This window comes from Zingiber officinale, chromosome 8B (genome assembly GCF_018446385.1).
Source record: "Zingiber officinale cultivar Zhangliang chromosome 8B, Zo_v1.1, whole genome shotgun sequence".
Lineage (NCBI taxonomy): Eukaryota > Viridiplantae > Streptophyta > Magnoliopsida > Zingiberales > Zingiberaceae > Zingiber > Zingiber officinale.
In genome coordinates, this window is record NC_056001.1 from 111873181 (window position 1) to 111945269 (window position 72089).

Here is a 72089-nt window from a genome sequence, read left to right on the forward strand (position 1 = left end):
AAGAGTGAATTAATATTTGCATATGAAAACAAGAAACTGAAGAAGATTACTTTTGACCTTTGATTTTTTTATTTTTTTTGGCTATGTTAGATTGATATTGACTATGCCACTTTTAGTCAGCTTGCCTGTGCTGCAATAATATATCCATGCCTACAAATTTACCCTATATTTCTTCTCCTTCAAGTTTCAGCAAAGCATTACGTCCTTATCATAATTATTGAATGAGTATTTATGATTCGATTTATTATTTCAGGCACTCATGACTAGCTTTGCGATTCCATGCATGACAACTTGCTCAACTCTACTCTTGAAGACACGACATTGAGAATGATTTCTAATTTGTCTATGCAAAAGAAACCACAACTTTTGCTAAGTCTATTTGTATTTACAATATCTTGTAGTATAAGATGGATAATTACTATTGTCACTTTTTATTAATGTGAGGTGCACTTTTTATGATGCTATTGTTGTTGTTGTTGAATTGATTTCAATATTTTTTTTGATGCAAGGTGTTTTAAATAAGATAATGATTTTAAAATGTTATGAAATCATTGTTTTTCAATTGAAAGCACAATGATTTTTTGTTGTTGTCAAACTATTGTCTACGTAAAACAAAAGACTATAATTTTTATTTGTTGTGAAATTATTATCTAAAGCATCCAAAGACAACAGTTTAAACACGTTGTCAAACTATTGTCTAAAGCACCCAAAGAAAACGATTTAAAACCATTATTAAACTGTTGTCGATCGAGTAAAAAGATAATAATTTTTCACTATTGTCGTTTGTCAACGACAATGATTTTTCACTGTTGTCTTTGAGCACCCCTTTAACATTACGACTTATAACAACAATTTTTTATAACCTACAACAACGATGAAAAACCATTGTTGAATCCCAAATTTCTTGTAGTAGGGAGCCAATAGGGTTGGCCCCTAAGTAACCTAAAAGGCGAAGGTATAACACCCCTACCGAGTGAAGGCTTGACAGGGAGCCTGAGAAACCAGACCACTTAAGGAGTCATCAAGATGAATTCAAGTGTTATAATAGATAATAATTCTAACTAGACATGAAAAATATATATCCAACGAAAATTCCTAGTAGTCAATTTCTTGAGAGCTTAGGACGAACCTATGATCGGATTTGGCCCGGAAGGAGTGGGATGCCCCACAACAATATCTTGGTCATCCGAAAAACGGTGATCAATTATGATGCAACTCAGGTTTTTGTCGATTTAGTTAGTTTTGTAAATGTACTCTGTTAAAAAGTTTTAAAATAGATGAGGATGAGGATGAGGATGAGGATGAAGAATCTACAACCGATGGTTATCCCCTTGTTTGATTTTTTTGAGCATACAGTTCAATTGTTATGCTAAATTAGGTTGTCTGTCTCACTAGGTGAGAAGCTAAGATGGAGGACCACCATAGTCATTTTCATAGTTGCGGGCACACCCTCCTGACTTTGGGTGGGTGTGCCTTCGAGGTTGTAGCCTCCTTTTATCACCAAAAGATCAAGTTTCTTATACGAAAGAAAATGGGGATATTAGGGGAGATTAGTAGGTCTCCCACAAGTGTTATAGATTATCTAAATGGATTAGAAGAGATTCCGGAAAAAGATAAACTGAGCTAGCACAAGGAGTAGGCGGGATGAAGTTCACTTAGTCCAAGGAGCAACGACCACTTTCACGATTGAAGAGGAGGTGGAAGTGATACCCCATTATTCTAGAGGAAGCAAAAAAAGGGTTAATTGAGTAGCTATGAGGTTGTTAGATCTTGAACAAAGAAAAGAGTTGATCAATTACTTTATCAGAAATTGTGATGTGTAATTGTGTGGTCACCTCAAAACTTAGTGGGGATATCGATGGAGGTTATGGAACACTATTTGCATATCTTGCTATTGTCCACTTGGTGAAGCAAAAGAGATAGCATTTCAAGTCACAGAAGGATCTAGTCATTCGAGAGGAGGCCTAAAAACTACTATGAGGCTAGACACATTTGCATGGTATACTTTACTACCCATACGAAAATTGTAGATGTGCATGGATTTTCGTAACTTAAATAAGATATACTTGAAAAAATATTATCCTCTATCCTACATTGATCAACTGGTAGATTCTACAATGAGATATGAATTTATATCTATGATAGACGCTTACTAAGAACACCATCAGATCCCCTTAGTTAGGATTGATTAGGAGAATGTTAGTTTTATTACAATGAATGAGAACGTCGAGTGATTGCCCATGTGTCCCACGTTTCCCCTTAGTCATGCCCTTTAGACTGAAAAACGTTAGGCTCATCTACCAAAGGTTAATGAATAAGATGTTTGCTCCTTAAGTTGGGTGAAAAGTAGAGGATTATGTTGATGACATCTTTGTCGAGTCAGCTTAGGCTACTAATTTGGTATCAAATTTGGAGATCTTTGCCATAGTATAAAAGTATTGTATGAGACTGAACTTAGAGTAGTGTATTTTTGGGGTCAAGAAGGATAAATTCCTAGGCTAAATGGTGACGAAGCGGGCAATAGAGACCAACCCTGAGAAAATAGAGGTCGTGTGAAATATACAGTCCCTCGAAATGTGTGAAAGCTTTAACATTTGATTAGTTGGGTAATTGGCTTCTCCTATTTCATCTCCCGATCAACAAATAAAAGCCTCCCTTTCTTCAAGATCATGAGGAAGGTTGCACAGTTCCAATGGGGCAATAAGTGTGCAATAGCTTTTTAGGAGCTCAAGGTTTATTTGGTGCAACTCTCTATTTTGTCCAAGTCAATTTTGGGGGAATGACTATGAGTATACTTAGCAACATCAGAGGCGATAATGAGTTCAGTGCTTGTTAGTTAAGAGGGGACCAACCCCATTTATTACATTAGTTTAGTTACTTGCTGAAGGGTCCAGAGCTCAGTTGACTTTGGTGCTTATATTGATGACCAATTGTTTGTGTCCATACTTCCTATTCCATCATATATCCATCCTGATGGATACTCTAATTGGGGGTGCTTTTTGACACATTCGAAGGTCATAGGGAGACTCATCAAATGAGACACAGAGTTAAACGAGTATGATATTAAATATCAACCATAGTAGAGTATCCGAGCGCGAGCATTAGTGGATTTCATAGTGAAAGTAGCTCATCCTAAAGAAATAGAGTTATAGTTGTGGATGAATATTTGAATAGTAAAAAGAAGTGGAGTCGAGTTGAAGTTGTTTCCTCCTGGGAGATGAGATGAAGTTGGCTGTGCAACTTCACTTTCGATCCTCTAATAATGAAGTTGAGTACAAGACCTTACTAATAGGGTTTTAAGTGATGAAGAATGTAAGGTCCACATGAGTCTTAGTCCACTTAGACTTGCAATTGGTAGCTCAACAAGTGAAGGAAGCATTTGAGATCAAGGATGAGAAGCTCCAAAGGCATTTAGAAGTGTATGAGCGGGCTAAGGAACACTTCCTAGAGGTGATGATGAAGTAGGTGGCAAGAGGACTGTAGTGTGGATGAATCGGCCAGGATGGCCAACTCCTTGGGAGACTAGAATGTTGGCATAAGTAGGCCGACAAGAGGGGAGAGGAGGTGAATTGGTTGTAAAATAAAAATACTCCTTTCTCGATCTTTCAACATAGATTAGTCGCACAATTATAATAAATTAATTTAACAACTAAAAATAAAAGAGACGAAAGAATAACTTGGTCACAACCTAGGTGGTTGCTAATCCAAGGTAAATGAAAACACTATAAAGTTTCCTTCATTGAAGGAGGAGGAGCCTCTTATACTCGTTGAATGTTTAGAAATGTGCTAGGAAATGAATACAAGAGTTGTTAAACTCCAAGGATCTTTTTATAGCCCTTGGAAAATATTATTCACAACTTGAAGGCGTCTTCAAAGTGGTCCAATGCGCCTTCTATCAGATAGATTTTATCCGCCAAGTATAAAACTTTATCCTCGGGTAACGGCTAGTGAAGGCGCCTTCCACAAGGCAGACCAAGCTGGTCTTCTTCGCGTGGCTGATGATTTGATTATCCGGAGTTAAACTCACCCAAACTGAACTAACCTTCTCCTCGAGTAGGCTTCCTTCCCGACTTCTCGTTCCTCAAACACCGCGCATGTCCTTCTCATCTATTAGTGTACTTTTCTATAGCACCTCGTCCCTCGGATACACGAGCTCGTCAGCTCCTTTTCCGTGTCATTCTTCTCACTAGATACGTCTTCCACTCGACTTTTTGTGTTCCTACGCTCCTGCACACTTAGACACAAAGATCAAATACACATGACCTAACTTAACTTGGTTGATCATATCAAAACTACCACAGGGTATTTACATAGAATGCTAGAGAGGTTATTGCCCAGATTAAGTTGCTCCCTCAGACAAAATGACCCCAAGAGGAAGCGTAGATAGATTAGAGAATAAAGTTCTCGGCAAACTTCCAAGAGGGCATACTCCCCATCAACCCCATTCGAGCTCAACAATTATGGCATAGGACAACTCGCTTCATAAAAGTGGTGGAAGCCCTAAATAAGAACTCCTTCATTAGACCTCTTCTATAGTGTTTAGGGCAGAAGGAGGGTTACGTACTTCAGAAGATACATGAAAAGTGTTGTAGTGGTCACTTGGGAGGAAGGGTCCTCACTCGAAAGACTCTATTAGTAGGCGACTTCTAGCTAACCATGGAGCAAAATGCACACCAAATGGTAAAGATTTGTCAAACATGCCAAAGGCATCATCCTTGGCAGACTTGCCCTATTGTATGAAGATGATGGTCGCGACTTGCTTGCCCTACTAGTAGGGTGTAAACATTGTAAGGTCTTCCCAAATTGAGTGGAACATAGAGTAACGATCCTACCCAGAAGAAGTTTCTGATCGTTATTATTAGCTATTTTTTCAAATAAATGAAAGCTAAGCCTCTTGCATGAATCACAAAGGAGGTAGTAATGAAGTTTTTGTGGCAAAATATAGTATATTGATTAGGAATCCTATGATGGCTGATTACCACTAACTGGTGATGGTTCTAGGGTAGGAGAATGCAAGTATGACGTTAAGAGTTAAAGATTCAATAAATCTGCACCTATGTAGTTAAACCTTAGAGTAACATGAAAGTTACAAATAGGGAACTAGCTGAAAATAAAACTAGAGCATGTCGGGGGACTTAGGTAGAGAAGTCACCTAACATATTTTGGTCCTTTCGAATGGCACCCTGTAGGACTACTAGCGTGACTCCGTTCAACTTGGTGTATAAAGATGAGGCAATTCTCCCCACTAAATTAAATAAGAGTTGAAACCCTTCGGGTCCTAGGTTACAATTTGACGAACAACAAGGAAATCACGCGGAGGATAAAATCATGAGTTGTACATTTCAGGCCAATCGACTAATGATTACATCTAATTTAATTGACATGATTAGTAAATTAGGGAGAGTGATAGGATAAAGCATCCCGATTTTTTTATTATTTTTATGAAACCGTAATAAGATAATGACTAAATAACTTTAAATCCCCTTATGTTTTCCTTCCAAAAGCAGTTTGCCCCCCTATGTTTAAAAAATGACACTTAGCTCCCCTATGTTTTAAAGAAAAAAGACAAAAAATAATAAATGACCAAAATAACCCTTACTTTGCTATTTAAATGTTAAATTATGGCTAAATAATTTTAAGTCCCTTTTATTTTTCATCCAAAAGTAGTTTCCTCCTGTATTTAAAAAATGACACTTAGCCCCCTATGTTTTAAAGAAAAAAAGAAAAAAAATAGTAAATGATCAAAATAACTCCTTTACTATTCTAAATGTTAAAATTATTCTAACTGAGACATCCTTATTCAAGATAACCTTAGATTTTTAGACAAAAATAAAAGTAAAAATAAAAAATCTCACATAATCGTTGAAAGCTTAATCTTAACCAAACCTAATTGATATATAGGTAAAAAATTTCACTTGTTTCTAAAAAAACTCTTACAAAATTTATACATGCACCAGTAAAAATAATAGATAAGTAGCAACTCTAAAAGAAATAACTATTCAAAAACTCATTTCACCATCCTTACCAAATAAAAAAAACTAAAATTTTAAATTGATGAACCAAAATCAAATAAAGATGGAATAAAGTTCATAATTAAAAATCTCTTTCTCATTATCAAATGTGACATACAATAAAGCAACAATGAAGTGTTGGTGTGACAAAATTGCACCAATACAAAAATAAGAGTAACCTCAAATTTCTAGAAACAAAAGAAATATAAAAATAAAAAATCTTACATGATCGTTGAAAGTTTAACCTTAACCTAAACATTTTGGAAGGTAAAGCTGTTGAAGTCTTATACTTCTTCTTATATTTCTTTCATCCACTAGAAGAACTCACATTTACTATTTTTCTGCATGCAAATATAGTTGATATCCATTATATGTTAATAATTTTGAGTTTATATGATATATTAAGATGTTTGAGTGCTAACCTTATAGTCACAATTGTTGGTGCAACCTTAGGTCAAGGTTGACCTAGTTGACCGACTCGAGGTGACTTGACTCGAGTTGTATTTTGATGTTTGACTTGGGAAGATTGTCGGTGCAACCTTAGGTCAAGGTTGACCTAGTTGAGTTGTATGTTGATGTTTGACACTCGTGAGAGAGTTCTATTCTTGATGTGAGACAAGAATAGATGGTTGGGAGTTTATTGGTCCAACCCTAGGTCAAGGATTGACCTGGTTGACCTGAAAAGTCCAAGTATGGAGACTTGGCACTGGGAAAGTCCAAGCAGGGAGCTTGGCACGCAAAAAGTCCAAGTATGGAGACTTAGCACTGGAAAAGTCCAAGCAGGGAGCTTGGCAAGTGGGAAAGTCCTAACTGGGATGTTAGGCAGTGTGGAAAGTCCTGGTGAGTGAAGCCAGGTGAAAATCCTAGTGAGTGAAGCTAGGTGAAAGGGGAAGTCCTGGTGAGTGAAGCCAGGCAGTGGGAAAGTCCTGGTGAGTGAAGCCAGACAGTTGGAAAGTCCTGCTGAGTGAAGCCAGGATTGAAAGTCCCGGTGAGTGAAGCCGCAGATTGGAAATCCTGGTGAAGCCGGTAAAACCCTAGTGAGTGAAGCTAGGTGAAAGTCCCGTGAGTGAAGCCGGCAGGAAAAATCCAGATGGATCAAGGGTGATCGGACATCCGGTGTTGAGAAGGTCAAGTAGGTCGAGGGAGTGACCGGATACTTGACACGAAGAGAAAAGTCCAAGTGGGTCAAAGGGATTGACCGGACACTTGGTAGGGAGTCTTAGCAGTCAAGAGAGTGACCGGATGCTAAGCATGAGATACCAATAGGTCAAGGTTGACCGGATATTGGTTCGAAGACTTGGAACTTGGTTTGGGCAAAACTCAAGCTCGGATCGATCGTGGATCGATCCGACATTGGTATCGATCGGTCCGTGACCGATCGATAACGATCGCTGGCTTATCGAGGTTCTTCGATCGCACCGATCGTAAAGCAACAAGGCAAAGAGAAAGGAGGATCGGTGCGTGGACCGATCCACGCACCTCGATCGGTCCACGATCGATCAGAGACGAAGCGAACTCTCTTCAGAGAGGTGCGATCGGCCGGTCAGAGACAGATCTGATCGGTCCCCAAGACCGATCGAGAGATTCGACCGATCAGCCACCGATCGGTCGCACTAGCCGCGTAGCAACGCTAGTTCTCCGCTTCTTCTTCGCAGTATAAAAGAAGGCTGGACTTCGTGAAAATACTCAAGCTATTTCTTCTTCCTTCCGAAGTTCTCCTCTCAAGCTTCGCTTCTTCTTCCCGCCGAGCTTTGTTGAGCTCGTTGGGTGCTAAAGCTTCGCGTGAGCTTCTTCCTGTTGCTGGTTTTCTAGCTAGGCTTGGATCCGAGAAGCTGCTGCTTCACCAGGGTTCCTGCTGACTTCAAGAAGGCAAGCAAGTGTTGTTTACATTTCTGTTCTTGTTTTCTTGTTCCTATTTGTACTCCTATTGCTGTTGCAAAGATTGTGGTGAGGTTTCTCCACCCACAAGGAGTATCTATTAGCCGGGTTTCCGGGGACTCATCCACCGACGGATTGGTAGGCTTCGTCCACCTTACGGACACGCCGAGGAGTAGGAGTTCATCTCCGAACCTCGTTATATGGTTTGTCTTTCTTCTCCTATTTTCTTTCTACGTTGTATTTCCGCTGCACTAACCTAATCGTAGGAAGAAACGAGAAAGATTGGGGTCGGCTATTCACACCCCCCCTCTCTAGCCATACGAAGGATCCTAACAACAATAACCTATAAACTTCCTTCTTGGATTTTGTAATGTCCTTGATGTGTGTATTGGTGTAATTTTGTCACACCAACACTTCATTGCTGCTTTATTGTATGTCACATTTGATAATGAGAAAGAGATTTTTAATTATGAACTTTATTCCATCTTTATTTGATTTTGGTTCATCAATTTAAAATTTTGATTTTTTTTATTTGGTAAGGGTGGTGAAATGAGTTTTTGAATAGTTATTTCTTTTAGAGTTGCTGCTTATCTATTTTTTTTACTGGTGCATGTATAAATTTTGTGAGAATTTTTTTATGAACAAGTGAAAATTTTGACCTATATATAAATCAAGTTTGATTAAGATTAAGCTTTTAATGATTATGTGAGATTTTTTATTTTTACTTTTCTTTTTTGTCTAAAAATCTAAGGTTACCTTGAATAAGGAATTTTAACATTTAAAATAGTAAAGAAGTTATTTTGGTCATTTATTATTATTTTGTTCTCTTTAAAACATAGGGGGCTAAGTGTCATTTTTTCAATACAGGAGGAAACTACTTTTAGATGAAAAATAAAAGGGGCTTAAAGTTATTTAGCCATAATTTTAACATTTAAATAAAAATAAGGGTTATTTTGATCATTTATTATTATTTTTTTCTTTAAAATATAAGAGAACTAAGTGTCATTTATTAAATATAAGAGGTAAATTAATTTTGAATGTAAAATACAGGGGTTGAAAGTTATTTAGCATAAGATAATTAAAAAGATTTTATATCGATTTATTGCCACTATGTGTCTCGCGCGGCCGCATAGCGCAAAGATACCGTGAGGGCAGAGAAGCTACCATGTTGCGGCGCTCTGCTCGCCTTCTCTTCTCTCCTCCCTTCCTCCCCCGTGCCACCCGAACCCTAAGCCCCATCGGAAACCCTAACTCCATCCTCTCTATCTCCTCCTCCTCCTCCCCCTCCCCCTCCCCCTCCCCCCCTTTCTCCTCTTCCTCCATCTCCGATGCTGAATTCCGCAAGTACGCCGGTTACTTCGTCCTTCTCCTTGGCTGCGGCGTCGCCACGTACTACTCTTTCCCCTTGCCGGAAGACGCCAAGCACAAAAAGGCGCAGCTCTTTCGCTATGCGCCTCTCCCGGAGGACCTCCACACCGTCTCCAACTGGAGCGGCACCCACGAGGTCCACACTCGCAACTTCCACCAGCCCGAGACTCTCGCCGACCTCGAGAACGTCGTTCGGGATTCCCACGAGAAACGGCATAGAATACGTCCTGTTGGCTCCGGCCTTTCGCCTAACGGGATCGGGCTTGCCAAGTCCGGTATGGTCAACTTGGCCCTGATGGACAAGGTGCTCGAGGTGGACCAAAAGGCGAAGCGGGTCAGGGTGCAGGCCGGGATCAGGGTGTCGCAGCTCGTGGATGCTCTCAAGGAGCATGGCCTCACGCTGCAGAATTTCGCCTCCATAAGAGAGCAGCAGATTGGGGGAATCATACAGGTTGGTCCATTTTTTGGTTCCTTTTATTTTTATTAAAGGAAAATTGAGAACCTTTTCTCACGCATTGGAGCGTCTCTTTCCACTTGAGTTTACTATTTCTTAGTCCATGACAGAAAAGGCTTCCTCCCTGATCATAATAACTGCTTTACGTTTGCCATATCCTGATCGATGATCTTTACTATCCTACGGAGCCATTCTCTGAATGGAATTCCTTGAACCTTATTCGTGTAGCAAGATGGGATTGACATAGAGATTCCCACATGTCTCATACTTTGAGTGATATAAGAAAGTGTTGTATAGTAGGAGGGACTGACGTAGGTTTCAGTGTGGGATTTAAATTTTGTTTCTATCCTAACATTCACTTAACCTTCAAAACTTTATCTAAATGACTAAGACTGCTGATGCTTGTGGTGGTTTAGGAAACTTATGAAGCTAGATTGGTGTCCTTATAATATGTCGATGCGTATGACTCTTCAAAGCTCAAATGCGGATTGTCACATTCAGCCCATCTTCTTCTTCTTCTTTTTTCAAATACCAACAATGACAATAATTTACAAGTGATCACATGTTTCATTCTAAATCAACATATTATCGTCTCTGCACAATTATATAAAATTTCAAAACAATCTTCCAAAAAGTGTACTAATTTGATCCTAAGTGGAGCAGATTCAATGCAAGGAGAGTGGTGAAGAAGGTTGATAATTGGAGGGAAGAGGAAGAATGCATTGCACCATTGATATATATATATATATATATATATATATATATATATATATATATATATAGGCTAAGTTATGCAAACTGAAACAAACTAAAGTACTAAACTACACCTAATAATCAACTAAGTCCTTGAGCAGGTTATTAATTCCCCAATAGTGAAAAACACTAACTAGTTGAATTGCCAATTTAAGAAGGCTTAGTTGTTAAGTGTCTCTCTACTAACCCTAATGAGTTCAGGTTGTTGTAGCAAGAGGGAGAAGCAATTTAGAAAAAGAGAAGAGAAGATGAGAAAATGAGGATTCCACTATTGGAAGAAGAAGATAGAAGAGTTATTGATTGATTAGGAGGCAGATATATGGGAAGAGAATAAAAGTTCATGGAAGAAGAAGAAGCAACAAGTTGGAAGGTCTAAGAGAACAATGAGCTAGTAGTAAATAGAAGAAGAAGAAGAGAAGAGGAGGAAGAAAGTTGTAACGAGGTTGAAGGAGGTGGGAAGTAATTTCCGGGGCAAAATCTTGGCAAGACATAACTCTTGACAAACTTCCATGGGAGGTAGGAACGAAATGGATTATGTACTTTGAACAAATATACGATTTGTTTTGGTGGAATTGATGTAGTTCTCATAAATACTTCAGAGATAAGTGTGCATAGTGTGGAGCAATTCTAGGAGGGATGAGCATTAGAGAAGCTCCTCACTTTGAAATCAATGAGGCAAAACCATGAGGCTGATAAGAAGGGATATGGGCCAAAGTGGACAACATTTTGATATTGTTGGTATTAGAGTGAAACCTCTCTAGTAGGTATGTGGCTTGAGAACCAAGTGAAAGCTGGTGGGTTGGACTAGTTGTGATGGTCTAATGAGGGAAGGGAGTGCTTGCTAAGGCATAGAGCTCGACAATTGTGACTCTTGGTGAACTTCTTGTCCGCTGGGGGCAGGAATAAAGTGAAACACATATTGAAGTAGAGAAAGTATGTCTAAGTCAAATATAAAATGCCTTAAATTGATTAAATATGTACTTTAAACAACAAGGTGCTTTTTGGTGGAATTGTTTTTGATCTTTGTATGAACTTTATAGTTAAGTGAGCTTGGCAAGGAGCAATTACAAGATAGATGCCCATTCGGGAAACCCATGGCCTGAAGTCAAATTATATCATGGAACAAAACTATGAAGCCGATAGTATGGGATATCGGTCAGACAATGACTTCATGTTGCTGAGTATGTAATTTTAATAATAATTATCACAACCAAAAGAATTCTCTTTCTATGGTTCAGATAATGCATGTGGTCAGACAATTCCATCGCTATAATCTGTACAATGTGTCAGCTCATGCATAACATCATAAGCTGTATTCGCATTCACATGATTTAACACCAGTACAAACATATAACAACAGTAAGAATAAAACAATTGAACATTCAAATAATCATATACCAGATATAACTTGGTTAAAGTACACATTGACAACTAAAAATAAAGATTAACAAATATACCAACTAATGGAGAAAGAAATATATAAAAAAAAAGGTAAAACAAAGGATTTCTTGATGAGGAACAAAACTCCTATGATCCCTGCAGCAACAACTTGTCTTATGCGATGCTAACTTGTCCTGATTCTACACCAAAAGTTCTCACCTTTGGCTTGAGGCAAGACAAGTAAGATGTTAACTAGTGAATTAACCGGTAAGATCATATAACAATATTTATAAAGCAGTATGGTTAGCAGGAAAAAGATAAGCAACAAGAAAAAACATCTGCAACGAGGTATTATTATCACTTTAACTACAATTACGCTTTATTTTTAAGTAAGTTTGAGATTAATGGACCTGTGGGTTGTCTTCCTCCACTCTAAAGCATTAGAGAAGTACACTGTGCACGTCTAATATGAGCACAACTATTATAGCCCAACAGCCTGCACACTATCGATCACCGATAAGTGTATGGGTTGTTGAGATATAACAGTCGTAGCTGTGTTGATCTCACTTAGTTGATGCATTATGCTTGCTTTTCAATTGTGAAAGTGTACTATAAACACTTTAAGTTTGGTGTATGATTATTTGAGCATTCAGTTGTATTGCTAATTTATTGTTATATGCTGTACTGATGTTCAACTTTTGGTTGAGTAATGTGAATAATTTATATTGTTATGCAACCTGGATCGGGTGAGCCCCATCTCATCCATGGGAAGGGAGCCATTTGGGTCGTGATAAAGTAGGGGTGGTAGAAAAAATGGAGGAAAAGAGAACAGATTTGAGAAGAATAAGGAGAAAAGTGTGGATCACCAGGGGAGAAAAGGAGTAATTGAAGGAAAGGGATAAGTGCATGGCTTGTGCTCCAAGTTGTGTGAGGTGGTAGAAACAATTGATGCTTTTGTTCTCGGTATATAAGAGAATGGTGAAACCTAATTCCCTATTTAGTTGATTTTTAATTATCTTATTCTAGGTAGTTTGCCACTGGAAAGGAAATTCCTAATCATGAGTAGTAACTTGTTCGGAACTTTTGGAATCATGTAATGATTTAAGAGTTCCACATTAGTTTCCTGTCAGTACAAGGTGAAACATCTTGAGCTTGTCAATGATTAGTTAACGCCGTCAATCTTCATAATTGAACCATCTTTGGATTAGGGTGAATCAAGGTTCAAAATTTTGAGCCGTGTTGAAGATTCGATCTTTGACTAAAAGTCTAAAACCATACTATTTCAATATCGTGCCAATACTTCGATGTATGACGCCGATAATGAATTAGAGTTGAAGAAGGAAGGAGATGAAGCATAGGAAGGAGACATTATCTTTGTCGAGCACATAAATTCAATACAATTCAACATAGAAAATGTTTTCTTCTTTTGCTTCATCTTCTTCCTCCTTCAAAGTTCAACCTCTAATTATCATCAACACCATACATCGGAGCGTCGGCATGATATTAGAACAATATCTTTCTTTTGACTGAAAGTACGACATGATTTGGGATTTTGAACCTTGATGCCGAATGGTATAGAGTTTCGGTGATTTACTGGAATGAAACATTTCGACCATTTTACCTGGCTTGGTACGAGATTTCAAACCATGGTGTGAGCTCATGCTTGTTTTGGTTGTATTTGTGATCTTGAGTTCAGACAAAAATATATTATTTCTTATTTGATTGTTTAAAGATCTCAGAAATTATTTGACTCATCTCCAAGTTGGAACTCATGATACTGAATTTGTGTTTACTCATTCTTGTTTCGGATGTACTCTATTTGCCATATTGAGTGCTATATCCTAAATTTAAGCTTCATTTTTCATATTATATTCTGTCAAATATCTATATTATTTCTTCTTCTTTAATCATTATAAGATCTCTCACATTTATTTACCACATCTCCAGGTTGGAGCTCATGGTACTGGTGCACGTTTGCCGCCAATTGATGAGCAGGTCGTAAGCATGAAGCTGGTGACTCCTACGAAGGGAACAATAGAAGTCTCGAAAGAGAAAGATCCTGAACTGTTCTATCTTGCTCGCTGTGGCCTTGGGGGCCTTGGTGTAGTTGCAGAAGTCACCCTTCAGTGTGTGGAACGACATGAATTGGTAGAACACACATTTGTTTCTAATGCCAGTGAGATAAGGAAAAATCACAAGTAATGAAATCTGATTGTCGTGGGCTTTTCAAAGCATCATTTACCTTTTGCTATTAGTCTTTACGGCCTTAAAAAATAAAACTATAGTAAATGCTGTGTTGTTAATATCCAGGAAGTGGCTGGCCGAAAACAAGCATATAAAGTATCTTTGGATTCCATATACAGATGCCGTTGTTGTTGTGCAGTGTAATCCTCTTTCCAAGGGGAGAATCCCAAAGCATAAGCCAAAGTACGGGAAGGATGAAGCGTTGAGGCAAATTCGTGCTCTCTACCATGATTCACTGGAAAAGTACAGGTAGATGCATTACTTGATCTTTTTTCTTCACTTTGATCATTTGTTACTTGTGAGAAGTTTTTCTATCTAATCATTTAGGCAAGCAAGTGATTCATGAAAGACTGACTTTTGTGGGTTTCCTTCATCCAAATTCTTGAGTTCCTTGTCCTGGTCTTATTCTCAATGAACTGTTTTTATTATTGTTTATTTATTTTGATACATAGATTATTGCAGTTCTGGAAATGCTGCTGCTGAACAAGATATCGATCAACTATCATTCACAGAGTTGAGGGATAAACTTCTTGCTCTTGATCCTCTCAATATAGGCCATGTCAAAAAAGTCAATCAGGCAGAAGCTGATTACTGGAGGAAGTCTGAAGGATACCGTGTAGGTTGGAGTGATGAAATATTGGGATTTGATTGTGGTGGACAGCAATGGGTCTCTGAAACCTGTTTCCCAGCTGGTACTCTGAAAAGTCCTAGCATGAAGGATTTGGACTTTATAGAAGAACTGAAGAAGCTCATAGAAGAGGAAGAGGTGCCAGCACCTGCTCCCATTGAGCAGCGTTGGACTGCTTCCAGTAAGAGTCTGATGAGCCCAGCATCATCCACCGGTGATGAAGATATATTTTCTTGGGTAATTCAGAATTGTCATATCCAATTTCATCAATATTTAGTTATTCAATGATATATCATTTCCACATCATGTATAGTTTTCTTTGCTTTCTTATATTTGTTTTCCTAAAATGGAAACCATTTGAAGTTGGCACTGCAAAAGCATATTCTTTTAGTAGGTAGTGGTTATGTGGTCTATTTTGGTTTTCTTGCTATTGTCTTACATTTCTCTGATTTTATGTGCACCTAGTTATGTCCTCTCTGTTTTCTTAGGTTGGCATAATCATGTACCTGCCGACAACAGATCCTCGCCAAAGGAAGGACATAACTGATGAGTTCTTCAGTTACAGACATTTGACACAAGCTAGCTTGTGGGATAAATATTCTGCTTATGAACATTGGGCTAAAATTGAGGTAATAAATGGTGGTTGAATGTTTTTATTCTTTTATTCTACTACTTGCTTGTCGAAATATTGGTAATTATTATGTTTTGTTTGGAGTAGCAGCTAGTTTCTTGTTGTGAGAGTCCTCTCTAATAGATATGTTTCACTAGGAATGACTAAGGTTGTACGTATGGATTGTAGTAGACTCATGGTACTTGGGGTTAGGGGTGTAAACGAGCCGTCGAGTCGAGCTTAACTGTGTTCAGCTAGTGGACCTAAACTTAGGTACCAGCCTATGGTCAACAGTCAAATATGAGATCAAGTTGTTGAGAAGCTTAGTGGTGGATTGCAAAGCCAAGTATTTAACTAAGTTCCTAGTACCTTTGCCAAGGATTCTGGCCAAGCATTTCCCCATCACTTCAAAAGTTGTTTCCTTTATATATATGCTAGGTGGTGATGGCCCAGTTCTGATCTCTGAGGAGCTCATCGATGGTGGTGACTAGATGAGTAGTTTTGGAGGTAGTGCTTGCTGTCACTAATGATGAAGTTTGTCATTCGCTAGGTGTCATTGAGGTGGCACATTGGCTGGATCTCCTCCTCAGCATTGTCAGAGTAGTTGCATGACTCTCTATTTCGCCTTCCCTTTTAGTGGTGTCTCCACTATCATGCGCTAGTCCCACCTCCTCTCCACTGACAGTTCCCTGGCAAGTCCTCAGAAGGAAAAGGTAGTGTCTTAGGTAGTGTCTTCTCCTCACCCTCTCCTTTGTATCCTCTCTTCCTTAGTCAAGTTAGATGATATTTCACTCTTCAGGGATAGGAAAGAGGATAAATAGAGGCAAAGGCAGAGGAAATCATGGAGGGGGAGGAGTTCATGTAGAAGGGTGTCAATGTTGTAAAGGACACTGTGGTGGAGAAGGAGATACAAGTGGTGGAGGGGATCATGGAATTTGTAAGCCTTGACAGCATTAGGGACTTGCTCCAGGCCGACGTTGTCATTGAAGTTGAGACTATTGGGGTTCTTGTCGAATCTCGTCACAATGGTTGTCTTTATGTTAATTATCAAGGAGAATGATGGGGTAGTTTGCCAATGATGTGATGTAGCAAAGTCAACATAGGTGGCGGATGCTCTTGCCCTTCTATGAAGGTAGCAATGAAGGAGAGAATGGGGTTGTGTGCCACATGACCAATGAAGAAAATGCAACATGTCATTTTTAGCTGACATAAGGTGGTGGGTTATTTGGGATTAACAAAAATATACATTTTAAAAATTATAAACTATCCTATGTAATATGAGATTCTTTCCAATTTAAAGCATTTTAAACTAACACGATTTATCTATATTATTTAATAATAGACTTTCTTTACTTTTTAGCTGACATAAGGTGGTGGGTTGTTTGGGATTAATAAAAATATACATTTTAAAAATTATAAACTATTCTATTTAATATGAAATTCTTTCCAATTTAAAGCATTTTAAACTAATTAAAGTACTTTAAACCGGCATGATTCATTAGATAATTAGGATGACTTAAGTGAAATAATCAATTATTAAAGTATTATAGAGCTTGACGTATAAAAGTAAATCATTGTGTTGATAGACTAAGCATAAAATCATCGGAACTTTAGAAAAGATACTGCTCTGATGTAATCTAATTACTCAAAATATAATATCTATCTAATTTATTAATTTTTTTTTATTAGTAAATGTAAATTCATTAATATGGCATACACATCTTATTAGGTGTAACTAATACTGTTACAATTCAACACCCCTTAAAGATAGCCCGCGGCTTGTCACCACTACATCAATTAGTTATGTTCCTTTTATGCCCTCTTCTACTATCTATTGTTCAAACATTATTTGAACATCAGAATATAATACAAATAATATCTTGTAAATTTGCACTTTAATTGTATATATGATGTAGATAGGAGGTGTATACACATCTTAAACATCATTTTATTGTGTACGCTCTATAGTTGATACACTGTGCAAGCTAATGTCACCTTCTTCTCTTGGTTTCGTCATACCGTCCCTTGGGTTTCTTTCTGCAGCTACTTTAGTGAACTGCTCAAGGTTGTCATTCCACATGTGATGCTCATCCAATCTCTAATACGCTCTCATACAAATCTGCTGGTCTCACATTAGAAAAACAAGTGCTCCAAAGTTTCCATTTTTGTGTTGCAAACCTCATAGAGACTGATTGTCTCTTGAAAAGTGATACAGTCCCGAGTGAGAAGTCTGCCCTTTGCTCCTAATCACAATATGAATGAATTCTTCACTTCAGCAGTATCCAAGACCTCCAAATCACCTTCATGCCAATTATCCTGTCCCAAATTGTGGCTATCTGCTTGAACAATAGAGAGTCCCCCTTTTTATGTTTCCATTTTCACACTGATTATCCCCTGAGGTATATATCATGAACCCATTGTATCCATAAAGAGTCCTTAGCTAGCATGTATATTCTATAAAAGCTTCATGATAAGAGCTTGATTCCAACTCCTAGTATTCCTTAATCCAACCACCCTTCTGTCTTTGGAGAGCACATATCCTTCCATGCTACAAGTGCCTTCTTAGATCCCATAAGAACATTGCATAATTGATGTCTATAATCGTTGTTGGAACTGGAAATATAGCCAACTAGTAGCATTCCACACCTTGTAAAACAGATTGAATCATCTCTCCTCTAGCTGCATATGACAAAGATTTACTTGTTCAAGCATTTATATATGTGACAATCTTATATGTTAAAGGTGCATAATGCACTATCTTAAGCTTGGTTGTAGCTAGCGGAATACCTAAATATCTAAAAGGCATTGTACCCCTTCGGATGTTTGTATGTCCTCCAGTTCCAGTACTATGATTAGCAGGTCTTTAGCAAAAGCTAGGTGCATAATCCTCAAAACTTTTACATTTGGAATGATATTTGAACTCTGAATCCTTTGTCCATACTCTCACCAATCTAGAAAAGTAGTTTTGGCATAGGACAAATAGCATAGGGGATAAAGGGTCACCCTGTCGTAGATCTCTCTGGCCTTGGATGTGACCATGCAAGCTTTCATTGATCTTAACTGAGTAGGTGTATCCACACATTCCATCACCCAATCATCAAATTTTCCATCCAATCTAACACTTTGTAGAACAACACGTAGGAACTCCCAACTAATTGTGTCATATGCTCTCCTCAAATCTACTTTTATCATGCATTTCAATGATATGTGCTCCTTACAGTATTGTCTCAGCAATTCCTCTGCTAGATGAATGATATCTACAATAGTTCTCCCTCTTATAAACCAACTTATGCAGATTCAATAATAGAATTTAATACTTTTCATTTTTTTTTTGCCCCCATGAGTATGGTGCAGTTGTAAAGCACTCAAGGGAACAAAGAACTGAACCAGGTTTCGAATCCCAAATGGGATGAATATCTTGGAGGTCAGCCTCTGAATGTGCTCTGAATTTACCCGGTAGGCGAAATAGGGGATAAGGTTGTCTACCTCCAATTAGTCGAGCAAAGCACGGACACCTAGATTATTAAAAAAAACAGAGTATAATATTGTGGCTAGTCTAGTCTGTTGGCAGTAACTTAGTAAATTCTAGTATTATGGAGAAGCTAGTTGAATGATGATCATATGAAAGGTCAATTCTTTTTTATATCTCATTACTCATAAATAAGTATAATTCTTTTTTATAATTATGTTGAATCCAGAGGGCAAGATCACTTTCAATGACAATGTCACAGTGAGACGTGTGCTATGTATGTCAACAATTGTAGTTGCAATTGTAGTTGAACAAAGACCCTAGGCAAAGGTCTTCGCTACTGTGAGTGATGTCACTTCCAAATTAGAATATACACTGATGACTGATGTAGGTTAGGTGTGAGTTCTTCCGTAAATTGATAATTTGCAAACATAAAGGGAAAACAAAAACAAAATGGAGTGGCTAGATCAAGTGGACAGGTATAATATTGGGTAATGACTCTCACCATATATAAGTTTGTGAACCAATGAAGTTATTACATATTTCATCAACCTACTATTCCATAAGAGACGACAAAACACAATTGCTTGTCATTTTTCTGAGAAAAAGTGAAATCTAACCATAGTATATATTTTGTTAGCTCTAGTAATTAATTAGTAAATTTGCTGCTTAAGTTCTTAAGAAGTCCAATTGAGTACATATATAGCAATTTGAGATTTTATTGTTTGCTTTGAGTCAACTACACTGTGAGTGTAAAGGACCTCCTAGTAAGTGTACAAATGTATAAAGGGGTTTAGTTGTAGATACTATTATAGAAGAGACTAACCGAAGTTTTAATTTTTTTATTCCCTCGCTAATTTACAGAGATTAATGGAATAACAGAATCACGAAGTTAAAAATGGGGGACATTTTTATGTGCTATTGGACTAAATTTGATTTTATCAATATCAATGAAACCAACCAGATTTAATGATTTAATCAATGGATTTAATTGGGTCAGCAAACTAGTGTAAATTTCAGAAAGTTAGGACATTGCTAATTGTTAGCAGTAAATAAGATGGGAATTGTAGAGAAGCTTTTCAAAATTGAAGAAATGTATTAGCAACATTGTTCTTGTCTTTGGTACGTCTAAAAGATCATTAATTTTGTGTCCTAACAAATAATGAAATACTATTCTGTAAGAGCACGTTCATGTGGCATGTGGTAGAAGAGTCGAGCATTGCCATGCTCAGTGCATTTCTTAACTGTTTAAGCTTCATTCACGGAGATCAAATGTTCAAAATCATAATAATCAAAAGTCCAAATGGCACAAAATACAAAAACAATAACGCACTAGCCAAGGTTCGAAATTTCGAATTGTCCTGAAGTTTGTTTTAGGCTTTAACAAGAATGATTCTGTTTTGGTATCATATTGGTATTCCAATTTATGGTGCTGGTGGACAATTGGATGGAGAAGGAGATGAAAAAGAAGTATAAGAAGTGAACATATCTATATATTCCTAACTCTGATATGGAATGTAATTTTTATCATTGTATTGCATAATAAAAGATATAAAAACTACATTGTCAAATGGTGTTGAATGTTAGTATAGCACGATACTCATTTGACACTTGTGCTGAGTAGTTTCAAGTTTTAGTAATTTATGAGAATAATGTGATATCGCAAACCATGGCACTAACAACGTTCATTATGATTGTAAACCAATGGCATCGTTATGGTCAGCTTTGGTATAATGGCTTATAATAGATATAAGCGAGAAAGATGACTGTGCCACTACAATCCTTGTGTTTGAACTCCTACTCTCAGCCCTAGGCCTTTTTTCTGATCTTAGTAATTTATACATGTAAACTCTGTTCCATCTATAGAAAACTTCAATAGTTGAGGAACCCATTCTGCAGGTTCCCAAGAATAAGGAAGAGCTTGCAAAACTTCAAGCAAGATTGCGGAAGCGTTTTCCAGTCGACATGTATAACAAAGCACGCATGGAGTTGGATCCGAAGAGAATCCTTTCAAACGCATTTTTGGGGAAGATTTTCCCCTCAACGGAGACTTCCGTTTCAGCTTGAGTCAGGAAAGCTTGCTTCTCTTCTCTCGTTTAGTTTCCAACAATTTGCATTATTGTTTTGCAAATCTTTTGGTTATAAATAATTTTTATTCCACCCATTTTATTCCCATTTTTTTTTTCAGTGGGTGAATCGAATCCTCGCGTTTAATATTAGAAACAAGTTAGTGTTGCATGAGACTCCTACTGAAACTGTGCTTGTGCAGAATAAACATATTTGGATTGATAATTTCCAATATGCTACTTGTTTATTGTTATCCCATTGAGTCTTTACCCATATTGTTTATTGTTTATTACAGAAAGAAACCAGATTTTTTTTTTCATATAATCCAAGTTGGCATCGTAGTTAAGATTATATATATATATATATATATTGTTATGATATATTACTCTATCTCCATGCGACTCTCCTCGATGATAAAAGATGAATACGTTCTTCCTCAGTGTCCCTGTCAATTCGTCCTAGGATTCAATATGGAGGAGAGGTAAATCATGGATGATCACTAATCTTTGGAATAGTGATTAGTACATACGAAGGTATATATATATTATTTCATTTTTAAAAGTTCATTTGTATTTATTCAATAGTAAAAAAATTATATTTAATAAATAAATTTAAAGGTTAATGAGATTTGTTTTTTTAACATTTATGATAAAGTTTATGGATAATTTATATATAAATTTATTTGTTAATTTATCTAAAATTTAATTATAATTTTTTATATTTTTTATTCAAATACATATAAAGTATTGTAATTTATAAATTTAAATTATTTATACTAAATAAAAAATAAAAAAAGTTTATATTAGATAAACGTTCAACTTAATTTCTAAACATAAAAATATTATTAGTTGAGCTCAAATATTATTAGTTGAACTCGGTTTAAAATATAAGCTCAAAGATAAATTTTTAGTAAATAAATTTAAATTTAATAAGTAAATAAATAATTTACTAATCTTTTAGATCATATGTGTGTGTGAAAAAGATATATGTAAAAGTAAGCTTCTATTATATTAATTAATGACACTGTTTATTTAAATCTTTTAGATCATAAATTTACCAATCAAAAGAGTATTTTTTTTTATTATCATAGCCAAAAGACATCTTCCTTAAAAAATAATTTTGTTCAATACTATTACCATCAAGGTTGTTAGTCGACTATAATAATCGATAGTTGATAACCTAAAATCATTCATTGAAGGAATTATAATAGAAATTTATTGTATGAAATAATAAATCATACCTTGTTACGATAAAATTCAGAGAGGATAAAAACGTTGGATGGAAGAAGTTTCTTCTTGCTGTATGTGAGAAGGTTACAATGATGAACACTTCTCAATAATTCCACAAATTAAATCTCTTGTTTCCATGAATACATTCTTTCTCTTTGATTTACTTGGACACTCTCATAGTGAGAAGAGTGAACATCACTTGCCCATTTCTTAGTAACGTGTGTCACTTGATAACGTGTATAGTAACTGTACACGCCTAAGCACACGCCCAACAGATTGCCCGAGTGTTTTTATTTTCAATTGACTAATCGTTTTGTAGCCTGGTTATTAAGAGCAAGAGCATTACATTTGCAAATTAAAAATCTCTATTGAACCCTTATATGTGATCGTCCAATCCTAACATTGAAATCAATGGGATAGCAACTGATTGATACTGATGCATTCCGGACGGACATAGTCGGATCATCGCCCTATCATGATCGCACCCGACTGTCGTCCTCCACAATATAATAAACGTCACATCTAACAACTTAATTTGTATTTCAATCTACCAACAATTATATACGTTTGTTTAATAATAAGTTATTAATTTACTATGTACCAACAATTATATACGTTTGTTTAATAATAAGTTATTAATTTACTATGTACCAACAATTATATATGCTTGTTAAATGATATATTAATCTACTATGTGTGACAGATGGCAAAAGATTTATTATCTATATATCGAGTTGCTTGGGCATTTAATTTGCTAATATCTAATTTGTTTGATTGAGCTTCTTATTTGCAATCTACAAATCAATTATGAATGCTACGTGATTGGAGTTGTTTATATAGGAATTATGAATTGAATTGGTCTGGTCCCCACGGAGAATCCAGTTAGTTAGATGATAATATATTTATTATAATTAGGGGTGTCAAAAATAAATTTGATCCGAAGATTCGATCCGAGTCGACTTGAAAAAAATCAAATTTAGGTTGAATATTTTTGGATTTGGATTAGGATCGGATTGGAGTATTTTCGGATTAAAAATTTTCAAGTAAGGTCGAGTCAGGTTGGATTCGGGTTGATGTAGGTTGATCTAGGTTAACCCAAATATAGGGTTTAGTGGATTTTTTTAGATTAAATTAAATTTTATTTTAAAAATTTTAAATATTTTTATGTGTATTAATATAATGATAATAATAAAGTATTGAGATAATTGTTTGTTACAATCAATTGGATTGGTCTTAGTTTTATAATATATTAATTAAATTTCATATTAAATAATATTTATGATTTTTGTGGCAATATGATTTACAGTTAGAATTGTTAATTAATGATAAGTCACTTGGATTTTTAATGTTGTTGGTATGACATTTATTTTCACCTTAAAAATTCTTTCTTAATATATCATTATTAAGATAAAATAAATGTGAAGCAAAATTTTATAGTTATCATAATAATTATTTTTTTTATTTTTAAAAATATGTAGATTCGTTAAAATGTAATAATAAAATATTTTTGGCTATTCATTTTTATTTTTATTTTTTTATAATTCATGTGTCCTGATTAATCCATGAACTTCCTTCTAATTCATCTATTAATAAAATTTGTAGTACAATTTACTTTTAAAATATTGTCTCATTTAGAATTCAAAACTTAATTTTTTATGGTCACTCAGTTTTAAAATTTAATAGTTCATCAAACACTTTTCTAGCCGTCAAATATTTTTATCAAAAATATCTTGCAAATATTGTTTTCTAAATTATATATATATATAATCAAAACGGCCGCTTAATTTTTATTCTTCCAAAAAAAAATTCTTACCTTTTAAAAAATTAAAACAACTTTCTAATATACTTTATTCTAATACTATTATAGTAACTTAAAGTAATTAAATAAACTTGTCAAAATAGCTACTATCACTATTTTAATTATTTAGAAAATAAGTTAATAAATAATTTTTTTATATAAAACTACCTATATATAATATTTTTTATTGCATTAAATTAAAAAATATGATATTTTTTTTAAATAAAAGCTTCTTTTGATTTTTGAAAAATAAAACAAGTTGGCAATTAAGATAGTTCCTTAGTTTATCATATTCACATAATTATAGCCGTTTAGCGAGTCGAGGAGTCCGGAAATTTGACCATTTCCTTCGAATCAATCGGCCGTCGAATAGGAGGAAGGCGGAGGCACCTCACTACTTTAATCAATGGCCGCCGATTCCCCATTCTCACTCCCTCCCCGCAATCGGCCTTCTCGCGGTGCGTGCGATGGCGTCGGACGAGGTGGAGGTGCAGACATCGACTACCGAGGACTGCAACCTGCGGCGGCGGCAAAAAAGCGATAAGGACGGCGCAGAGCACAAGGCGGAAGAAGATCCGTCGGTGGAGCGGAATTTCGAGGGGCAGCGTGTGCCGCCCTGGCGCGAGCAGCTGACGGCGCGCGCGCTGGTCGTGAGTTTCCTCCTCTCCGTCATGTTCAGCGTCATCGTGATGAAGCTGAATCTGACCACGGGGATCATCCCCTCGCTCAATGTCGCCGCCGGCCTCCTAGGCTTCTTCTTCGTCAAGCTTTGGACCAAGGCGCTCGAGCACATTGGTCTACTGCGCACGCCCTTCACGAGGCAGGAGAACACCGTCATCCAGACCTGCGTCGTCGCCGCCTACGGCCTCGCTTTCAGTGGTACGCCGCCATTCCATAACCCTAAAAATCGCCGCTTTCTCGGTTCCCTGCCCTCTTCTGCTCTTTTTCTTCATTTCCGATTTTGTATTACTTCTCGCCCTTCTATAGGGATTTGCATTCTAGAAACTCTAAACCCTAAATAGATATATTCAAATAACCTTTTCAAAATATCATTAGGTCTCTCAACCTTGTTTGCTGCTTTTAAAACAACATTGTGAGATATGAGCATGTCAATATTTTCTTATGTAATAGCATAGCGACTTTTACATTGAATACTCATCGAGTTATGAAATATTATACACCATACTTCATTGATCAGTAGTTAGTGCATCAAGACATCCGATGACATCTTTTCTCTAAGTATAGTAATAAGTTCAATAATATAGCTTCAAGGGAATTACTTCGAAGTTATCAATGATGGTTGTTCTCCTTAATGATGGAAGGATATATTGTTGTAAATTATAGTCTTAATAATTATTATGAAAATGCAAATGAGGAGTTGGAATAAGTCAGGTTGTCAATGATGGTAGAGTATTGTTGCTTGATGTAGGGAATTCTCTTGAATGATATGATCCTTGAAAAGAGAATTATTTAAATTACTTTAACTTATAATTATTATCTTTTATTTTCTTTAGAATAATTTATTTAATTAGGATAAGCAAATCACTTTATTTTATTTGGTATAAAAAGATAATTATTATGATTTGTATTCTTAATTATTGGCAACCCACTATTGGATGCTTATAAATGAATATGTAGCCTTTTGGTGAGGAAATCAAGCAATAAGTCAATGGGTTAAATTTTTGTATGATTGAAGAATCTTTTGGCAATTGGAGGTAGATTCCTAACAAGATAGGATGTAGGTTTCGATCAACTTGGTAACGGAACGAGATTTTTCACCACCTCTAATTATTACACAACGTGCTACATTGTTACATGACTCCAAAGTGAAAATCTCCAATGATATCAGTTATTAGAGTCAATCGGGAATCTGCATCATTAAATGAGTTTATAGATGGTTTTCTGAGCCATTTCATCCCTCTGAGACTATGAGAATGTAAATGTTGAGATATCCAAAATTCTACAAATTACAACAATAGTAAAGTAACATAATCACTTTCCTCAACTCTTTTACCAAACTCACGGTTGGTCAGTGTATTGAACATTTTTATTGAAGGAGTAATTTGAATAATTCTCTTTTGAGATCCTATCGTAAACACTTCAAGAGGTCAAGTATTAACTTGTAAACCTGGTTGATATAGTTTTATCTACTTGTGAATTGTTAGTTTGTTGGACTACCTTTAATACCGAGGTGGAAATCAATTGTATGGGGTACTCTCTTGCACGAAGATAATTGTGATATCTTTTTCAACATTGTAATCGATATAAGCAACTTACTGCTTTTAACTTGATTGTAATTTTGCTGACAGGTGGTTTCGGAAGTTATCTTTTTGGCATGAGTGCAAAAATTGCTGCCCAGGCAACAGAACAAAATGATGCTCAGAATATAAAGGACCCTAGCTTAGGATGGATGATTGGATTCATGTTCGTCGTTAGCTTTCTCGGATTGTTCTCTCTCGTGGCCCTCAGAAAGGTCAATCCATTTCACTGACTCTTGATCATAATAAGTTGATTATCGGCGTCGTCATGCTTACTTAACTATGTTTCAGATAATGATAATTGACTACAAGTTGATCTATCCAAGTGGTACTGCTACTGCATACCTTATCAATGGCTTCCACACATCGCAGGGTGAAAAGCTTGCCAAGTAACAATCTTATAAACATTCGAATTTTTTACTCTTCTTCTCATTTTAGAATTTATGAGAGAATGTCAAAGAACCTCTGTGTCTTTTCAGGAGGCAAGTATGGATGCTAGGCAAATGCTTTATCGGTAGCTTTTTGTGGGGGTTCTTCCAGTGGTTTTATACTGCTGGCAATGATTGTGGTTTTACAGCATTCCCTACACTCGGTCTTAAAGCCTACGAGAACAGGTAGGCTTAATATCTGGAACAAGTTTTCTTTCATGGTTTTTTTCTTTTAACATCGACGAATAGATTAGATGCTTTATGTATCCATATTTCAGTTTTTACTTCGACTTTTCTGCTACTTATGTTGGAGTGGGAATGATCTGCCCATATTTGGTCAATGTGTCTGTCCTCCTTGGTGGCATCCTTTCATGGGGAATCATGTGGCCGCTTATAGATCAGCAGAAAGGTCACTGGTACCCGGCTGATATCCCGCAAAGCAGCTTTCATGGTTTGAATGGCTATAAAGTAATCATCAACCATTTCTCTGAATATCATAGTTTTTTAAGTTATGTCAGTCTATCTATGCTCACTCTTGTATCCTCTTTCTATCTTCTTTGATCAGGTTTTCATAGGCATAGCCATGATTCTTGGCGATGGCCTCTATAACTTCCTCAAGGTCCTACGTCGAACGATTTCCACCTTCATTGTTGCTGCACGCAAGGGTTCTAACACTCTTCCTATTACAGATAATGACACCTCTGCCACTGCTTTTGCATCATACGACGATGAAAAGCGAACCGAAGTCTTCCTTAAGGATCAAATTCCACTATGGGTCGCATATGTAGGCTACGTGGTGATTGCTATAATCGCCATCGTTACTCTCCCTCACATCTTCCCTCCCCTGAAGTGGCACTTCATCTTGGTTGCGTATGTCATTGCCCCAGTTTTAGCATTCTGCAATGCCTACGGCTGTGGACTTACCGATTGGTCTTTGGCTTCCACCTACGGGAAGCTTGCTATCTTTGTCGTTGGTGCTTGGGCTGGTTCCGCTCACGGCGGTGTCCTTGCGGGACTCGCAGCTTGTGGTGTCATGATGAGCATTGTGTCAACTGCCTCAGATTTGATGCAGGACTTCAAGACCGGGTACCTTACTCTGGCGTCTCCAAGATCTATGTTTGTGAGTCAAGTCATTGGCACTTCAATGGGCTGTGTGATCGGTCCATGCATTTTCTGGCTTTTTATCAAGGCCTTCAAAGATATCGGCACATCAGGAAGTCAATACCCAGCACCCTATGCCATCATCTACCGTAACATGGCAATACTCGGTGTGGATGGCTTCAGTTCATTGCCTAAACACTGCCTCACCCTCTGCTATATTTTCTTTGCCCTTGCGATTATCATCAACTTGATAAGAGATATCTCAGGTAAGAAGATTGCTAGGTACATACCAATCCCAATGGCAATGGCTATTCCGTTCTACATTGGAACATATTTCGCGATCGACATGTTTGTTGGAAGTGCGATATTGTTTTTATGGGAAACGGTCAGTAAGCCCAAGGCAGATGCTTTTGCTCCTGCAGTGGCATCTGGTTTGATTTGTGGCGACGGAATATGGACTCTACCACAAGCTGTGCTCGCCCTCGCTCAAGTGAAGCCGCCGATCTGCATGAAGTTTCTCTCGAGGAATATGAATGACAAGGTCGACAATTTCATTTCCTCACTTTATTAGGGAAGATGAACAATTGCATTAGTGTAGAAGAAGTCTTTGTTATATAGTTTAATAAATCTGCATGATATTTTATTGCCTTCATCCTTAAGTCAAGCCTCCTATGCTAGCTCTTCTAGATAAGATGATGGTTTCAGTGAAACACTAAAAAACAGAGAAGTAAGCATATGTCGATCCCCCTCTTTTTGGACTCTGGATAGTGTTAGCAGGGCCTACTGAGTTACTTTATCTTCTCCCCTGGGTTCAAAATCATGGTCGAAGAACGATTGTTCATTTCTAGATTTTCTAGCAACTCATTGCAACCATGTTTGGCTCAAAAAACCTTGTGTCTAGATTGTTGAAATATCTTCTTGCCCGTATACCTTTAGCAAGTCTATAGTCCCGAGGGGATCAGGCATTCAAAATAGTCACCATACACCATTAGATGCCTTCTGTCTTTGAATATCGACAAAGATTTTGAATTGTTGCAGTCACGACGGCAGCTACATATTCATTTCCACAACACCCGTTGTTAATGAGATTCTTGTGGCGTGTCATATGTTAGCATTTTGTAAGCTAACTTCACTGTGTATGCTTCATTCCCTGAATGCTTCACTATATGGCGGATCAATCTTTTCCATTTTACCCTATGCATTAGTGTTGTTTAGTATTGCTCGCACATACCTGTTCCTACACTGAGACATTCTCTAAGTGGGAAATGCTCTCCCATTCCCATTTGAATTGGTTAAGCATTTTGCCCATTCAGTGACCTATTTGCTCTTTTGCAGCAATATTAACTAGACGCATCATCTCTTGTGTTTTACTCTTGTGTTTTGTGTCCTTATCAAATGTGCTCCTATCTGTTGGGACTGTGATGAATACATTAGAAGGGGAGAGGGTCAATAGTGTCTTTTGCAATTTGTTTGATTCTTGCAAGACTTGTTGCACACGATAGTTAGATAGATAGATAGATAAATAAATCAATCAATAAATCAATCAATCACAAACAAGAATTGAATTATTTACTTGATTAGACATTCCCCTCGACTCCTACTGATGCATCATTCAAGGAAAGCCATTAGCCTTCTTTTTGGTCAATTAATGGAGGTGGAGAAACCTCAAGATCAAAGATTACAAGACAACTATAGAAGGATATAACAAGGTTACTCATAGGGTTTTGCCAACTCTATTTCATCAAATTTGAACCCTCCCTCGAAGTCTTCTTTTTATAGCCTTCAAAGCCTCATGTTGTAATTTCATTTACTAACTAACCATTATCAATTGATTGATTCGCTCGATTTCATCATTGTCTAGTAACAATGACTTTTTTTCTTCTACTTTTCATATCCATGGCGTTAGTAGAATGAATCCTTACTATCAGTAAACTAATGTACCATTAGTCGATTTCTCACTTGGATAATCTCTCGAAAAAAAACTTTTTGTTCATTGTCTCCTCAATTTCAATTGACTACATAATCAACTAATCCACTAGTCGATTGAATCTTGCACAAGTCATTTGTTTAAACCACAAACCCTAAGTAAGCTTAGGATATTGGATTTCTCGACTATTGACAATAGAATTCATATACTTTATTAATAATAACATGTGGTATATAAATATCATTACAAGTGAAAAATAGGAAAGCACATAAAATAGGAAAAAATATAAAAGATTAGAAAATAAATAAATATTTTCTAATAATAATTATTCTCGTAAGAAATAAATAAGTATTTCCTAATAATAATTATTATCTAATAATTAGGAAACAAATAAGTATTTCTAATTATAATTATTTCCTAATAACTAAGAAATAAATAAATTTTAATAATTATTCCCTAATACGTCCTCTCAAGATGGTGTCCTAGAAATGACATCAATCTTGTTACAAATAGCAAACAACCTAGGTCAAGAAAGCGACTTGATAAGTAACCAACTGATCCTCAGTAGAAATATGAGTAACTCGTAGTTCGGAGGCCCAAATTATCAGGGAAAAGCACAGCAGACGTGGTAACCGGAAGAAACAGATATGTCAAAAGTGACTTAATCCATTGGATCTCAGATGTCGTAGAGGCAATGACACGATATTCAGTCTAAGTCGAAGAACGCGCAACCGTGTGTTGTTTGAAAGATGAATTAGGAGTATTTGTGAAATATAGCCGACGAGTGATGTCGTAAGCAGCAACCATTGTAGTAGGCGGCCGATGGATATTCTTTTAGAGTAAAATCCACTAGTGCGATCAACGAAATGCCGATTTGTTGAACTTTACCTTTTATGAAAGAAGACAACAATGAGAAGGAGACAAGAAGTTGTTGTTTAAGGGCTTGAATTTGATCTATCATCGGAATAAGAGTAGCAGAGAGAGAAGGTTGTATTTTGGTGGCTGCATATGCTGGAGTAGATGTAGAAAATCTGCTATCGAGCAAAACTTGAAAAAAAAACTTGCTATTTGGCTTATCAGAAGATGGCTAAAACAATACTCATGATGGAAAGATCGTTGTAATGGCTGCTGCTTTTTTTAAAAAAAAAAAAAAGGAGAGGAGGAAGAGAAGGAGAAGAAAGGGAGATAAAGAGGAGAGAAGAATGAAATTTGATGTCTTTAAACTTAAGTAAAAAAGATAATAATATTGCTCTTGCTACGAGAAAAAACAAGAAGAGAAAGAGAAAAAAGGATAATATTATTGGACTATTTTGAAAGAAGAAAATAAAATTATTATACGGTGGAAAAGAGGAAATCAAAAAAGAGAATTTTTTTTAAGGACAAAAAAACATAAGGAAAATAGGGGCTGGTGATACAAGGATATCGGCGGCAGAGGGATGTTGGCGGCGGAGGGACAACAAGAACTTTTTTGACAGCGATATGGCTGATGGTGGGTTGCCTTTGGACGACGACACCTCCTCTGGCCGGAGCAACAGGTGAAGAGTAGAAGAGAAGCGACAGCGACGAATCCTGTTGGCGTCAGCAGCAGAGAAAGGAGAAGAAAGCTAAGGTTTTTTTTTTTTTGAACCGTGAGAAAAAGAAACGTGGAAGAGAAGAGAAAAAGAAAGAAAATAAAAAAAAACACACAAAAGAAAATTGTTGTTAAGCTTAACGCACACCATGTTGACATGTGGTATATAAATGTCATTACAAGTGAAAAATAAGAAAATACATAAAATAAGAAAAACATAAAATATTAGAAAATATATAAATATTTCCTAATAATAATTATTCTCTTATGAAATAAATAAGTATTTTCTAATAATAATTATTCTCTAATAATTAGGAAACAAGTAAATATTTCCTAATAATAATTATTCCATAATAACTAAGAAATAAATAAATTTTACTAATTATTCCCTAATATCAACTACCACCAATTAATTGATATCTAACACCGATCAACTATAATCCCCTTATTTTAACCAATTCTAAGATTGAATCTGTTTACCTTAAGTTTTACTTTTGCTTCATGTGTATAAGTCACTCAGCTCTCATAGCGTAGACTAGAATCTTACCATCCCTTTGTCCCTTGGTCATCCTCTCATTAGGTTATTCAATGTCTTGGATGCACATGAGTGTTTGGCTCCTATTTATATCATCCTTCACATCTAAACCTACGTAGTTTGTCTTCATCAACTACCGTCCTCGTTGTTGGATGCACATGAGTGTTTGACTCCTATTTATATCATTCTTCACATCTAAACCTACGTAGTTTGTCTTCATCAACTATCGTCCTCGTTGTCTTGATGCTTTCTATCATATGATCCCCTTGTGCTCCATGCCATCCTTTTTTGAATTTTGTCGGGTCTCAAGTCATCGATCTACCAACTTAGCTAGTTAAGTTATGCTGCTCCAATTGTCACATCTAAGCTACACGTCCTGTAGTCCTTCGAATGCTTCTTTGATCTCCATGAACCTCCCAACCACTGAATGTGTGCCTCCTTTTGCCAAGCCAAGTCACAAGCTCAATAAGCTCCATGTGTATTCCTACGTGACCTTGCACGTTTATATATATATATATATATATATATATATATATATATATATATATATATATATATATATATATATATATATATATATATATATATATATATATATATATATTTTGATCCTGTCCGAAAGCTGAATCAACGGACACTGGGCACGTGGCGCTTTCCAACGGCTGACGTAGATCTCCTGACTGTTCGCACGAGCCTCCGGTGAACCTGCACAGAAGTCGGGCCGGGAAGGGGTTCCCGACGACGACCCTCCGACGCTCAAGTCAGGTAAAGCTCGACAACAAAGAAGTGACTCCAAAACTCGTAGAATGCGTACCTCCGGTGAAGGGTGAAGGCCTTTATATAGGGCTGTGGAGAAGCGAGTGCACACATACCGAGGTGTACACGTGTCCTTTCCCATACCGTAGTGTGGGCTTGTCAGAGGAGCTTATCTGACACCATACTGCTACAGTTTGAGCATGTCTTTGATGGGACAGCGAATCCTTCTGCTGCAGGATTTTGGGTATGGCCTGAACGTAGAACATGCCTGCTGTCAGAAAAAGATGTCCCTTGTCCTTTTCCCCTTACCCCTGCTGAACATCCGACCGGACAGCCTTCGCCTTACGTCCGGCCGGACATTTATGGTGGTTTACTTGGGAGATTCTCAGTCATGTGCTTTATGGATACTGCTAGCAGTATGCTACCTCATGTCTTCGGCCGAGCGTGCCCTCCGCTCGGCCCTGCGATCTTGTCCGCTGAGCGTCGGAACCCTGACTTTCGCCAGGGTGCCTTTAACCATCACTAGACACCGGCCGGCCGTCCGGCCGGTCGACCCACCCTTCTCCGGTCGACCACCTGCCCTATTGACTTCCACGTGGCGTTGACTCCACCGAACGGGGGTCCCCTGTTCTTACCGCCGGATCATATATATATATATATATATATATAATTTAATTTAAATCTTATAAACCAACATCAAAATTTAATGTCACACTTGACTAAGGCACAATTTCACCTAACACTTTCTAAATCCTCCTTCATTAGATGCAAACTCACTCAATTGCTAGATCAAGCCATAACTAATTACTAGAGCAATTGATTTCTTAATACTTAATTTATTCTAATTAAATTCAAATTAATTAACTTCAAATTAACTTAAATGATTAATTAACTTGAATAACTAACTCTTAATTAAGAGCTTTCTATGTATAGTAATAGTGTATTAAGAGCTTCAAAAGGGGTGATTTCCACAAAAACTATTTTTCAAAATATTTACACGATATGTTACACTCTCTTAGCACCTTATATTAAGATATATTCCTATGACTTAGATTAATTTCTATCCTATTAGGGCATATCCAAGTATTTCTTTGATTAAGTCATAATCCACTAAAAGAAATACCATCTTGAGAAACATTTCCAACTAATTTTTAAGTGCTGATTGATTGAATTAGTCTTGTGATATATTCTCCCTTTTTCAAGAGTAATAAGTATTAGATCAATTAGTTAGTATAATTTACCAACTACAAGTACATTATACAACCCTTTCCTGTTCAATAAATAAGCATAAAAAAACATGCATGTTGATGATCTTATGAGATGATAATTGATTTGGGATCATGAATGATAAATTTAGTTAGTCTCATTGATTAATTTTGGGATGATCGATCCGGTTCCACAGAAAGGCTATTAGAGTAAATCTGAAAGCGTGCGCGGCGGACAGTCTAGAAGTCCAACATCTTTTTGTTGTGTGTGTCATTTTGAAAAAAAAAAATCCTATAAATACATCACAATTGAGGATCAAACTGTGAATACGTAAATGATAACTTGAATATTTTAGCCCCAAGAACATATTGAGATCGTGAATGCGGTTAGAGGTGGAGAGTGAATTGACAACTTTGATCTCATGTCTATAATGATTAGCATGCAATGAAAAACAAAAACACTAAACTAAAATATAAAATAATATAATGTGGTTCAATAATCCCTTCACTCTTAGAGCATCCACATCAATTACCTTAAATTTAACTTTTACCTTAAATTTTACATTTTGCATTAAAAAAACATCCGCATCAGTTACCCTACCCATTCCCTAAATATACATTTCATGAATAGTAGTTCTTTAAATTTAGGGAATGAATTCCATTCCCTAAACATTAAAATACTATTTCTCACTCCTCCCTCTAATAATAAAAAATTTCTCTCTCCTTTATCTCTCCTCCATCTAATAATAAAGAATATAGAGGAAAGAGAAAAAATAATAAAAAAATAAATATATGATAAATTATAGGGAAGCTGATGTATTATGTAGTGAAAAATGGATATCTAAATTTAATAAAGTAATTCTTTTACCTTAAATTTTAGATTTTAGATGAGGATACTGATGTAGATGCTCTTACTCCATTTTCTTATATAAAATAATTGATCACCATTAGACTTCTCTATATTTACTCTCTCTTGGATACCTTTTGAAAATTCTCTATATTTTATCCTTCTTTCTTGGATATCTTTTGAAAGCATAAAAAATCTTTTACAACATCAATTCTTAGAGTAATATTAAGAGGAAAATCAAATGCAAACAAAAACTAAAAGCAAAATCTCACACTAAAATATATAAAAAAAGCTCGCAAAGAGCATTGGCTTAAAGCGAAATAAAGAGAATGTGTTATGAGCAAGAACCCACAAAAGAATTTTCAAGGAGCTATTTATATTTAATTTATGTCATTAGAAAGTTTATTATGTTAATTATATTTTAACAATTAAATATTTAATTTAATTTGCTAAAATTTGTCTTTTCTATTATAGGTGTTTTCTTCTCAAGTCTTAATTGTTTACGTAAAAAATAATCTTTTTAAAAGAAAAAGAGAAATATGGTTGAAATGTTGAATTAATTTTTTAGCCAAAATATCTAAGAAAAATAGTTCAGTGGTGTTAAAGTTTTTTGGATCATACTTCTATTCAAGCTCCAAGAAACTCATATTTATCCTTAATTTTTTCATTATTAGTTTAATAAGGTAATCTAGATGTTTGTAAAACAAACTCGTTATTATCCAAAAACATTTTTGACGGTCTTACCCTTCTTAAGAACCCAAGTAATGCCATTGCTTTAGTGTTTGAATTCTTAAAAATTCATATATGCTTTTATTTTTGTGTAGAGTTATCAAAATGATTTTAATATCACTGCTTTTGTAAAAAACATAAATGACATAATAATTATAATCCTCAAACTTTTAGAAACTCATTTCTTTTTATTTGCAAAAACACCTTCTATAACCTACAATTCTACTAAAGACACTAAGATTATATTTTTAGCTTTCTTAACGAATATTCAAATTCATATATGTTTTCGCCCGATCGACAAATAAAAAAAAGGACAACCTGATGCACGAAACTCTCGTTATGCGGAGTCCCAGAAAAGAATTCATTATACGCAATCTTACCTACTTTTTACAAGAGGCTATTTCCAGGATTCGAACTCGTAACATTTTGATCACAAAATAATAATGTTACCGTTACGCCAAAGCTCCCCTTCGACAAATAAACAAGGCATAAATAAGGAATCTCATGGTAGACTGAGAATATAACTAGTTGCACTAGTGATCAAACATAGATGACTCACACAATTAAGCAATCAGAGTATATTTCAATCATGAAGTCTTGTATTATTCACAAAATAATTTAATAATGTACAAAATTATATTTTATTTATACTCTAATGTTCATGTCTGATTTGAGCAATAGATAATTAACACTCATAGAGTTACCAAGTATAATTATCCTGTGTAAATATGATTGCATATTGATTTGATTTTGAAGGATACAACTCTGACTTACTTTTTAGTTAGTTAAATATGTATATTTTATGGATTAATATTATTTGCATTTCAAATAAAAAAATTAGGCCATTAAAGTTCAAGATACTTTCCAAAAAAAAACATTAACAAACCTAAAACTAATCAAAAATCAAATAAGACCATTTTTCATATGCATTTCTACTATACATGTACAATGCCATCTTAAGATGTATTTTGTAAAACCAAGCTCCATGATTCATCAAGGTACTTAGCTTCCATAAGTACACCTTAAATTACTCACATGATAAAAATACTAAAAAAAACACTACCCTTATAACAGAAATAAAGATAAATATGAATTTATCCTAAAAGATCAGATAGTTTCCAGTGGCACATTTAGTCTTATACTTGCCAGAAAAAAAAAGTTCAAAATCTAACAGCAAAATGTAATTTCACCTACTAACTTGGAGCTGGCAATCATAGATAATATATCTCTTAATGAGTTTACATACGAACATTTAGTTTAATTACGGTCCTAGGCACATTGAGAATAATCATTCCTTTGGAATCTTACCAAAGCTACCCAACAAAATCAACGGCCAATCTTGGATATGCAGTGAAATTTTATAAATTTTTTCACTGGTGTTTTACAATATTACTACGAATGACAAACCAATAAACCATACAACAATACTTGCAAGAACACCAACACTATATTGAGATTGCATGGCACCAAACATGATGAATTGTGTATTTAGGCTTATATTTGTTAAGTGAAAACAGTTCCATATCTAACAGCAATGTGTAACCTGACCTAGTAACTTGGTGCCGGTGGACACGGAACTCACAAGAATCATCCTACCATGGTACGTTTTCGACCTCGCTGTCTCACTGCAGAAAGTGGTTTGAGATAACAAGTAATTATGAGGATATGAACACGTACATTGGAAGAATTATAGCAAGAGTTCACCTTGAGCTAGCTTGTTCATCGTGGATGACCACTGCTTTGAAGACTTTCTATAGGCTGACAGTATTTTTTCCATCTGTACAGGCAAAACAACTAACATGTACATCATCTGAGGAGAGTCAGGTATCTGGCACAAAGTAAAAAATGTAATAAAAGGAAAATTGAACCTACCAAAGTTTCAATCTCTAATAAGAATGAACGGTTTTAGTATTGTATCTATATTGTATCTTATTATTCCAGAGCAATTCCAATACTTATTTAATTAAATTATTAATAACATAATTAATCTTAATTCATATAAATTATATCTTTTATTTAATTTGTTTATTAAAATTAATTAGTTATCTAGCAATTAATTGATACATTTGATCACCTCCATAATTAAAGAGAAAAATCTTACAAATAATTAAATTTTAATCTTTTTTATGTTTACTCATATATGTAAAATATATAGTTCTTTTACTTTATAATCTATTCACATTAATGAGCAATGAGAAAATGACCTTTCATGATTTAAAAAATTAGGATAAGTTTGCTTTTGAATTATATAACATTGAGGCAATTTCAAGTTTAAAGGTGCAAAAGGCTTTCACTGTTAATGATATAATTTTATTTGAAATGATTATATAATTTTATGAGCTAATGTAATTGTATTTAAAATTTATTCATGAGTATTTGATATTTTGAATTCAATTATATTTTTATGGGATAATGTAATTGTATTTTATTTGATAAAATTCAATTTGAATTGACTAAATCAAAATTTAAATTCATGATTTTTTTAATAAAATTAAATTTGGAATTGTTTATAATTTTAAATTGAACTTTATAGAGTTTTTTTTAAATAATCTGATCTATTATTTAATGGGTACATAGTGATTTTTTTTTTATGAAACCACGAAAAAATTGATTGCTAGTGCAATCATGTCCTAGTTGACTGCGACTTTGAAAGTAAGTTAAACTTTGACTTGTGATTTTATATGGATTTTGAGAGCTCATAACTCGACCAGGTTAAGTGGTGATGAATGATGATTTGGTGTGGCCAAGGTGACATATTCAGCAACTTAGAAGTCCATAGAGATTAAAGAAGGTTGTACAACGCAATTAAGGGACCCTAGGATGATAATTACTAAGGTGGTGTTGGAAAATCTCTGAAGCATGATTTAGCATCGCCGAGTTGGAGGATTAGTGCCTTAAGGTATGAAGAGATTGGGAGAAGATTACACAAATCGATCAAGGGACCATAGGACAATGAGTATCAAGGTGCAATGAGGACCACAACCAGAGAAGATAAACTACGTAGCTAGAGCATGAAGGATGATATGTGGAGGAGCCAAGGGTTCAGGTGCATACAAGGGATGAGAAGCCACAACCTTCAGACAAAGTTAAGCTATTACAACTCACTAAAAGGCACTCTAGTCACATGATCATTCGCAAGAAGAGTAATCATCCATTAATACAAGGATTGGATGGAAAATGAATTACAATTTTGATATGCCTCCAAATAGAGATGCCGAAAGAAGTTTGTTATGTTGGAAAGGAAAGACAAGTTGGAGACGGATTTGTTTTGATATGCATATCAAGAAAAGAAAAGTTAGAATAGAGAAGCACGAAAAAGTCATCAGGGACAAGATAATATCGAAAAACTATCACATGTAAGTCAACATCCCTATATATTTAAAAAACAGATTAACTTCTATGAACCAAAAACAATCAACTAACCACATTTCCACATGAAGAATGCATTGATAACAAAGCTCTCTCTAACACATATAGATCGACTGCTTTATCTTCAGGAAGAGTTGATGTGAAACTCAGACCAAAGTCTATAAGAACCTGTGCAGAGAAAAAGTATCAACAGGAATGATCATAGATCGTATTGAAGTGCAAAATTTACAAAATTGCATATACATCAATAATTATCATATTGATGGATGTAAAATACTTCCTACATTAGCAACTTCAAACAAGTAAATGCAACATGAATTGTTCAAGGCTTACCAACTGATTAGTCTCTCCCCTAATAATCATATTTGAAGTGGTCAAATCACCATGGATAAGACCCCCATCGTGCATTTTTCCCATTGCAGTTCCTATCTGTATAGCAATATCATCTAGTTGTTCTTCAACAATACCATTTAATCCAAAATCTAATAGGATTTCCTTCACAGAGAGCCCATCCACGAATTCAAATGTCAAAGTATGCAGAATTGGATCGACAGCATATAATACTGGAGTGGGGACACCAAGACGCCTGGCTTTTGTCATGCAGCGAACTTCCTAAACAAAAATACAGTTAACTGAGCCTTTTGTCACATGACTCGCATCTCATAGTGCAAAGCGCTGAAATTGGATAAATCTAAGTAGATTAGCAGATCAGTCGTGATCAATATTGACAAAAGAAATTTTAAAAATACTTAAGTCAGTAATTTTTGATAGCTTAGATCTTGGAAACTACATTAAATAGCTACCTCTGTTAATTGAAGACATTCAGGATAATAAAGGATGTGTGGGTAAGTAAACAAACCATGTTCAAGCGCTTCACTGTCAACTTTGAATCAAGTAAGGGATGCCTATATTTCTTGGAGAAACGTTCTTTCACAATCGACAAATGACCCACAAAAGTTGACTTGAACACTCTCTGAAAAGGGCTAATAAGCATTAGATATTATATAAACACAAAAATCCAACGTACAAAGTGCACTAGTACTTACAGCTTCTGCCCCCTGTTTAACCAGGAAACCAAAGGCTTCATTTTCAACTCCCTGAATGTCCATATCCATATTATGGAAGACTGAAGACCTGATGATAACAAAGAATAAGATATAAGTGACCTTATTGTTGTTTGGTTCAAATAAATTGATTCACATGCCATTCAACATAAGTTGTAATTTCAGTACCAATCCAAAGAACATAAATTGTAATGAATGTTTCAAATTTAGAATGAGCATTCATCATTAGAGGGAATTATATGCTTTCAAACTGACACTTTGTTAATCCAATAACACTTGTGTTATTCCTCAAAAAATAATAAATAATGACTTAATAAAACTAATAAATTTTTCTAAAAATCAAAACAACTATTCTAAAAAGCCCTTAACTATTTCTAGTAATATAGCAAGTTAAAATTTTTGATGACTTAGACAACTTTTAATCTTTTCAACGATATTTTAAATAGGCTTCAAATCTTAGGTGTTAAGTCAAGTCCTACAGTATATAAGTGTGGCACCATAGATGTACAATAATTATTATTTTTTTAGAAAAAAAATTTAATGCTTTCCTAGACATAGGATAATATGATTATGAATTTGTGCACATGTTATTCCATAATTTAAAAGGTGTTTGAAGAATAACTTAAATTTCTAGAATAGTTTGTTCTAGAACTCATATGAGTATAGTGTGGTTAATATATCTCACTACTAAAATTTAGATCTTACTAATATCTAGTAATAGTTATAGTGCTTTTGCTTATCATGTCTATTTAAATATCAATAATGATAATTATAAAAAAAAAACAATGCAACAATATAATGCAGGAAAAAAATATTGTGAGATGGAACTATTGGAACCTTCAGCGTATGTTAAAAATCATCTAGGTGTCTAAAGAGGTGTTGGCTAAGGTAAACCCAACTTGAGTAGAACTCAAAGGCAAACCTCTATGGATAGAGGCTTATCGAGGATGCCTAGAAAGGAGGAGCATGATCAACATGAACATATGAGATGAGTAATTCAGTGAAATGTATTTTGGCTTTTGGATAGAAATTATTTAGGACAAAGTTGATGAATTTGCTTGAGGTCAAGCAAGATCAATTTTGATTGCTGTCGACTAATTAGCAGATTTGACACTGCAGTCAATTGTTGACTTGTTTGAGAACGAATGCTTCTCTATTCTGGCTTGAGCCAATAGACCCAAGTCGACTAATATCTAAGTTTGAATTTAAAATTGACCAAGAATGATCATATAACTTTATCTATGCACAGAAGCTCAACTAAAACCATTTGGAATCGATTAAAACTATTAATGGTAAAAAAAGTTGAAAGTTTATCTAAGATAATCAACCGATGACATAGTCGTCTTAAGATTCAGTCCAAGTTAAAGGTTACCAGAGGAGTAGGAAAAACAATTATCTGATAATCGGTTTGATTGGCTAATTGAGTAATAGTTGCGGTGAATAGGGTTCCAAAATTGGTGAATCAATCAACTGGTTGAATTTTCAATCTTAGTCATGTGCTTCGTTTTATAAATATCGAGAGAAGGCACTTTGAACCTCAAAGTCTTGATCATGTCTATTGCTCCGTTTTGTGCACTTATTTATTGTTATTCTATGATCTAAAGTGTTTCACTCTAAATCAATGAAGGTTCTTTGATCAAGTTATTTTTATTATAGTTTACCTTATATTATATTGTTTATTTGTAAAAATAAAACAATATTTGTCAGAGCTTTCTCCGCCTCTTAAAAGGAGGAAGTATATTTCATTAGTGGATTCAAGGAGCGACTCACCAAATAAGTCATAGGTCATAGAATAGAAGCCTAGGAATTTCTAAACCACATAAAAAGATGTGTGTTAACATTATTTATTGTTAATTTTTCCGTTGCATTACTTCTAATAGTTGAACTACTATCATATTGCTACTAAGCCCTTGCATTTGCAAGAGCAACAAGAGAATTTGAAATTACATATTATGTTTATTCATCCCCTTTCTAGATGCACAATAATATCACCATCGACAACAAAAGCTATAACTTTCTTCTTTTTTTCATTCTTTTTTTTTGCATTTTGGTTAGATTGTTACTGTAGTCATATTTCACAGAAGTCATCCAATTTATTGTAGATAAGTCGAAAGATGCCTTATATGCATCTATCATTGATGCCCAAAGGTGAGTTCTAGAGGATGATTTTAAAATATACCTTATTTTGTGTGGTTGTCAACGTGCAAAACTATGGCATGAAGACTGTTTATAATTTCTGTGAACTAGACATGTATATGGTTAATCATTTGTCCATCATTTGGAATTGTTGTAGTTGGTTGATGAGGAGGTCTGAGTCTGATGTACCTTCATGAAGTTTAAGAAGCTTATCCATTAGATCCTTAACATTGTTAAAAGGCTCAACTAATTTAGAGATGACCCATAATGTAAAACAAGAATAGCTTTTATCTTTATTTGTGCCTCCTTTGCTTAATTCATCCATAGCTTGTATAGAACAGGTTCTTCGAGCTCATCAATGGGAGGTGTCCATGACGATTCAATTCTTGAATTATGTCAATAAGAAATATTGCATCATAGATTTCAGATATGAAAAGTTCGTCTATCGAAGAATAGAAGTCAAGAACAAAGGTCGTCATGTTGAAACCGCCTTAGAGAATCATTTGTAAAATAAAATTTTAATTCTACTATGTCAGTTGTTAGTCAACTCAAAGCCAAACAACTCTGACAATCGTCATGAGTTTAAAAGAAGATAGATAGATGCAACCTTCAAATTACTTGTGTTGCTCTTGTAAATGAAGGGACTTAGTCAACTATTTACGCCATCAATCAACTCATTCGCATAGATTTGGGACCAATCGTCCGACATCTGTGACATTAGTTGACTATCAGTACCATCAGTCGACTCATTTGGGCAAATCTTTAATATTTTCACCATTGTCAAAAATTTAGTTGACTTGAAATACTTTTAATTGACTCATCCTCTACCACGAGCTTCTTTTGCACAAAAAAAGTCTTCTAAGTGCCACTAATCAATTTTAAATTCAAAGTTAGATATAAGTCAGCTAACAGTCAACTTAGGCAGTTTCAATTAACTATTCGACCATTTGGTAGACTCAAGTCAAAATACAATGGACTCAAGCATAGACAGCTCTAAACGTGCCAAGCATGTGTAGCTCAGATTGTGTCAAGCACAGGCAGCTCGGACCGTGCCAAGCATTGGCAGCTTGGACAGTGCCAACCACATGCAACTCAATCCATGCCAAGCATGGGCAGCTCGAATCATGCCAAGCTATTCTAATCATTTTGATCGTGCCAAACTTGAGCTAATATGGGTCGTGCCAAATAAGATCCATATCAATAATTATTTTTAAAATTATTAAAAATAAACTCAAAATAAATATTAGCAAATTAATTATTACAATATACAATAACAATAACAATAACAATAACAACCAACAACAATTAAACTTTTATCTCACTAAGTGGGATCGGGTATGAATCATTCTACGTCATTGGATTTAATCTCCACTATATCCTCATATAATTTAAATGAATTTTATCCTATTTTATTGTTACTAACCAAGTCTTATTTGGTTTCTCTTAAATAAATTGTATATTTGTCAAGGCCTTTTGTCATTTAACTTGAAAAGTTATTAGTCGTCTACATACATATTTATGCAATTTCAAATGCGTCTTTCGGAATTTTCTCTCAATAGACGCAACCCTGATTCTTTTTGTCCGCACATCCACTTTAATATCCTCATCTCTACAACTTTCATCTTTTACTCGTGTAATCGATTCATAATCCAACATTCATATAATGTAGTAGGTTTATCCACCGTTTTATAAAACTTCCCTTTAAGTTTTAGAGATAACTTACGATTACAAAAAAACACCTCACAAACTCCTCCATTTCAACCATATCCTATGTAAAACATCTTTATCAACTCTTTTATCCTTTTGCAAAAACAATTCTAAATACTTAAAGCCCTTAATTAGAGACAACTTATCTTCTCCTATTTTAACCATTATTTTGTTACGTCTAATATTACTAAACTTAAATTTCATATATTTAATTTTGGCTCTACTAAGCCTAAAACTTTTCACTTCCATAATTTCCCACTAAATTGAGCTTAGCATTTTTACTTCAAGTATTTCATCAACCAAAACAATATCATCTGTAAACAATATGCACAATGTCTTGAATGTATCCTTGTAACACTCTTTATAGGAAATGGTTCAATTAATCCACGTGGAGTTTTCACCAAGCCGATCCCACCTAGTAGGATAAGGCTTGGTGGTTGTTGTTGGAGTCTTCACTCTTATAGTATTATTATTATATTATTAAAAATAATTTATATATAATACTAATTCAATTGGATTGGGCCCACTACCTCATGCATAGTAGGTTCACTTTTAGTACCAAGCTCAACCAAGTCCATTTTCATCTGGATTAGGTTGCTTGCGGCCTAATCTAGTTGACACCTCTAGCAATATAAGACACGGATGTTTTATTTCCACTTCCTACATCTTCTGTTTGTAAATATTTGCTTCTCTATTGATTAATCAATTCTAAAGGAATGATTGTTTCATTACTGCCAGCAAGTTTATACCACGTGAATATGTTTTTTTTATTTTTTGATCTATTTAATTGATAGGAACTATAGAGCTTTATTCAGTATCTTAACGTCATAATCTCTATCGCCTAGGGTTGATGCATCATTTCTTTCTGTGACATTAAACTTCAAGTCTGGTACAAGCATGCTAGTAAAGGTCAAGGACTATCTTTTAAACAAGTATCTATCTTAAGCCACCTTTCAAACTTAATTGTCTAAATGATCTACTCTACAGAAATAAATCATTTTGCTCATGTATGCCACATAAAATTATACAGAAGTGTTTGAACTAGGATGATATCAACAGCATATATGCAGCGTAACATATGGCGTTCTGAATGGGAAAAAAAAAGAAAGAAAAAAAAAACTAAGGATCAAGAACATCAATACTAAGAGGTTTGGTAAAGAAATCATTAAACTTTTGTTAGGAGAACTGTTATTATCAAGCACTGGATCTGGTAGTTGTAATTGTTATATGTTTTTAAGTATATTCAGTGATTACTAAACCCCCATCAAGCTTCTATTTTGTGGAGCATTTAATTTTTTAGGGAAGTAATGATTTTAGGAAAACAATTACATTGATCTTTTGTCCCTACCTAGATACAGTGGGAATAATATTGACAACTACCTTCTCTCTCCCTTGTAGCGCTTGATGCTGATTGAGTACTTTTAAGTTAGGAGGTGTTCATTCAATTCCCTCCATAAAATTGCACATCCTTTGTCTAAAATTTAATTGGGACTTTTTCCCTATCAGAAGCTCTAATCTCCTTGGGTTCTCAGCTAAGTGATGATCAACTTATAGGAGGAAAACATGAAAATGGGAACAAAACACGTGAGCACCAGAATGGAGAGCACCGTATCCAGTTTAGGAAGGGGAAATTTCCTCCTCCCAGAGATTGAATATACCTTAGAAAAGGAACTCACTTCCTAGCTTGCGCTTTCCTTGCCTTCAACTTTCAGGGCAAGGTCTGTTAACAAGAGAAGTACTTCCCTCACTTCCAATTGGGAAGGATTTAAAAAAACATTCTTTCTTGCACTTGCTTTCAGTTAGTGGTTCCTTTGGGAAGCCATGTATGAGTCTTCTTCCCATGACAGGAGTTCCATACCATCGATGTTGTTCAAGATGGAACCAAATCAATTGGCCATTGAGTTGGTCTACAACTTGCTCTTGCTCTTGGGAATCCTTAGCGTGCCACAATATGCATTTATATGTTAGGAAAGAGTCCAAATTTATATTTATATATTAAGGCTTGCCCTTCATATGTCGGTAACACTTAGAGCTGTAAATGAGTCAAGCCAAGATTTGTATTGTTCAACTTTGTTTGATAGGGTAACTGTGCTAAGTCAAGACGAGTATAAAATGAACCAAGCCATTGAAATAGTTATTCAAGCTTGTTATGATTCTTTTTTTGCTTGGTTAGAGCTTGTCTTGAGCATGACTTGAACTTAATTCATTTAGATTTTATCAAGTATTAATTCAAATTTGTTTGATTATTTAAAAATTTTACATTTTTAGCTTATTTGGTTAGTTAGAGAATTTGATATTCCAAGCATGTTTGTTCCTTTCGAAAGTTTCTTAGTTTATTTACAAGTATAATAAGAGTTTTGTTGATGAACATGATTTGCAAACTTTCTACCAAAACATTGTTCATAAACATTATTCATAATCAGTTCCTAATCTCTAGTTATGAACATTAACAAGTTAAACATAAATACGTTCAAACTTATTCATTTAGTATAATGAGTTGCTTGGAGGGAAAGACTAGAAGGGAAAGATTTTAGGTTTAGTAGACTAAAGACAAAACATATGGAATTTAAGTTTAGCAATATTAGATATAATAAGACAATTGTTAAGATAGGAGACGACGAGTTGTCCGAAACTCAGAGGTTTAAATATTTAGAATATTTTTGCAAAATGATGGAGGGATTGAGAGAGATGTTTTACATAGAATACAAGCAGGATAGTTAAAATAGAAAAGCATGGGGTGTTTTATGTGACGGTAAAGTACCTCTAAAATTGAAAAATTCTACAAAACCGTAGTTAGACCTGCTATGTTATATGAAGCTAAATGTTGGGCTATGACTCGGGCATATGAGCAGAAGATGAGAGTTGCAGAGGTGAGGATGTTAAGATGGATGTGTGGACATACGAAAATGAACATAATAAGAAATAAGAGTATTAGAGAGAAAGTCGAAATTGTATCTATTGAGGGAAAACTCCGAGAGACGCGTTTAAGATGGTACGGGCATGCACTTAGACTACCAATAAATGCGCTAGTTAGGCGATGTGAAACTATGATAGACACGAATATCAAACGAGGAAGAGGAAGACCAAAAAAGACTTGATTTGCCACAATAAACAAAGATAAACTTTATTTAAATATAGATGATGGTATAATTGGAGATAGAGCTCAATGACGTAAAAAGATCTATATAACCGACCCCACCTAGTAGGATGAGACTTGATTGTTGTTGTTGTATTTAATTGATTTTATATATATTGAATGAACGTAAACAATCTTTTACCAAGCCAAAGAACAGGCTTGCTCACAAACATTTGGTTCATTTACAGCCTTAGCAACACTCCCTCTACATGTATGGATGGGAAGTTTAAGTTGATAGGCTTAAGCCTCCCACCGCATATGTGGTAACTGAATTTTTTTAGCACAAGTGGAATTCAAATCCTTGACCTGCTACTTTGATATCATGTTAAAGTCAAGGTTCTAAAATTCGCTAGGCGCTAGTCGGGCGCTAGACCAGCGCCTAACGCCTAGGTTGCCTAGGCGGGGACTAGGCGCTACTAGGCGGATTCCACGGTATCAATATAAATTACATAATAAATCACATTCTATAACTCCAACACAATAAATCAAATTTAAAATGAGTTTAAAATTACACAACTAATAAAATATTACAAATTTATTCCATTTTTTCTCCTCTATAATTTTCAACAACTTGTTCTTCATCGGACACAAACTTAATATTATCATCGGACACAAACTCAAGGTTACATTTTAATTTTTTTTTAAAATTAAACTTTAAATTTAAAAACTCAAACTAATAAAAAAAATCATGAAAACCCTGCACTATTTCTGCGGCGCCTAGACGATTCGACCGATTAGTCGACGCCTAGGGCCGCCTAATCCCCCTAGGCGCTAAAGCCGACTAGCATGTTTTCGGTGCAACTGGCTAATGCTTAGTGCCTAGGCGGGGCCTAGGCGGACGCCTAGGCCGATTTTTAGAACATTGGTTAAAGTTAATTGGCTAGCTACTTACCCCAAAACACTAGGGTTTAGAAAAGGAACCAATCTATAATTATCTGTTAACATAAAAACAATAGGTATATTAGTACAGTGCATTTATGCCTATAGATATTAACATGCAGAAATGATTTTAATACTTAATAAAGATATATAGTCATGCATTTAGCTATTATTTATTGAAAACTTGATTCCTAGAAAAATGAATTTAAATTTTAATATATTTGAACTAAAACAATACAAGAACCTGAAAAATATATGAGGTCCCATCAATTCAATTTACCTAACATATTTAGCTGTTAATTCATTTATGGCAGTTTTTTTTTCTTTAACAACGTAAAAAAAGACAGTAAAAAGGGGAGAGTGAGAAAGAAAAAATCTCCTAAACTTTGAAGTTTGACCAAACGAAGGCGTGACTCAGATATCCAAACGAGCATGAACTTGCGCAATTCCAAAATCAAATTGGCATCCATTGTTAAATCACAACATACAAACCACAGTGAAAAGAATTATACCAAAGTTAGACGGGAGAAGACAGCAGTCACTGGCTCACAATACTGGTCGATATCGCCAAGACAAGAGCACAGAGAAGAAGACAGGCCAGGCAGGCTGCCGGAACAGGAACAGCCACCAAGAGGAGCCTATGTGGTTGTGCGCCGTATGGACTGTAGAGAGCGTGAGACGAAGAATCTTCGGGAGACTTTGAAATTTCGGGAACGGGTCGAGCGACGGCGTGCGTCGATGGCAGGAGAGGATCGAAAATAATAACGAGAATAAATTAGGGCTTAGGTGTGCTTTAAAAGTAGCGTTTATTACAAGGTTATTGTATAAGTGTTAGTGTTAGTGATTGATTAAAGTTTAAAATAATAAATAAATAAATAAGTGTAAAAAATAAAATATTATTTATATCAGCTACTATTAAATTTCAGTAATTAAATTTTTTAAGTCGAAGTTTGTAATTTATCTTTAGGTGTGTTTGATTACGTGTTGAAATAATCATATAATCAAGATTATAATCAATAAAATATAATCTGATGCGGTGATAAAGAGGGTCCAGCAAACCTGAGTCAAAGATAGAGATAGCAACTAATATAGAAATCAAAGTCAGAACGGTCAAAATTAGGGAATCAACGGGCTCACCAAAAATGGGTCGGGCGACAGTCAACTTCAACTGTCAAGCGGGCCTAAAGGTTTCGATCGGCCACAAAGCTCATTGGAATAGATCGCTCGTCTGGCTAAGGTCAGTACAGAAAGAATCAAAGGCTCACAACTGACCAAGCGAGTGTCAAGCCAACGGGAGCTCATGTTTAGTCGAGCAAGACACAACCTATCAAATCAAGGTACTACGGAGGAGAGCAGCAGGTGGGATTGACCGAGGGAGAAGTCCAAACAGAGCAGCTATCTCGCTCTACCAAAATAGTGGGACCACTCCCATATTTTGTAATATCTCTCTGGGAGATAATGGTGCTGACAACAAGGCATAGTCAACAGGCAAATCGTACGACGAGAGCTTCTATTGTCATGTCAAGGATTTTCATGCCCTATTAAGGTATTGTGTCAGAGACACTTTTCTGACATGTACACGCCTTGAGGAGCGTGCACATCACTTACTATAACACTATATAAAGGGGGTACATGCACCGACAAAGGCATGCGCTATTCATTATTTGTGTTTGTGCTCTCATGGCTATTAAATTGCTCCGCCTTCTTTCTATTATTCCGATGATTGACTTGAGCGTCGGAGGACTAACGCCGAAGACCTCTTTCCTAACCCAGACACTGACGTTTCTTGTGTTGTAGATTAGAGAGGAGTCTTCGCATGATCAACCGAGGAACTACATCCCCCGCTAGCCTTCTTCACCGATTTCATACAGAATCATAAACTAACCTTTTTTTTTTAATTTAATCTTACATAATATAATAAAAACTTTTATTTGGAGGTTTTAGTCTATAACTTCGTTTAACAAAATAAAATATAAATATATATATATATATATAATTTAAATTTTCTTATGATAATTTTATTAGCCTTTAAATCATATCTATTTAGTTTATCTTAATTATGACTGAAGTGATTAATTCAATGAACCAAAGTTTTAATAAGAAAACTTAAGTTAAAAAAAAAAAAAAAAAAAGCAATATGTCTTGTCCCCCACGCACACGATTGTGCGCTTGCTGCCTCAGCCGACACCGCCCTTGCTCGCTCTCGACGACCAGCCATGCCTCTGCTCATGCTTGACGGTCGATGAGCCACTTGCCACATACGGCCCTCGACAAGCCTTCTACAAGAAGGAACAGCTGCGACACCGAGCCGACACCATCCTTGTTGCTCGCTCTCGACAACTGGCCAAACCGCTCGCGCTGAATGGCCGATGAGCCACTTGCCACCTCTAGCCCCTAGCGAGCTTTCCACGCAAAGGAACGATGGCGGAGCTGAGCTGGCGTCGCCCCGTTGCTCGCAGTCGACGACCGGCAGTGCTGCTGCTCACGCTCGACGACCGACCGTGGCATGGTTCGTCGGAACGGGCGTGGAACGGCCGGAACGGGCGTTCCGGCACGGGAACGCCTCACGCCGTTCCAAAGTTCCGGTAAATAAAAACGCCGTTCTCGGACGTTATAACAGTAAAAGAACGGATCGGAACGCCGGGACGGAACGGATCGGAAATGATTACCTCCTGATGAATCGGAAAACGACGTCAGAGGCGCTCCGGCGTGGCCTGATCGGGAAGCTTGCGCTGTCGAAGAAGGCGGCGGCGGCGGCAGCAATTTAGGGTTGGTACGCGTGAGAAGTGAGACAAGAGCGAGGAGACGGAGAATTTAATAAATAAAATTTATTTTCTAAAAATATAATCATTTTAATATATAATATAATAAAAAATCATTTTAAATTTTTAAAAAATCTAAAAAAATCTATATAATCATATAAACTTATTTTCTTATTAACTATTATTTATATTATTATTATTATTCTATGTAAATGTAATTAGATTAAATTTTTTATTATATATATATATAATTTGTTTATTATTTATTTTTATTATTATTGTTTAGTATTGTAGACACAACTTAAAATGATTAGTATATCATTAAATATTTAGTAGGAGAAATTACTAACAAATTAAACATAAATTAAAAATTTTTATTAAGTGATATATATATCCGGCTCCGCCCTCCGTGGAACCCAAGAACTAGCAGTAGATCAAAAGGTAGCAACCCTACCAATTCGAGCTTGCCACAGTCCATGTAAAGAAATATAAAATTAATCAGCAAATAGAATGTGAAGGTAGGGGTTTATGGCAGTAGATCACTCCGAGTTGAAGCAACCTGGTGACTTCACGGTACATTGAAACCCCTCGCGAGAAAACCCACTGCTTCTCCTATAAATAAGTCGAGGCAAAGCAATTTTCAGGAAATACCAGCTAACAACGAGTAGTGAATGGATAAAAATGAGATTTACCTTCTTAAGTGTGCAACATGTTCTTGCCTGCTCATGTTCTTCATTTCTTCAAGCTCTTCTTGATAATTCTCCAACTGCATGGTATCCAGCCAATAGAAAGTCAAGTAGACGATTAATATTGCAAAGCTAAAGAAAATTTAAACTGATCAGTAAATACTGGGAATAATATAACAAACAAGATTACAATTTTCTAGTTAGAAGAGTTTACTGAAATGTTGAATATGAAACTAAACTAGTAATTAAGTGTGTTAATGTGACAATGAAAGAGTTTTCCCAGCAAACACTTCATAAGAACACCAATACATAAATGGGTGGGGCTATCTACACCCCATCGATTACTAAATAAACCCCATTTTCTAAATACACCCATAAAAAAAATTATCACAATTCTTTCTAAATACACTCAATATCTTATTGATTGTATGTACAATCAATAAAACTAACTGTTCAATAAGATCATGTTACAATTTCAATAATAAATCATCATAATAGTGATAAACAAAAGCAAAACATCAACAAGTTACTAATGTTCATATTATCAACCATAGAGAACCAAGAAAATCAATGTAAAGAGTATCAAATGTAACAGTCAAATTACATTCATACACAACAATTTCAAGTACAATCATTAACACCATCATCATCAAAGAAATCATCACTGTCACGAGCATCACCGGGAGAAGATAGAGAATAAGGAATATGACTTGGAGGGGTGGTTAACTGAAGATGTTGCATGATTAACATCTATTGTTGGCGGAACTCGTTCATTTCTTGTATGTGTTTTGCGTGAAGTTCGTTGAATTTCTGATCCCTTTGCCTTTGTAATGTGTGAAACTCTTGATGTTCATTGTCCCTTTGCACTAGTAACTCCTTCAAATGACTAACCTCTTCTTTCAGTTGATTTATTTCTGCCCTTACTGCCGGTGGGGTGGAAGAATATGTACTAGTGATTCTACAGCTTTTACTCAAAGAACCCAGTCTAAATATTCTTCCTCCTTTCGGTCCACCAATTGTCTCGATCCATAGAATCATATTATCAACAAATGACACCTATTAATATTTAAATCATAAAATAAAAGATATTAAAAAATAAAAAAGGCACCTATTAGATAGTTTATCTCCAAAATATCATTTATTCAATGTTGTTGTACTAACTATTAGTAGATGCCACAATATATAACAAATACTGAGTAGCTTCTACAACATTGTTCCTCACTTTCAATATTATTATAGTAGTTACTAATTGTTGTTATAATATGTAGAAGCTACTATGCAGCTGTAACAACCGTTTTAAAGTGCTTTTGATAAATTTAAAATGATTTTGATGAAGTTTAAATAATTTTGATCAAGTTGATAAAGAGTATTTTAATATAATAGTGTTAGAGTTTAAAATTTAGGGTTCAAGATTTTAAGATTTAGGATTTAGTCAAAAAATGTAGAAGCTACTTGGTATTAGTGCAGTTGGCACTAATAATTAAACTTTAGTTTTGATTAATGATAAATGGTCAAAGTTAGATTCTGTGAGATCTACTACTTTTACCAAGTATGCAGAATTTGATGGGTCTAGAAGACCTGACATCAGGCTAAAGCCCAGTTAGGCCTGAAGAATTGATAACTGGCACAAAGTCTAGATAGGTCAAGGTGTGACCAGATACTGGATATCTAGTAGGAAGTCCAGTTGGGTCTGCAGAATCTGGCAATTGGCTGAAGTCTAGTTGGATATGTGGACTAGACTGTAAGTACCTTGGGTAGTTTTGATGTGGTTAACCGAGTTAAGTTAGATCCTGTTGTGTTTTGATGTCTTGTGTCTAAGTGTGCAAGAACTTAGGAGCACAAGAGGTCAAGTGAAAGATGCAGCTAGTTAGAAGGATGACACGGGAGAGATATTCGACGGGCTCGGTGTGTCCAAGGAACAAGGTGCTGCAGAAGAGTACGTTGGTAGATGAGAAAGAAGCGCAGAGTTTCTAAGGGAAGAGAAGCCAGAGTGGAAGCTTGCTCAAGGAGAAGGATGGAAAATAGGTTCGGGTGACCCTTATTCAGGATGATTGAAATCAGTGAACGGAGCCGGAACGACAGAGAAATTGGATAGTCAACATGTTGTTGACTGTCCGGGTTCTCAGACCAAGTCCAGGCGCTCGGATGGTTTGGGCACCCAGACTCCTTGGGCACCTCGGGCGCCTCGACGTGTTGCTGAGCGAGGAGGCATCAGCCGCGTCCAGGCGCCCGGGATTGGTCCAAGCGCCCGGACTAGGATAAGTTTTATCTGCTAGCCATTTGCGCTCTATTGTCGTCGTGGATAAAGTTTTATCCACGCCCAGAGGCCCAGAGCCATTCTAGGAGCCCAGAGCTGCCACTCCAATAAATAGTCAGATTTGACCAGCAGGCTATAAATACAGCTCTGGTCTCAGTAGTAGAGAACAACACTTGTACTTGAATTCCTTTTCTATTCTACTACTCTAATTGTGAGTGGTCAATGTTGTAAGGGGCTACTCCACTAGAAAGAGAATTCTAGTGAGCTTTTCATAGTCTTGGATTAGCAATCTTTTGATTGCAAACCAAATAAATGCGGCGCCGTAAGGGATCAACAATTGGTATCAGAGCTCATCCACTTTAGAAGGACTAACTGTCAACCGAAGCATAGAAGACAATGGACGAAATAAGCATCCACTCGCTGAAGTTCGAAGGAGACTTCGCCCATTGGAAGAAGAAAATAGAGATATATTTCAAAACTGACTTCGATATATTTCTAATATTGAAAAATGATTTTGTAGTATCTACCGACAGAACAACAAGCTAAAGAAAGAAGAAAATCGGACAAAGAATGAATAAGCTGAGTTTGTGGCCAATGAAAAAGTAGAATTCCATCTGCTAAGTGTGCTGCCACCACAAGAGGTCAACAGGATCAGAGTCTATAAGTCCGCAAAAGATCTCTGGGAAAAATTCCTTGAGCTTCACGAAGGATTCTCTGAAGCCAAGCTCGCAAGAAGAAATCTACTTTGGAATCAACTGACGAATCTTTGACTGAATGAAGGTGAAACGGTCCCTCAATTGCATGCTAAGCTAAAGGAACCATTCACTGAACTCATGAATCTCGGATGAAAGGTAACCAACCGAGATTTGATAAGGAATGCACTTAGCGCTTTTCCAAGAACACTTAAATGTTCAAATCTAGTAGATACATATTACATCTCTAGGGACTTAGATGTAAGTAATTTATAAGAATTATTTTCTACCTTTGAAATTCATGAGTTTAGATGTGTAGATCTAAGGAAGGAGCCGAAGCAGAATATTGCCTTAAAGGCAAAAATGGACGAACTAGATTTTCTAAGTATGATTAAGAATTGCTAGGGGAATGCATCTTTAGTTATTTCCTTATTTTGTTTACTTGCTCTAGACAAGCAAAAATAAGTGCGGAGGGATTTGATAATCAGCATTTGGACACTTTATTTTCTTATTATAACTCGATGTTTTGACCCTCTTATGTATCCAGTTATATGTTTTTAGTGTGTTTTATGAGATTGGATATTTGTTAGTCTTTATCTCAATTCCTATACATTTGAGAGGTATTATGGATATTATTTAATTATATTTTATTTTGTAAGAATTGAGGGAGATAACAATTGAGAGGAGAGAGGAGGAGCATCGGTATGATCCAATTATGATTTGATTTGATTGTTGGTTAAAGGAAGGAGACCAGCCCAATTTCAAAAGCCTCTTCCATCTTACAAGCCAATCCAAAACCCATTCAAGCCCAATTATTCTGGCCCAAGAAAAATTCTATTGCAGCTGAACCGGCCGGTTTGGTTCAGCGGGTCGGTTCAGCAAATCCGGTACGATTGTAGCTTGAAGGGAGAAATACGACACAGTGACATTTGGCTAGGGCTCGGATTTTTCTTCTCGCACTGTTCGCGTCTCTTCCCCGCGCGCCCGACACCCCCAATTCCTTCTCCTCGTGATTCTTCTCCGGTGACAACAATCTCCGGTGATTCCGACAAGCAGCGATGACTTTGAGTTAGGGTTCTCTATTGGTGGAATGAATCTGCTCCAGCGGTGGTGAGTCCCTTCACTTCAGATTCTCGACAAAAGGGCGACGACGCCTAACTAGGGCTTCTTGGCGGGGGAGCATTCTTCTCCGGCAAGCACCCCTCTCATCCCTTCCTCAGTGGAGGTTCACCTGCGGATGACGTTGCGAATACAGAGGGTTCCACAGAGGAATTCGGTTGTCCCTTTTTTTCTCCAGCGAGGACCTTCTGAAATTCCAGACTGGTTCTGCTGTGGACTTCTGTGGACGGCGTTGCGGAAGCAAGAACTCCAGTAAAAGCAGTGTATCAAATTCCGGTAGAATCTGAGTTGACTGCACTGCTTTTCTTCTTCACCGTTCGTTCATGACCAGCAGTCAGTTGTGTGTTGTTGACCACTGGGGCTGGCGCTCCAAATACGGGTCTCTGTGTGATGGCGGGGGTAGTCGACTTGGTGTATGATCGCGGAAGAGGGTTTGGTTAGCTTAGATGATTTACTTGTTTGTTTGATCATGTTATTTTCTTGTTCATGTTTGATTGTTGTTATTGCACTTTGTTAGTTTCGCTATGTATAATTGTTAATTCTGTATCATAGTGATAATGTGATATAGGTTATCATTTATGTATAGCTAGGTTTTGTTTAATTGCTGTTAAGTTTGTTGAGTTTAATTGCACTTATTTTACTACTGTTTTTGCGCTATACATGTTTGCACTATTTGTTATGTTTTTTATGTTATGTCTATTGGTAGATGTTCTTGTTTCGTATGGTGATAATGCAGTGCAAGAGTGTCTACGATAGTTAAATAGGGTAGTTGGTTAATTTCTTTATGCATGTTTCTTTTGTAGAAGGGATCCTTATAGCGTAGAGTGACATTGCGCTGTGAATTCAATTTTTGTTGGTAAGGATTTCATTTATTGCATTAGGTTTAGAAAACCCCAAAACAACCTCATTGTTCAACTTCGTCTGAAAACAAACATCCTATCATTGGTTCCACGTGAGAGATGACCTAATCCTCTACTATACTACCTTGTGTAAGTTAAGGGTTCGGTAGATTAGAAATGAATTAATTTGACGTAAGCGGGTGACGGTCACAAATACACAAATCAAAGATCAGGAGCGATCACTGGAGAGTCGTCTCGACCACAAAGTCCGCCCGAGGGTCATCTGGATCTTCCCACCCTCTCAAAAAAATCAACCTTCCGAGTTTAGGTGTGCACTATGTCGTTCACGAAGTCATAGTAAGCCAGAATGCCCTTTAGAACAATCGATATGCTTCTACTGTAAACGTTCAGGGCACAAGAGTAGAGAATACACCTTGAAGGCTTAGTTGGAACATTCAGATCCTCCTTCCTAGAAAGGATGCCCCATGTAGTCACATCGGTCAAAGGGACCGCAGAAGCCTCAATCATCATGCCAGCAACAACCCTTACCTCCCTCTGCACAGCTATACTTAGGGTTGTAAACAAGCCGAGCCGAGCTTTGGGGTGTTCAAGCTTGTTTGATAAGGTAATCGAGCCGAGCTTAAAATGAACCAAGCTTTTGAAATGAGTGTTCAAGCTTGGCTTGGTTTATTTTTAATGAGCTTGAGCTTGTTTGAAGCTTGGCTTGAGCTTGGTTCATTTAGATGTTATCGAGCTCTCAATTCAAGCTTGGCTTGAGCTTGGTTCGAGCTTGGTTTGTTTAGATGTTATCGAACTCTCAATTCAAGTTTGTTTGATTGTTTAAAACTTTTAGTTGTTTGATTCGTTATTGAGCTTGATAATTTAAATTTATTTATTTTATTTTATTATTTATTTAATATATTGAAAAGAATTTTATTAATAAATATGGTTCATGAACATTGTTCATGAACGTTGTTTACGAACATTGTTCACGAACGTAAACGAGCTGAACATATATGTGTTCAAGCTTGTTTGTTTAGCTTAACGAGCTGTTCAAGCTTGTTTGTTTAATTAATCTTGTGCATATTAAACGAACATAAACAAGCTCTTACCAAGCCGAACACCAAGCTTGTTCACGAACGCTTGGTTCATTTACAGCCCTAGCTATACTACATATAGGGTGTAGAGCAAACCGAGTTATCGGCACCTATGCACTATCCTACACCCACAACAAAGTACTATCTGTCATACCCACAACAGTAGTATCTATCTGTTCCACCACAGCAATATTTGTTGCCCTTGTCTCATCCTCATAGTTGATTTCGGCGCTTGCCAATCAATTGCAGCAAGGATTTGACCAAAAACTTGCACCTCCAAGAACTCAGCAACCCAACTTAGATGTCGGTCGAATCTATGCCATGACTCGAGTGGAGGCACAACAAGCAGGGGGTTCGGTCATATGAGATAAGATCTTAGTCTATGATATTCCTACATATATATTGATAGACATTGCAGTTCTCATTCTTTCATATCTCGTATATTTATGGATAAGATTAGAAGGATTCCAACACCTAAACCGTGTGGATTAGCGGTAACTATACCCTTGGGAGAGGTACTGACAATTAACCAAGAAGTTATGGGTTGTCCCTTGGACTTTAATGGCCACACTCTCATGGTAGACCTACAGACATTGGAAATTATAGAATTTGATATAATTTTAGGCATGGATTGATTGGCCACTTACCGTGCTACAGTCGATTATTGAGCAAGAGTGGTTATCTTCGAACCTCCAAATCAACCATCGTGGGAATTCATCGGGGCTAACAACGATGGAATATCTATCATTTCAACATTGCAAGCTAAAAAGTTATTGTCTCATGGATGTAAGACCTATTGTCATTAATAAGGGCAGATAAGAAAGGTATACCATCTCTTCCGGATGTGCGTATAGTTTAAGAATATCCTGATGTATTTCCTGATGAACTTCCAAGCTTGCCACCACAAAGGCAAGTGGAATTCACAATTGAGATACTTCTGGGGACGACTCCAATATCAAGGGCCCCATATGCTATGATGCCAAAGGAACTAGAAGAACTAAAACTACAACCACAAGAGTTGTTAGACAAGGGATTCATCTGTCCTAGCGCCTTACCATGGGGAGCCCTGTGTTATTCCTTAAAAAGAAAGATGTATCACTAAGGTTATGTATTGATTATTGACAATTAAATGTGGTGACCATCAAGAACAAATACACCTTGCCAAGGATAGAGGGCTTGTTCGATCAACTTAAGGACATTTGTGTGTACTCTAAGATCAATCTAAGATCGGGCTACCATCAACTTAGCGTAAGTGATGTAGGTGTGTAGAAGACAACGTTCCACACACGTTGTGGACACTACGAGTTCTTAGTGATGCCGTTTGAATTTAATAATGCTCCAGCTGCTTTTATGGACTTGATGAATCAGGTATTCATAGATATTTGGATCGATTTGTTATTGTTTTCATAGATGATATGCTGATATACTGAAAATTAGAAGAGGAGCATGAACAACATCTCCACATAGTTTTGGAGACCATACGGAGAGAACATCTATATGCAAAATTTAGCAAATGTGCATTTTGGTTACCTTCCGTAGGTTTCCTTGGACATGTGATGTCTAGTAGAGGTATTTCGGTGGATTGACAGAAAATAGAAGCTATTACCAAATGAGAACAACCTAAGACTGTACAAGAAGTTTTTAGCTTCCTCGGCTTGGTAGGGTACTATCAAAGGTTTGTGGAAGGCTTCTCCAGTATTGCAACACCCTTGACTTGACTGACCAAAAAGTGAGTGAAGTTTGCATGGAAAGAGGATTGTGAGGCGAGCTTCTAGGAGCTTAAACGAAGACTAACACGTGCACCAATTTTAGTGATTCCTTCGGGTGAAGATGAGTTTATACTCCACTCAGACGCATCCATGTAAGGATTGGGCGTAGTTCTGATGCAAGGTGACCGAGTGGTGTCATATGCTTCCCGTCAGTTGAAAGACCATAAGAAGAATTACCCTATCCATGACTTGAAATTAGTGACCATCATTTTTGTGTTTAAAATATGAAGACATCATATGTACGAGATCACTTTTGAAATCTTCACGGACCAAATATTCATTATATACATTTAAGGTTTAGGATGACTAACTATGAAATAACTTAAAACCTTATATAAGTAAAGTTGTTTAAGGAATAATAATAATAATATTTTGATAAATAATAAGGATATATATATATATATATATATATATATATATATATATAATTTTATAGATTTACTTGAATTTTTTGGATTTTCATTTTCAAAATAGAATAATTTATAGGGATGATTCGATTAAGGAGTAGAAAAGGCCGATTGGATTTACCCATTTAAAGAAGAGGTGATCAATTAAATCAAACCTAAGTCCTATAGTTTTCCCTAGCTTCAATCGGCGCCGACCACCCCACCCCCCCGCGCGCAATTTTCGCCCGATGCCGCACCCTTCCTCTACCCAACGTTGCCGTTCCCTCTGCCGACTTGTTTCCCCTTGGTTTCCTCCGCACGCGCCACCTCCAGCTTTCCCATTCGAACAATGGGGCTGGGAGTTGTTGGTTGCCAGAGATTGGGACACCACTGACAGCCTCTAACTATTGCCACTGCCAATCTCCACCGACATCTCCCTTCTCTCTCGCAGTTTTACAGTCATTGCCATCGACAAGCTCCGACCTTGCTTCCACAATGCAGTCGCCACTGCCTTAACCACTCGACGTTGCCACCTGGGCCTCTTCCACGTTGATGTATTCGTTGGCCTTCTTGAGCATATGGTCGTAGTCCCGGGGTGGCTTCCAAATGAGTGTCCGGAAGAAGTCTCCTTCGACGAGCCCCTGATTGAACGCATTCATCATGCTCTCAGATGAGACCAAAGGGATATCCATGGTTACCTGGTTGAAGGGCTGAATGTACGCTCAGAGGGCCTCTCTTGACCCTTGTTTCATGGAGAACAGACTGACGCTGATTTTTTGATAACGTCTGCTGCTCGCGAAGTGGTGTAGGAAGGCCGCTCAGGAGTCTTTGAAGCTTCGGATTGATCTGTTCGACAGCTTTCGGAACCAACGTTGTGCCGAGACGGAGAGTGTGGTGAGGAAGACTCTGCACTTGACTCCATATGTATACTGATGAAGAGTAGCAGCGTTGTCGAACTTACCAAGGTGGTCGTCTGGGTCGGTCGACCCATTGTTTTCTCCAATCACCAAGGGAGCGTAGTGCCTTGGCAAGAGATCTTGTAAAATTTCCTCAGAGAACTGCCTATTGATCTGCTCGGGCGAAGCGTTGCATCGGGGCGCCTTGCCCTTCCGTGCGTCTCGAACAGGTGCTTCGTCCGACAAAGACCCTTACTCTTGATTCGCCTGCGCGATCTCCGAGGGCGTTTGGAATAGGGCCCAGTGGAATGGTATCGGGGCGGGTTGTGCCTCTCCTTGTGTGCTGATCGACCCTCTATTTTGTCCCCAGATGGAGAGTTGTTCCGGCCGATCTTCATGTGCTGCTCGGCCTCCTGATGCCGATGTTGCTTATTGCGCCAGTCGATCGGCTAATGCCTTCTACTGCTGCTACTCGACTATCTTTGTCGCTCGTGCATGTATGAGTGCGTCGATCTCTTCTTGAGTGAGTGACATGGTATGCAGTCGTCCGGCTTCTTCCATCTTCTCGGCTCGGATGCATGTGCAACTCTCACAGACGGTGTCAAATTTGATCCTGTCTGAGAGTCGAGGTGGTGGATACTGGGGATGTGGTGCTCCTGTTGACCGTGCATAAACCCCGAGTGACGTGGACCTGCAACCACAAAATGTCAGTGCCGAGCCAGGGAGGGGTTCCCCTGCGTTAGCCCTCTGACGCTCAAGTCAGGTCACCGATGGCAGGAAAGTGAAGCAAAAGAGCAGAGCAATAGAGGCAACGTAACAATAGCTACAGTAGAACTTACTTACCTCTGATGAGGCTTGGACCTCTTTATATAGGGCTCCGGGGGCGCGCGTGCACGCTTCTCAATACGTGCACGCTTCTCAAAACTTTTCTTGAAAAGACATGTCAAGAAAGTGTCCCTGACACTATTTCTCAATGACCCGAGCATATCTCTTACAGGACAGTAGAAGCTTCCGTCGTACGATTCTCTGCCTGACCATGCTGCCAACCATGCTGTCTGTCGGTGGCAAGAGTTCCCAGAAGGATATCGGCAAATTCTCCCTTTATCTACTACTGGGCTGAGCGGGAGGGCCGGTCGACCTGCTTTTACTCGTGCTGGTGCCGTTTTGTCCTTGGGTCGAGTGGGATGGCCGCTCGGCCAACCTTCCGCTGTCCTGGCCCTGCTGTTGTGCCGAGCGGGAAGCCGTGCCTGAATATCGCTTAGTAGGTCGTGTCTCTGCTTTACTGGTTCCGGGACTTAGTGAAAGTCCGAGCGGGATTGTCGTTCGGCGTATGCCTTTGCTGCTCGAAGCATGCTTCGCCGATACTTTGGCTCTGACCGTCGGAAGCTCAGTGCGTGGCCGAGCTATGATAATCGTCGGGTCGGATATTCCCTAGTCCGACCGGCCGAGTGGGTTGCCCGGTCGGACAATGACATAATGACGTTGACCACCTTGACTTTGACCTCCAGCATGGCAATGACCCTCATGGGGCGGGCCCCGCCTTACCACCAGATCAATAATTAATATAAGTAACAATAAATTATTTTCTAAAAAAGATATAATTTTCCAAAAAAATGTTTAAAAATAGATTTTTAGGTAGAAAAATTTCATAATTTTTTATGAGTATGTAAAATAGAAATTATACCGGTAGAAAAAATAAATTTTTGAATATTGACTTTTTAAGAATTTTTAATGTTAAAAATTAATATTTTGATAAAAAATTTATAGAAAATTCATTAACGGTAAAAAAAAAAACTTAATTTTTTATAAGTAATAAATTCCTTTTTTATGGAAAAAATTAAAATCTAATTAATTTCAAACAGAAGGGATATTAAACAATTTATTTAAAAAATTAGACAATTATAAACATTAAAAGAAAAGAAAATATTAAGGTAAATTAAAACATGCATAAAGATTTAACCTAAACATGATTTAGAAACCAATATAAATTTCTACCTACTGGATCAATTAGAAATTTTCTTGGAATATATTTTTTTATTATTTTTCTAATTTGACCCTTGTGATATTTAAAATATCAATTTAGTTCTTGATAGTTCTTAGAATTTTGAATGGGTGTGCATAGATGATCCTTTTCTGGTTTTCCTATTTGATCCTTTAATTTTTCTTTTTCAATTTTCAGTTTGTCGAATTCATCTAGTGGACATGCTTTAGCTAAAACTACTCTTAGTTCTAGATTTTCCTTTTTCAATTATTCATTTTTTGTTTTAAGTTTACATAGTGATTTAGACATAGATTTTAGTCATGAATACAATTAATCAGTGTTGGTGCAATATTCCCCAGGTCAAGGTTGACCGGGTTGACTGAGCTTGAATTGAGTCAAGCTCAAGTCTTGATGTTTGAGTTCTGATGTTTGACAATACATGTAGACAACACATGAAGATTGCAGGTGCAAATTGTTCATGTGGGGAATTGTGATGGAGAGTCAAGTAGGTCAAGGTTGACCGGATACTTGACTGGAAGTCCTGGTGAGTGAAGCCAAGCAGAAAGAAAAGACCTAGTGAGTGAAGCTAGGCAGTGAGGAAAATCTTAGTGAGTGAAGCTAGGTGAAAGCCTTGGTGAGTGAAGCCAGGCAGAGAGAAATCCTGGTGAGTGAAGCCAGGTGAAAGACCTAGTGAGTGAAGCTAGGCAATTGGAAAGTCCTGGTGAGTGGAGTCAGGCAAAGGGAAGTCCCGGTGAGTGAAGCCGAGCAATGGAAAGACCTGGTGAGTGAAGCCAGGCACGAGGAAATCCAGATGGATCAAGGTTGATCGGACATCTGGTGTTGGAAAGTCCAAGTAGGTCAAAGGGATTGACCCGATACTTGACACGAGTAGAAAAGTCCAAGTAGGTCAAAGGGATTGACCGGATACTTGGCACGAGAAGGAAATGTCCAAGTGGGTCAAAGGGATTGACCGGACACTCGGTGAGGGAGTTCTAGCAGGTCAAGGATGACCAGATGCTAGGCACAATGTACCAACAGGTCGTGGATTGACCGGATGTTGGTGAGGAGGACTTAGGACTTGTTTTGGCAAGAAACAGGAGCTGGATCGATCAGCCGATCGATTGGCTCATGCCCAATCGATCGGCTGATCGATTGGGTGCGCCCCGCAAGAAGTACTCCTCCCAATCGATCAGTGGATCGATTAGGAAGCAGTCGCGATCGCACAGAACAGGTCTGGATCGATCGGCTGATCGATCCAGAGACACCAATCGATCAGTGGATCGATTGGAAGGTGCTGATTTCACGCGACAAGGCCTGGATCGATCGGCCGATCGATCCAAGCAATTCCCAGGAGCACAGAGGCGCTCTGGATCGATCGGTCGATCGATCCAAAGCCTCCCCGATCAATTGGGAGCAATCCAATCGATCGGGATCCGACCGTTGGCGTCGTATTTAGCTGCAGGCGTGCGATTTTCTTCGAAATAACTCACAGCATTCAACTCTGATCAACACAACACTTCCAGAGCTTCTCCACAAAGTTCAAATCGCCAATTCTTGAAGGTTCTTGGAGATTTTTCCAAGTTAAGAGGCGGATCTACAGCTGAAGAAGAAAGCTAAGGTTAGGGTTTCCTTGTGCAAACTTGTAAGCTTTTGCTTATATTTTGTATCCTTTCCCTTTCTTCTTGTAGTGTGAACTTATAGGGTTCCTCCGCCTTCGGTAGTTACCGTAAAGGAGTGTTTTTATTAGTGGAGGGTGCGTGAGTGTGTGGATCCTTGGACTAGTCACCTCTTGTGAGGTGGATACCAAGTAAATCCTCGTGTTAGCATTGTAGTTTGTTTTCTTTTTATTTTCCGCTGCATATCTTTGAAGAAACAAGCAACAAAGAGCACAACGAGCACACCAAACTATTCACCCCCCCTCTAGCTCCATATTCAGTCCCAACAAGTGGTATTAGAGCGAGTCGCTCTTCACCGAAATCATCGCCGGAAGGGGCAACAAGCTAGAGGGTAAAGAAGTTGGAGCAATTCTACAAGTCAAAGACTTCATCAAAAGGCTCAACTTCAACATGGAATTCCAAGACGATCTTGGATTCGATACAAGAGTGCCTCCACCATTCACAATGATGAGCTTCGATCTTTGGAGATCAAGGATCGAGAATTTCTTGATGGTGGAGATAGAGCAATGATTTGCTCTAATGGAAGGCTTTGAAGCTCCAAAGAGTTCAAAGGGCAAAATTCTCAAGAGAAGCAAGTGGAGCCAAGAACAAATCCAAATATGTGAGGTCAATGACAAACTGACCAAACTATTGGTCAATCTATTGCCTAGTCACATTTTGGAGCAAATTGGAGAATTCAAGGATGCCAAGGAGCTTTGGAGTAAATTGGCAACAATTCATGAGATCCCCTCCACTATACTAATCCAAGAAAAATCCAAAGAGGGTGATTCATTGGAACAAGACCAAGAGGAGGAGAATTCCGAAGTTGAGAGATGCTCAACTTCCGAAGAAGAAGTACAAGAAGCCTCATCTTCAAAAGAATGTAATGAAGAGGGCAAGGAGGGAGCATACTCCTTGTTCCATGTACAAGATAAGGATGAAGAAGCCTCCACCTCTAGGATTGAGGGGGAGTGTAGATCCTTGACACCGGAGCAAGAAAAAGCCTCCACACCCGAGTCAAGAGAAGAAGAGGATGAATAAGTTTCCACCTCCACTAGTCAAGTCAAATCTGTTGGTGCAGGTAGCACTAACGGTCTAACTCAGCTTTTGATGAATGACAAATCAGGTTAAGTTAGTTTATTGTTGTCTAACACTTTGATCGAGTGTGCAGGAGAAGTCCAGACAGGTCGACGGGCTGACCGGATGTCTGGCACGAAGCCCAGCTAGGTCGACGGGCTGACCGAATAGCTGGCACGAAGTCCAAGCGGGTCGACGGGCTGACCGGACGCTTAGGCACGAAGTCCAGCTAGGTCGACGGGCTGACCAGATAGCTGGCACGAAGTCCAGAAGGGTCGGCGAGCTGACCGGACGTCTGACAGGTAAGTAAGGTAAGTCACTGGAGGGGAGTGACTGCAAGGACGCGTTCCCGGGAAGGGAACATTAGGCGTCGATCCGGCTTAGATCCATTTTGGATATCTAAGTCGAGATCGTGATTAGATTCCGGTCTCGGAAAGACGGAATCTAAGTCATACTCTTTTCTATTAAATCATATTACTTTGTTGAACTTTAATTGTGCTAACAATCTGTTTTACAGGATATATATATTTGCCTCGGACTAACTCTATTTTGCAGGAGAAGGAGTTTCTGGAAATAGGAGGTCCGGCCGCCTGGAAGGGATCCGGGTGCTCGGAAGCAAATATTATCCATGCCGAGTCGTCGGCACGTGGAGTTCGCTGATTGGACTTACCACGTCGCACCAGGGCGCTCGGAAGGGATCCAGGCGCCCGGAGCAGCATATAAAAGAAGCCCCAGGGGTGGAGCTTCAACATCAATTCAGAACTCTTAGATTGCTTGCTCTGCTGCTCTGCGCTCCAACGACGCTAACGAAGCTCCGACAATACGCTCTTGTCCTTGTAGTTTTCCTTCTGTCGGTATAGCTTTGTTTTACTTTTTATTAGCATTTCTTGCACTGTCTTTGTAATTATTATTTCGAATTGCTAGTAAATTGCCCAACGAAAGTATTCACAGAGTACGGGCCTTCGAGTAGGAGTCGTCACAGGCTCCGAACGAAGTAAAAACACTATGTTCATTTGTTTATTGTTTTTAATTCCGCCGCGCTTACACTCGTTATTTTTCGAATCGATATTCACCCCCCTTCTATCGAACTCTCACGATCCAACAAGTGGTATCAGAGCAGGTACCGCTCTGATTAGGTGCAACCACCAATCAGACAAGGGGTTTTATTTTAAAAAATTAGATATCGTTCGACTTTAAAATAAAACCTTACGCCTTTCGTTTTTTTCCCTCCAAAATCGTTTTTGAAAAACACATCATCATCTTTTCACCGTTGCTTAGTATTGATAAAATATTACATTTTCAAAATTTTGGAATAATATTTTTTTTATTAATATTTTATTATTTTTGAAATTAGTGCAATATTATATTCTTTATCCAGCACTGCTAATCCAAGACCAAGTCTTAGGATTTTTTGTTTGTTTCTCTTGTCAGGAAATTATGACTCTTCTAGAAGGACGGAACCCCTGCGAACCACCACTATACGATCATGAAGACTTCAACTACTGGAAGCGATTAATGGAATGCTTCTTAGGAAGTGTAGACATCGATTATATGCTAATTTTGAGGAAACCTTCTCAAAACTCGGAACTGAACAAAAAGGCAAGTAACATTATTTGTAATATTTTACCTAATAATATTTTATGCAGATTAGAAAAGTACAAGAATGCATATGAGCTATGGACCCAGTTGATCAAGCTTCACGAGACGCCGATGGAGCTAGAAGATTAAGTTAAAGTCAAATATGGACTCGAGTCAAATCCAACGGAGAAGCCTACTGAATTAGGGGTTGCGCTCAAGGTTAGTAATATTTACCAAAATACCCCTGCTAATAGTAGTTTAAATAATCAGCATGATGATAAGTATGAAATTAGTCCAAGTATGGTGCATGATAATCTAGATTTAAATGATTTAAATTCAAAATCACAAAATAATCAAGACTCTGATCAAGTCAATCAAGACTCTGATCAATTTGGCATCAACCTTGACTTGGTCAAACAGAACAATGACCAAATCAATTCAAATAATTTAATTAATTCAGAAATTTTAAAATTAGGTGAGCATTTAGACATAAATAAGTCAAACATTAAAATAAATTTGAATTTAAATGTTAAAAATGAGAAAATGGATAAAATCAATAAATACCTTGATAAAATACTTAATAATCAAGATAAAATCAGTCTAGAAAATGCTATCCAAAACTAAGATAATTTAATTAATAAAAAATTAAACTTTAAAGATAAAACTAATCTAATAAATTCAATTAACCATATCAATTTAAAAGGTAAAGAAAATATAAGGATAAAATCAAACACTTTGATAAAATCAAAACGGAATTTAACAAACTTAAAATTAAATGTTAAAGATAACATATTAAACAAAAATAATCTAGAATTTCAAAATTAACAATTAATAAAAAGCTAAAAGATAAACCGTTAAGAAAATATAATTCAAACAGTTTAGTTAATTTAAATTTAAAAATAAATAAAAACTTAAATTTTAAAAATAAGCTATTAAAGAAAGATAATTCAATTAACCCAATAAAATTGAAATTGAAAGAAAATTCAAATATTAAATACACTCTCTTAAAGAAAGATAATTTGACCAATTTAATTAATTCAAAATTAAAAACTTAAATTTAAATTACAAATTAAACATTAAAACTTAACTAAAACCAACTCTAATTATACAAAAATCTTAAATTAAAGGCCAATAATTAAGGGGAGGCTCCAGAATAGCTGTCACCTCTAAAATTAATCTACCCGACAAGGGTAAAATAAGAGTAGACTACCTGGCAGGGTAGTTAGGAATAGAATAAATAGGGACAAAAGTTTAACTTGACAAGTAGTACTGGTGAAGTTTTGGATGATAGTACGTTGGGGAAGCTTGGGCATCGCATGTCTAGAAAGATATGGCTTCGATCTGGTGCATTTGGCCAAGTGGAACTGACCGAAGCTACCTCTTACGGATCCTAACTAGGTAGACCAAGGTTTAGTACTAAGCTCCGTGGATAGGACTATTCGGAAAACCTCGAAGGGTTGGTTACTTCTAATGATGTCCAGGTGACTCACCAAGCTTAGAAGTTTATCCGAAGAATGCCTATTTGTTGAGACCAAAGCTAAACATGAATCTAACACAAGTTAAATCAAACTCTGTAATTAAATCTAATTCATCTCACAAAATTATAAGATTCTCTAATTGATAATCTAGATCGGGTGAGATGAATAAGGATTAAATTAATTAATTTTCAAATTAAATTAAAATTAAATTTTGAATTTCAAATTAAAATTAAATTTCAAATTAAATTAAAATTAATTAAAATTAAATTTTGAATTTCAAATTAAAATTAAATTTCGAATTTCAAATTTAATTAAAATTAATTAAAATTAAATTTCGAATTTCAACTTGAATTTCAAATTAAAATTAAATTTCGAATTAATTAAAAATTAAATTTCGAATTAAAACTAAATTATTTTTTAAAATTAAATTATTTTTTAAAAAAATTATTTTAAAAATTAAATTAACTTTAAAAATTATTTTAAACTTAAATTAACTTTAAAAATTATTTTAATTAAATTAACTTTAAAAATTATTTTAAAATTAAATTAACTTTAAAAAATTATTTTAAAATTAAATTTACTTTAAAAATTATTTTAATTAAATTAACTTTAAAAATTATTTTAAAATTAAATTAACTTTAAAAATTAAATTAACATTAAAAATTATTTTTTATAAAATTATTTTAAAAATTAAATTAACTTTTAAAAAATTATTTTAAAATTAAATTTACTTTAAAAAAATTATTTTAAAATTAAATTTACTTTAAAAATTATTTTAATTAAATTAACTTTAAAAATTATTTTAAAATTAAATTAACTTTAAAAATTATTTTAAAAATTAAATTAACATTAAAAATTATTTTTTATAAAATTATTTTAAAAATTAAGTTAACCTTAAAAATTATTTTAATTAAATTATCTTTAAAAATTAACATTAAAAATTATTTTTTATAAAATTATTTTAAAAATTAAATTAACTTTATAAAATTATTTTAAAATTAAATTTACTTTAAAAATTATTTTAAAAATTTAACTGAAAAACTTAACTTTAAAAAAATTTTATATTTAACTTAAAAATTTAACTTTAAAAATTTTATATTTAACTTAAAAATTTTATTCTAAACTTAAAAATTATTTTCAAAATTCTTTAAAAACTATTTTAAAAACTCTTTTAAAAATTATTTTAAAAATTATTTTAAAACATTTTAAAAACTTTAAAAATTCTTTTAAATATTAGTTTAAAATCTTTTAAAAATTCTTTTAAAAATTCTTTTAAAAATCATTTTAAAAAATTAAAAAATTCTTTTAAAGTCTTTTTAAACAATTACTTTAAAAACTATTTTAAAAATCTTTTAAAAGCTATTTTAAAAATCCTTTAAAAACTATTTTTTAAAACTATTTTAAAAATTATTTTAAAAATTATTTCTAAATTATTTTTTAAAAAAATTCTCTCAAAATTATTTTAAAAAATACTTTTAAAAATTAATTTTAATTATTAAAAAAAAATCTAGTTAAAAATTATTTTAATACTAAGGCACTTAAATTACTTAAAACTTTAAAACTTAAATTTAAGACTTAATATAACTTAGAATTAAAACTTTAAATTCATACCTAAGATAAAACTTAAAACTAAAAATTTTGACTTTAAACTTAATCAAGTAATTAATAAGTAAATAACTAATTGTTTAAATCTAACCTTATTTGAGAACTAAGCTTGATTTGATTAGAATCTAGGTTTAACCTTAGTAAAAATATTAAAATTACTCTAAGTCATTTTTTTAATCAACCTTTAAAATATTAATTATTTTTATTAAAACATAATTAAAGTTTGACTTAAATTGAACCTTACTTAACCTTGTTTAATAACGAGTTTAACTTCAAATTACTACCAACTTTAAACTAAGTTAATCCAACTTAAAAAGAAGTAAATGAAAAGTTAAATTATAACTAACACCTTCATCAATTAATATAAAATTTAGATTATATTAAATTATTGAATCAAGCAAAATTTAATCAATAAATTATTAATATTGATCAATTATTGAATTAATAACAACTTATCTTACTTAACATTATACTAAAGGTTAATTTATTTCAACTGAATCTAACGTTAATTACGTTTAGTCAAATTTAAATGAATAATTTTATAAAGATAATTATACAATCGCCTAAAACACTTAGGTACGAAAATATGTTACGGTTGTAAAATTTTATTTAAGGGGAAGCAATAAATTTAAAAGAATATCAGGTTCAGGGGGAGAAATAAAACTAATTCAGTTTTTCAAATTGAATTTTAAACTTAATTTTGAAAATCAAAGTTTAAAAATCAATTTTCAAAATAAACTTGTTTAAAATTATGAATTTTTTTTAAAATCAACTCAAAATTGTTTGTTTTAAATCACAAACTTTTTATCCTTTTTACTTAGTTTTTGAAAACTGAACTTTTCAAGAATTTTAAACCATGGTTTTGAAACTAGTACTTTTGAACTTTGAAAATTTGATTTTGGAAAAAGAATTTTACAAAATTATTTTGAAAACTCCTTCATTTTAAAAATTATTTTAAAAATATGATCTTACTTTACCAAAATTAGTTTTACCAAACTCCTTTGAAAACTAAAAGTAAAGTTCAAAATCATTTTTCTTAATGTTTAACTTCACTTTGAAAATTATCCTGAATCTAGTTCTGAAAAATTAGGTTTAACTTAATTTTGATAATTTGATTTGTAAAAACTTAGTGTCGAAGATTATTTTTTTTGAAAGTGATGTTTTCAAACTTAAAATTTTTTTTCAGACGGGTCGACGGGCTGACCGGACGTCTGGCAGGTAAGTAAGGTAAGTCACTGGAAGGGAGTGACTGCGAGGACGCGTTCCCGGGAAGGGAACATTAGGCGTCGATCCGGCTTAGATCTATTTCAGATATCTAAGTCGAGATCGTGACTAGATTCCGGTCTCGGAAAGACGGAATCTAAGTCATACTCTTTTCTATTAAATCATATTACTTTGTTGAACTTTAATTGTGCTAACAATCTGTTTTACAGGATATATATATTTGCCTCGGACTAACTCTATTTTGCAGGAGAAGGAGTTTCTGGAAATAGTAGGTCCGAGCGCCCGGAAGCAAATATTATCCATGCTGAGTCGTCGCCACGTGGAGTTCGCTGATTGAACTTGCAACGTCGCACCAGGGCGCTCGAAAGGGATCCAGGCGCCCGGAGCAGCATATAAAAGAAGCCCCAGGGGTGGAGCTTCAACATCAATTCAGAACTCTTAGATTGCTTGCTCTGCTGCTCTGCGCTCCAACGACGCTAACGAAGCTCCGACAATACGCTCTTGTCCTTGTAGTTTTCCTTCTGTCGGTATAGCTTTGTTTTACTTTTTATTAGCATTTCTTGCACTGTCTTTGTAATTATTATTTCGAATTGCTAGTAAATTGCCCAACGAAACACCGTGTTCATTTGTTTATTGTTTTTAATTCCGCCGGGCTTACACTCGTTATTTTTCGAATCGATATTCACCCCCCCTCTATCGAACTCTCACGATCCAACAAAATCAATGGGAGGGAAATCATTTTCTGATCAAGAGGAAGTCTCTACCTCCGGATCCAAAGGAGAAGATGCCACCCCTACAAGCAAAGGTATAACAATTTCAATAGTAAATAACAAAAATCATGTCGTTTGCTTTGAGTGTAGGGAAAAAGGGCATTACAAAAGTAAATGTCCCAAATTGGCCAAGAAGAAGGGACAAGTGGCACAAAAGGGTAAGGAGAAGCCCAAAGAGACCGCTCCCGGAACAAAGAAGAGCAAGGAGCACATTGTGTGCTTCTCTTGCAATCAAAACAGACATTATCGGAGTCAATGTCCCAAGGGGAAAAAAATCGGTCAAGGCTCAAGGAGGAAACTCAACTCAAGGGGGAGCCTCCAAGGTAAAAAGAAATGTATCGTTTATTGATCCTACTCCTCTAAATAATGGTAAAAAGCATGGTAGTTCAAATATTTATCATTTTAATGCTATTTACCATAAAAATAAGAAGCATGATGTTATAAAAGAAAATCATGTGGCTTTACATGCTAAGACTACCACACCTAAGGCTAGGAAGGTAGATAGACAACTAGGCAATAACACTAAGGACCATAGGTATAAGCCTAGAAACAAAAATGCTCATGGAGATAATGAAAGACCAAAATCTAGGGATTTATGGGAAGAAAATCAAGTCTTGAGGTTAAGACTTGATAAGATGGAAAAGACCCTAAAAATGATGGAAAATATCCTAAAAGGGCAAAA

General features: G+C 36.0%; 3 protein-coding genes across 4 annotated transcripts; 2 read left to right on the top strand and 1 right to left on the bottom strand.

Annotated features, from left to right (window-relative positions):
* Nucleotides 1-8999: 8999 nt before the first annotated feature.
* On the top strand, nucleotides 9000-21115 carry LOC122016917 (L-galactono-1,4-lactone dehydrogenase, mitochondrial-like). Its single transcript, XM_042574352.1, has 6 exons — nucleotides 9000-9708; nucleotides 13792-14042; nucleotides 14155-14337; nucleotides 14551-14953; nucleotides 15205-15345; nucleotides 20695-21115. Exons 1-6 carry the CDS (start codon nucleotides 9055-9057, stop codon nucleotides 20860-20862), a joined length of 1800 nt encoding a protein of 599 aa, XP_042430286.1. The 5' UTR covers nucleotides 9000-9054; the 3' UTR covers nucleotides 20863-21115.
* A 3075-nt stretch (nucleotides 21116-24190) lies between these two features.
* On the top strand, nucleotides 24191-28325 carry LOC122014394 (probable metal-nicotianamine transporter YSL14). The gene is made up of 6 exons (XM_042570624.1): nucleotides 24191-24768; nucleotides 26199-26362; nucleotides 26439-26536; nucleotides 26627-26761; nucleotides 26854-27043; nucleotides 27141-28325. Exons 1-6 carry the CDS (start codon nucleotides 24357-24359, stop codon nucleotides 28245-28247), a joined length of 2106 nt encoding a protein of 701 aa, XP_042426558.1. The 5' UTR covers nucleotides 24191-24356; the 3' UTR covers nucleotides 28248-28325.
* Nucleotides 28326-36443: 8118 nt separating this feature from the next.
* LOC122016918 (EKC/KEOPS complex subunit bud32-like) lies at nucleotides 36444-50341 on the bottom strand. 2 transcript variants are annotated; one of them, XM_042574353.1, is made up of 7 exons: nucleotides 50206-50341; nucleotides 39661-39748; nucleotides 39474-39587; nucleotides 38948-39226; nucleotides 38669-38782; nucleotides 36950-37022; nucleotides 36444-36870 (listed from the first exon to the last, which is right to left on the bottom strand). In XM_042574353.1, the coding sequence occupies exons 2-7, from the start codon at nucleotides 39727-39729 to the stop codon at nucleotides 36833-36835; spliced, it is 687 nt and encodes a 228-aa protein (XP_042430287.1). In that variant the 5' UTR covers nucleotides 39730-39748; nucleotides 50206-50341; the 3' UTR covers nucleotides 36444-36832. The 2 variants fall into 2 exon arrangements, with proteins under 2 accessions (XP_042430287.1, XP_042430288.1); XM_042574354.1 differs by lacking the exon at nucleotides 50206-50341 and adding an exon at nucleotides 48049-48203.
* Nucleotides 50342-72089: the final 21748 nt, after the last annotated feature.

Coding starts and splice junctions, on each gene's coding strand:
- LOC122016917 (XM_042574352.1), top strand. CDS start 9,055: ATGTTGCGGCGCTCTGCTCGCCTTCTCTTCTCTCCTCCCTTCCTCCCC. Junction 9,709..13,791: donor AGATTGGGGGAATCATACAG/GTTGGTCCATTT, acceptor CCACATCTCCAG/GTTGGAGCTCATGGTACTGG. Junction 14,043..14,154: donor GAGATAAGGAAAAATCACAA/GTAATGAAATCT, acceptor GTTAATATCCAG/GAAGTGGCTGGCCGAAAACA.
- LOC122014394 (XM_042570624.1), top strand. CDS start 24,357: ATGGCGTCGGACGAGGTGGAGGTGCAGACATCGACTACCGAGGACTGC. Junction 24,769..26,198: donor CTACGGCCTCGCTTTCAGTG/GTACGCCGCCAT, acceptor TTTTGCTGACAG/GTGGTTTCGGAAGTTATCTT. Junction 26,537..26,626: donor CAGGGTGAAAAGCTTGCCAA/GTAACAATCTTA, acceptor GTGTCTTTTCAG/GAGGCAAGTATGGATGCTAG.
- LOC122016918 (XM_042574353.1), bottom strand. CDS start 39,729: ATGGATATGGACATTCAGGGAGTTGAAAATGAAGCCTTTGGTTTCCTG. Junction 39,227..39,473: donor CAGTGAAGCGCTTGAACATG/GTTTGTTTACTT, acceptor ATTTTTGTTTAG/GAAGTTCGCTGCATGACAAA. Junction 36,871..36,949: donor GATGAACAAGCTAGCTCAAG/GTGAACTCTTGC, acceptor CACTTTCTGCAG/TGAGACAGCGAGGTCGAAAA.